The following is a 72,089-nucleotide window of genomic DNA, read 5'->3' on the forward strand; positions in this document are numbered from 1 at the left end:
GTAATTGGAAATGTTGTAGCAAAAAGTAGATTAATGAAAAGCTAGTCCTAGGGGCACATTTACTAAGCCACGAACGGGCCGAATGCGTCCGATTGCGTTTTTTTTGTAATGATTGGTATTTTGCGATTTTTTCGGAAAAATGTCGCGACTTTTTCGTTACTAATACGATTTGTGCGAAAAAACGCAAGTTTTTCGTAGCCATTCCGAAAGTTGCGCAAAATCTGGCGATTTTTCGTAGCGTTAAAACTTGCGCAAAAAGTTGCGCTTTTTTCGTAGCGTTAAAACTTGCGTGGAAACTTGCACCTTTTAAGTTTTAACACTACGAAAAAGGCGCAACTTTTCGCGCAAGTTTTAACACTACGAAAATATTGGCAGATTTTGCGCAACTTTCGGAATGGCTACGAAAAACTCGCGTTTTTTTGCGCAAATCGTATTGGTAACGAAAAAGTCGTAAAGACGCCGAAAAAATTGCAAAAAATACGAAAAAGTCGCAAAATGTTCGTTTTCAAATCGGAATTTTTCCAATTCGGTTCAGATTCGTGTCTTAGTAAATGTGCCCCCTAGAGGCTGATTTATTGTTTTGTTATTTTTTGTAAGCAGTACCAATGCATACCACCAGGATAAAGATGTTATCCTTTAACAATGTTTTTGGGGTTTTTTTTGCACTCAAACTATTCATAAAAAAATAAGTGTCCAAATCCTTTTTTCCTGCATGCAATTTGTAATGAGAATATGGGAATTGGATAGGTGTTGCTGCTGAGCTGTGCAATAACATCCCATAGAAAATGAATTTGTTTTTATAAATGAGAAAAAAGATCAACACTGCTTGGAATCCTTCTAGATTTCAAAGATTGATATTTCATAAATGCTGCCTGTTCCAGGGTCAGTGGCCTTAATAATCAGTTTATCAGTTTATGTAAGCACATGGATTATTCATAAATTACATATTTTAAACCTACCATTTCCTTTAGCTTATCTTGATCACCTTTCCGATGAAAACCCTGTATCTATTAAAACAATGGATTTCAGATAGGGCCGCTGGTCTGAATGGACTGTTATTATGATAGGTACTGTTATATAATGTGTATATAATGTTATATACAAAGCATGACAGAAGTGCTGCTGCGACATAAAGAGACATAACCACATGAATACATTTAAATACACAAGCCTATAAAACATTATATTCAGGTTCCAATTTTTGGATGCTAGTGGCCCTCTAAAAGACAATGAAAGCTTAAAAAAATGAAATGATCTAAATCCACCAACAATAAAGTCTAATTTTAGTTTGTCCTAGAAAACTAGCTAATGATATTCCTTTTTACATTTTCTGACTGAGCAGTCTGCATTACAATTCCTACATAAAATATATTATATGGAAGATATAAAATATAGAATATTTTATTTGGGAGATATTATTTAAACAATAGTTTAGAAAGTTTATCCTCAGTTATAGATTCAACGGCACATTTTCGAGCTTTCCAGTTATCCTCCTATATTAAATGAAGCTTCCACTACCCAGTCTAATTCATGTGCAGGAGCAGTCATCTTAATTCATCACCTTACTGAGGCAAAGCAAAAAATGTACCTCTTGGCACTGGGAAAAAATGTAAGGTTGGCACTTTTGGCTCATATGCCACAAGCAGTAGGTTTTTGTTCTGCTATCTGTAACTTAAACTGAACTCTCAAAATGTCTTTTTAAATGCAGTTATATTTCAAATATCCGCGTATCCTTATCCTATTGTGCAAATAATGTGGAATCTTCATCAGGGCACAGCGTACATTCTGACAGATCCTCATACACTACTGTCTGATTCCTCTATATACGTCTTAAGATATCCTGGTAGGCTCCAGCCAATATTATAAAGTAAAATTGATGATACTATCTAATATCCTTTACCCACTATAAAGTTATCCATACATTGGCCCATATTAGCTGCCAACTTAGGCCCTACAGACCGGCAACTTATTGTCCATGCATGGGGCCAAAACTATGGCTTCCTAACCAATCAAGTTTAGTGTGATAACAACATAGCACGATCAGCAGAATAGCATATCAGATTTCTCCAGGTGGTCTTGAGTTCAGCTAAAGGGCTTTAGTATTATTCATTATCACTTTAATGCAAATGACCTCTCTGACCAACCTGTTTTAAATTCAAATTAATTTATAGTTGCTATAGTGGCACCAATTAGCACATTTCGCTGTACAGTATAATTATTGAAAGCTGAAATAAAAAGAGTAGGTGGGTTCAACAAATAAAAACAATAGATTGGAAGAGTGCTATCAGACTAATAAAATTCCCCTTTTTGTTTTATTATTGCAGTAGCACCTTTCATTCTTTTATTTAGAACACAGAAAATAACACTTAGAAAAGAAATCCTTTACACATTGTAACCAACATCACCCAGGAAACAAATGACCAATTTTACAAAAATCTGATTCTTCTTACTGTGGTTAATCAATTACAATCTCATTACTGATGCAGTTGCTCCAGGAGAGATGAGGCTTTCCACTGCAATCAGTTTGGATTCTGGCAGAGGCGTTACCAAGGATACAGATCCAAGGGAAATGGGGACATTGGGCTGAGATCAGCTTTCTGAATTTGGAAGCTGTAATGCGGTTAGACAACTAGTGAAATTATATGATAAAGGTTTTGTCACACTCTTCTAGTAGAGATTAGTATATGTGCGGCACAGAGCGTGCTTGTACTATAATACATAAAATCAAGGAATCTGCACGGATGATACCTAACAATATAAATAGCAAAATATATTCTGAAGTGCATATAGGCTTGTACAGCATTATACAATTTTGATAAATGTCTATTATTAAACACTGTTGATGTAATATGTAGATGTAACAATTATTATTAGTGCTGTAATATAACGGATTTAAACAAGACCTTATGTAATATATACAGAAGACACAAAATCTGTAAAAAGCTATAAAACCTTAATCTGTGTGGAACCTAAACTCCTATGTGTCAAATGTGTCTTTTCTCAGTGGTCTGGTTTTCCTGGTATTCCAGCCCCAACTGCGATTGCACCCCCACACCCCCGGTAGTTACCCCAATGATTTTCAAGGCTTCCCCCATAGGAAAATGCTAACATTTGACTTTTTTTGAAGTCAGCTTCATTGAAGTCTGTGACTAAGTATCTCATTACTATGTCATGGACTATAATCTAACCAGTCACTATTGTGTTTCTCGTTGACTAGATTGGTGATGTGCTACATGTATTAATCTATCACCCATAATAGTTGCTTGTTAATTTGCTTCTGGGTGCATTAATATAATGGTGCATACTGTGTATATACCTTTCTTCACAGATAACAGATCTTGTTATTATAATTTAAGATAGACATACATTGAAAGATCCACTTGTTTGGCAAGGTTGCCATAAAACTGTCTCTTTCCCTGATATGCCCACCTTTAGATGGGCAATATCGAATCACAACAGGCCACCAGAGCAAGGACTGCATCAATAAGCCGATATGCTTATCACCCCAACACGATTTTTAAACCTATCCGATCAATGTCTGCCAGATTTTCTGCCAGATATCTAAAGGACCTGAATCGGCAACTAAAATCTGCCCATGTATGGGCACCTTTAGCCTTTACTTTTCTTGGGTGTAAACATTTAAGTTGCACAAATATTTTTTCTTGCTTAGCAAGTCAGCTTCTGTCTATTTCAGAAGAAATCTTGGTAGGAAAAATATATGTCTAGATTTTAAAGATCACATTCTAATACTGAAAATACACTAGTGAATTATCGACAAAAAGCAATGACGCAGGGATAATATGATGTAGTTAATGAAATGTAAAAGTGGCTGCTCTACTGTTATAATGGCAGATCACCAGCCTGAACCTGGCAACCGACTTTGTTGTTAAAATTCCGCTCCTCACTCTAATGCGCATGCGCAATGCACCAACGCGGAAGAAGGAAGCGCTCGTTGCAACCCCGGGCTGGTGCAGTTCTCTCTTAACAGGGGCACCAGCCTGGGGTACAAGGTAAGCGATTTAAGTCACTTGGGGGTGCCTAACATTTTGGCACCCCCAAGTGACTTTGCCTTTCCTTCTCCTTTAACAGTTCTCAGAGTGTCAGTGACTGTAAGGGGCACATTTATGATTACTAAAACCCTAACTGGTTCAGTTAATCCTATGGTTGTTTAGCCAATATCTTAGAAACCATTAAAAATAGAAAATTAATGTCAATTGCAAGTGTTCAGAGATGCACCCTGAATAATTTAAAATCATTTTTGGGGGGTTAAGATCCCCTCTAAGTTATGCCCTTTAGTAATTATATATCATAGTCTAATCACAATAAATATGGAAGCTTGTTTTTCAGGAGCTCACAAAGTCAGAAGGAAAAAAATACAGAGAATGAGGGTTGGTATTATTAGTTTATATGTACATTTACTGAGAATTCAGAAGCAAAAGAGCAAAGCAAACTGTTTGGCTTGGGAAGTGAGCAGTAAAATATGCCTCCACCCAAATAATGAAATTACTCAAATTGTTCTGCTGATGATTCTGTCCAACTTGCCAATCACCTCACTACAAGTTGGCCTCTCAAAACATTATGCCAGTGGCACTTGCTATGAGATAGCACCCCATGCCCATCTTAGGCCTTCAACATCAGGGGACAGTAGTTCTTATTTTTTCCATTCAGTTTTAGTAAATTTAGTTCTTAATGATGGAACTTAGCCATGCCTAATTTCATTGTTGTTTTAATGTGAGACACTCATTTCAACTACAGGTATGGGATCCATTACCCAGAAACCCATTATCCAAAAACCTCTGAATTCTGGGAAGGCCATTTCCTATAGACTCCATCATAAGCAAATAATTCAGATCTTCAAAAATAATTTCCTTTTTCTCTGTAATAATAAAAAAGTACCTTGTACTTCATCCAAACTAACATACAATTAATTCTTATTGGGCTTAATTAATGTTTGAATAATATTTTAGTAGACTTAATGTATACTGATCCAAATTACAGAAAGATCCCTTATCCAGAAAACCCCAGGTCCTGAGTATTCTGGATAATAGATTTCATATCTGTACTATTAAAAAAAACATTTACAAGGTAGCTGTTCCTGCCTTAAAGGAACAGTAACACAAAAAAAATTAGAAATCAAAAATCAGTTCTACCCCCCTTCAGTAACACTTCTATCAGGACAAAGTTAAATTATGAGATAAAATCCCTCTTCTGGTTGTGTATTGTGTTTTAAAAAGGGCGATGGGGCAACCTGCACTTACGTGCGTGCTCCAATCTTCTACTAGCCGACTTTTTTTTAAAACCGGAAGTTAGTTGCTCACCATGGAGGATTTTCAGCCTGCCTTGTTCTCCCCCCTTGTTTGCATCCCTGACACATTCAGGTTTGGGAAGAGTGTGGGTAGTATTACTTCCTCAGCATAATTTATTCCCCTAAAAACTGCAATCAGTGAAAGCAGCAGCCAGATCAGCCATATATCTTTCAAGGACCAGAGAAGACCCCTTACAAAGTCACCACCCTTAGCTCTTAGCAAAATAAATGACACTGAGGAAAAGGGAGAACAGAGCAGGCTGCTAATCCTCTGTGAAGCGGAGCAACTAACTTCCGATTTATAAGAAAAAGAAAAAAGTCAGCTAGCAGGAGATTGGAGAGTGCACAGAAGTGCAGATCCCCACATGGCCCTTTTTTAGAACACAGTACACAAACAGAAGTGGGATTTTTTGGCATTATTTATGTAACAACCATTAAAGATAATTAACTTTGTCCAGGAAGGAAGTGTTACTGGAGGAGGGTAGAGTGGATTTTTTGCTTAGAAATTTTTAGAGTTACTGTTCCTTTAAAAATAATTTAGTTCCGCTATAAGTAGGATATAATACATAATCTAAATGCTAACACAGCCAAAATTACCATGAAGCTTCTCGAAACGAAATTTAAAGGCCATGCCTTCAACATGTACTGTATTCAAGTCACTTGGGGAGAGAGAATCATGCAGTTAGTAAGCTTGTTACAGGAATAGAAGCATTATCTTGTTAATAGCAAATTAGTTGTGCATGAAGAATATCTCTTCAAATAGGACAGAGGTCAATTCATCCTATTGCATGTTATATGAATAGTTATCTGGGTATTAATGTATGTTCTCATAACAAAGGGTAAATATTTTATCTGCAATGTACACTGCTACACTTAATATTGATTAAATGTCACAAAGAGGCAATTTCATAAAAACATGACTTGGGATTAATCCCTCCTGCTCTCATTATCCGATCACTGTCATGGATCGCTGCTACGCTTTACTATGTCTGTTTTCTAGGAGGGTCAATGTATAGGGCAAATGTCGCCATAACGGATTACACCCCCTTGCAGAAACTATAGTATTTTTCATAAGAATGCTCAGGCTTCCTTTTAACAGGACCCAGTATGAATAAATCATTCTTTTCAAGGAAGTAACGTAAAATAAAATTAGAATGTTTCTGATTACAACATTAATAATAGCACTTTTACTTTTACTTTTAAACCCAAGAAATTGCAGACAAGCAATGTTTATTAAAAACAACAAAAAAAAAAAAAGTAATTCCTATAGATATAAGTGACTAAACTGGTACACAGGGAACAATGTATACTTATATAATGTGCACTCATGTAAGAACACATAAGCTGGACAGAGCTACTTATACAGAACAGGTTTATGCCTTTATTGTTATGAAATGATTGCAATCTACACATTGCCCTCTGACATATCATAGATTTCATTTTAATTAGTGTTATGAATATATGTCAGTTATGAATTTAGGTAAAAAGGATGGTAATTGGTTCTTGCATTTTAGCACAGTTCGAGACCTACCGGTCAAAGGTGGAAAAAAATAATAGTATTAACTTTTAAACATTTATTTTAAGGAATCCTGAACCCCTTCTGTGGCACTATTTTTTGAATATTATGGGTACTGAAATATCTAAATTGTTTCTATATGCATTGTGAATGGCTCAGCAGCTTAGTCACTGGACTCAACTTGATATGTTAATGCTGTGTGGGCCTAATGAATTCATTCAGCCAGTTATCAAATTTAAACTATAAGATCTATGAGGTAGAGACTATACCTGAATAATTTTGAACAGCTCTAATAATGTTGTTAAAATTGAGTCACATTGTTAAATGATACAGAGGCAGCATTTATTATTTATGTGATATCATTTCAGTATCCTGGATTCATTTTGGCCTTCCTTGCATATTGCATATTGTAGATAATAGATCCTTATAGATATATAGGGACCCATAGGGTCCCTTTGCACTCTAATATAGTGCTTAGCAAAGGGGTGGATCCTCCTCTTTGGCTGCATCTGTTGACTCAGGTGGGCGTTCCACTGAGTCTGGGATCAACAGGGCCCCAGCAAGCCATCTACCCTAGAGACTACATCCAACTCTAGTGAAGTGGGGGAACAGGGGCCCCGTGAATGAGGATTAGTAAGAACAGGAGAACATTTGTCACAGGACTTTTTTTTCCAGAGGCCACCCCTTTAGATTAGAGGAACGGAGCTTCCATTTGAAGCAGTGTAGGTTGTTTTTCACGTTGAGGGCAGTGAGGTTGTGGAATGCCCTTCCTAGAGATGTGGTAATGGCAGATTCTGTTAATGCCTTTAAGAGGGGCCTGCATGAGTTCTTGAACAAGCATAGTATAATATTGTGATACTAATATCTACATTTAGTATTAGTGGTTGTATATATAATTTATGTATGTGAGTGTATAGATTGGTAGGTGTGGGTTGTGTGTGCTGGGTTTACTTGGAAGGATTTAACTTGATGGACTCTTTTTCAACCTTATGTAACTATGTAAAGTGAGATAGTAAGTCTAGTTATAAAGAGCAGTTTCTGGCTCCAACCAGGAGAGATTAGCTGGAAGTACTCTTCCTTACAGGCACTGTTGCCTTTAGTGTAGGACCACAGTTAAGATGCAGGTTTTAGGTTAGTTCCTATCCCTGATCCACAGTTGGCTGTTTGAGATACTTGACTGTAAGGTATACATCCTAGGGACACAGATACTTGTCCAGACTGCTCTTCACAGTGGTGCTGTGCTGTTTGGCTGTTTTACTCTGTAGAGGTTGGATAAACCGGTGGATACCATCCCTTTCTATCCTCTGTGCCTATATCTGCTAACTCCTCAAGTTAAGTTCTGTTTTACCGCAAAATAACCTTCTGGCATCCATACTTTCAATTACCTAGCACACAGCCCAAGTGAGTTGTAGTTGCACTACACCCCTAGGATATCTCCACATAGCGAAAGCCCATCTTGTGTGTTAGAGTCCTATGCACCTCATGCTCTAAAGCCTATCTAGCTGGTCTGGTCTAGCTGGTTTGGTACAGCCAAATAGGGGTTACAGAAATATGACAAATATGGTGGTACATGGAAAAAATATTGGGGAGGTGAAGGTTAGGATTTCAGAAAACATCATTCTTGTTTATTAGTAAATTTTCAAAAAGTCCATCAAGTTCAATCCTTCCAAGTAAACCCAGCACACACAACCTATTCTTACCAATCTATATTATCACATACATAAACTATATATATACAAACATTAATACTAACTGTAGATATAAGTATCACAGTAGCCTTGGATACTATGTTTGTCTCATCCAGGCCCCTCTTAAAGGCATTAACAGTATTGCACCTGAAAAAGGGGTCACCCCCGAAAGCTTGTGCTGTTTGTCCATTTCTGCAAATAAATGATTTAAAGGCATTGCTGACAGACTGGAGTACTTCTTCCCCTTTGCAAAGATACATTAACAGAATCTGCCATTACAACATCACTAGGAAGGGCATTCCCCAACCTCACTGCCCTCACTGTGAAAAACCACCTTCGCTGCTTCAAATGGAAGCTCTAATCTAAAGGGGTGACCTCTGGTGTGTTGATTGCTTTTATGGGAAAAAAGAACATCCCCTATCTGCCTATAATCCCCTCTAATGTACTTGTACAGAGTAATCATGTCCCCTCGCAAGCGCCTCTTTTTCAGAGAAAACAACCCCAACCTCAACAGTCTAACCTCATAGTTTAAATTTTCCATCCCCTTTACCAGTTTAGTTGCACATCTCTGTACTCTCTCCAGCTCAATAATGTTCTTCGTAAGGACTGGAGCCCAAAACTGCACTGCATACTCAAGGTGAGGCCTTACCAGGGACCTCTGAAGAGGCAAAATTCTGTTGTTCATCCCCTAGGGTTGATTCACTAAAGTGCGATAAAACGAGCGCTATTTTTAGCATGCGTTAAAAATGTTATCGCATCTTATTTTTCACATCTTAACGCACGATTCACTAAAAGGATATTTGCGTTAATTTAGACGCAATGCTGTTCGCGTTATTTAAGTCGCGAAGACTATTTTCGTTCGGTATTTGACGCAACGCTAATTAACGCAGCGTGCACGCCATATTAGCCATACACACCATTGCGTTTGTAAAACTACTTTTTTTTAAAATGACCATTTCCCTGCAAACTGGAGGCTGCATCACTCTAGGGCCAACACAGACTTGAATAAATCATACTGCAAAGTCCATATTGTGTTGACAAAAGCTCATGAACTGTACTTTTCTAAATTACCGCCTGCCCCAAGTAGGTGTTAATTTTCGCATTGACTAATGCGATATTTAGCGCGTCTAAGTGTTTGTGAATCATGCGTTAGTATTATTTCTGCGCGAGAATTAACGCAATGCGGTAAAATTAACGCATTCGGTTGCACGCTGTTTAACGCATGCGATATGTGACTTAATACTTTAGCGAATCGCGTGTTTTTTTCGCGTCAATTTTAATGCAAAAAAAGCATGCGATAAGCGTTATCGCACTTCAGTGAATCAACCCTCTTGCATCAATGCCCTTTTTTATAGATTACTGCACAGGGACAAACTGTGTGCCTTTTATTACACGTGGGTAAGTGTGTGTCCGATTTTTGACAGATATCAGTCAGGTACTGTAGGCCCGTCGGCCTACAGTCCGTAAGGTTGAAACTACTCTGGTGAAAAGTGTGTCTGTATATGTAAACTGTTTAGGTATGTATTTATGTCCACCTGCTCTGTAAAGTGCTGCTGGAGACAATGTTATATAAATATTATTATTAATAATGTTTAAGCCACTTTGTCAATAGGCCGGTGGTTTTAAGACTTTTTTGTTCCTGAATCCTGTTAAAGGTTCTATATTTGCTCAGTGGCCCGCTTACTTCATTAAAGGTTATAGATGTAAAAACAATATTGTGTATGTCACTCAACCATAGTTCAAAGATATCTTGTACAGCAAATGTACCACCATTTTCAACCTAACATACCTCTAGATTTGGCTCTGAGGAGTGTTTAAAAGAGAAAATAGACTTTCCTCCCATATCTAACGCTAACTCGCCTTCAGGCTGGGTGCTCTTGGAATAGCTGTCCCTACAGTTTAGAAACTACCTTAAACATTACTGGAATCTATCTAATACAATGCTATAAATCGGATTATTCTAAACTCTACTCATAAACAAGGTACACATATATATACATTTTTGTTTTGTAGTCTTGATACAATTATAACAGTTGATACTGTAATGCCTTTATTGCCTGGCATAACAACAAAAGGGTTAATCAGCTGTACTTACAGGTCTTATTCACTGAGCTTAGGCTGGACACCTCCAGTAATGCTAATGGAAAAATCTTCTATGAACAAGCTGAATCAGAGCCTGTAGGATCTGAAAAGAACATGTAAACAGCACTAATCTCTACAAAAGCGTGGTTATCTCTAGCAGCTGCTTGCTGGAAGTGCAAGTTATTGCTCATGTTCTGGGCTTGCCCACATACTGTGAAAGTTTGGCAAGAGATGGATTATAAAGCAGTCAGCCAGATTCATAGTGTTCCAGTAACAAAACGGCACAAACAGATATGTCTGTGTGATCCAAATGGTCACTTTGTGGTGATCACACAATAATATACTTTGTGTATAATGTTAGTAATGTATTTAAGGGGTTTATAGATGAATGATAGATTTGTATGTATTCTTGATCAATATGCTCTTAATGTAAAATGATAGATTGTTCTGTAGCTAAATATTGTCTAACCATCTGTCATTTGAGCTCCAGTCTTAGGGGCACATTTACTAATCCCCGAATCCTGAATGGGGAAAAAAAAGGATTGTAAACGAAAATTTTGCGATTTTTTTTCGTCGTCGTCGCGATTGTTTTGTATTTGTCGTGACTTTTTCGTCGCCGTCACGATTGTTTAGTATTTGTCGCGACTTTTTCGGCGCCGTCGCTACTTTATCGTATTTTACGCAATAATTTCGACGAAAAAGTCGCGAAAAATATACGATACAGTCGTAACGGCGCCAAAAAAGTCACGCGAAATACGAAACAATCGCGACAGCGACGAAAACAAATCGCAAAAATACCGATCATTACGAAAAAACGCTTTTGGACGTTCATGGATTAGTAAATGTGCCCCTTCGTGTACAGTATCTTTGGATGACTTTCTTCCTATAATCATATGGAAGTCATCTGACTCCTTCTCTAATTGTGAGCAGGACTAAGCAAAATAGGAAGGGGAACCATTAACACTATGGCTAAATAAATAAAGGCCCAAAGCAACAGAAATAAGAGAAACTCTCAAAAATGAAAGAGTTTGCAGTGTCCTCTGCAGTATTATTCATAGTATTCATATTTTTTTCTAACACTATTTTGTGTAATTTACAATTCTGAAATCACTACAAATATTTTTGGTTGATGTAAAATAATCAGCAAATCAAATTATATGCAGTTGTTCATATTTAGTATGAAATAACTCTTAATATTACTAAGAGAAAAGAAAAAGAAATAAAAGCAGAGACACATATTAACTAACCAGCAATTCCTACTGCAAACTGATATTCCACTTTACCCTAGGGAATTATTCAGCAAACCAAGGTGTTTATGAACCAGAAAATAGCTCTGAGGTGAAGAAATACTGGGGAGAGAGAATTTATCTTTCCTGGGAATCTAACATAAATGCAGCATAAACCCAAACAGAACTTATACTGAAAATATATGTTTTAATCAAAATCTATTTATTCTCTTCTTTGTAATATAATAATTTTAATTATTATTGTTAATAATGGTTTAGCTGGTGAAAGGTTTGAATATAAATGCACTCCACCCTGGAGTCATTGCAAAAACCCTTCCACACTAAAACTAAAACTATGTTCTTGAAATATTTTCAATTTACATATAAACACATATTGGCAAGATATTTTCAATAAATTCTTAGTTCATTGGCATTATGTTGAAAATTATTTTATATTGCACCTTTAAGAGCTTATAAAGCTGGCATGGTCAGGCTGGGCCACTGGGCCACTGAGAAACAACCTAGTGGGCCCCACCGACTCAGATCTGCTCCCCCCTGATTGCATCCACAAGTGAGAAATTAAAAGTACATGCAAGAGGGGAAGAAGCTTAGGACTGGGGTGAGGGCCCTGATGAGGGTGTGGGGGCTGTCAAGATGGTAGCCCCGGTGACAAAAAGGAGCTGATTTTAAGAATTTGGATTTGGTTTGGCCAGGTGGGTGAATTCGAGCAAATACAAATCCTGCTGCATAAGGACAAATCTTGGCCGAATCCCAAACCGAATCCTGGATTTGGTGCATCCCTAATTTAGGCAAAATATCGGAGTAGGCAGAAATCAAGCAGAAAGTCAGGAACCAGAAGATAGAGTCAAAATAGGAATTTTGGCACACCCAGGAACTCACAGAGTAAGACCTATGTTCGGGAATTGAACCTGGGTCTTTGGCATCTATTTATTTAGCCTTTTCATACTAAGCGTAAAGGAAGCCCTGAAGCTATAAACGCAGGGGCTGCATGACAAGGGATCCGAATGACCAGCAGCCAGATTACACTGGTTTATGTTTAAAGATTGAAAAATCAGATGCAGCTGTGATTGGGTGAGAAGCAGTATGTTAAGGAGGGGGAAATCTGGGCTGGGGGTGGAGAAGGATAGGGATATGATGTCACAAAAGAAGGAGTTCACTTCCTATCTTCTGAACAGGTAGAAACATCCCACCCACCCTCCCCTCTTTTTTGCATATTTTGTAAAATGCCAGGATATTTTCTTCTTTATGCTCTCATATTATCTGTTAATAACAGAATGTGAATGTTTTCCTATATGCACTGTTATATTGTGGTTTCGGTAACACTATACAGTATGAATGGGAGAGTCTGCATGGTATTATTTATGTTAAATAAAAGTCAAATCCTTGATCCAGGGAATTTTCCGATCGCCAGGTGGGGTCAGGAAGGAATTTTTTCCCTCTTGAGGCATAATTGGCACAGGCTTCAGGCTGGGTTTTTTTGCCTTCCTCTGGATCAAAACAGTGGATATATGTTAATGTATTTTAAGTTGTTTCTGTCACAGCAGCAGTAGGACCTTGCCAGAGTACTGCACAGGAAATTTTAGAAGAGGGAGAAAGGAGCTTCTCTCCTTTGACTGCACGGTGGGTTGATTGATACAGACGCTACTACTGCTTGTGCTAGGTGACAGCCTGCTTGGATTTCCTATCATCGAGGCACTGCAGATTCAGGACCGGCAGCAGGGCTGCTGAACTTCTCTCATGGTGGGAGATGCAGCTCCTGCTGGTAGCAGAGTTTGGGGCCATCCTCTCTGTAGGTAGAGGCAGCCTAATACTCAGTGGTGGATATAATGACATAGTGCTGATCTCAAGTCTTCAGTAAGGAACAGCAGAGCATAGTAACGATCTCTTATGGAATTCTGGATTTGAATATTGGCTTGGGGTGAGGCTGGCAAGGTCCTATTTATTTGATAAAATGTAAATAAATGCTGTGGCCTCTTTTTACCCATTTCCGTCTCCTGGTGTTTTATTAATGTATGTAACAATGGGGTTCAGAGGGATGGCTGAAGGCGAAGGGAAATTGAGGAGTCCCCTTGTCATGCAATGACATTACATGATTATGCAATGACATCCCACATGACCATCTTGGCCACCACCGTTTTGGATATGGTGCCAAAGAAGCACCATGGGACACTTATTACAATACTGCCATGTACAGGCTAGTGGTAATTCAAAGGTTTTCCTTGCATCAATACTTGCAATGAGCCCTATACTTTCATATCGTATGGTATCATACTTATTCATATCACTATCTGTCTTGTGGCCCCACTCCTGACAATAAAGCTCATGAATAATAGAGACATCTGATGACAAAAGAAACGCTAGTCTCCACCACATCTGCAGGAAGGCTATATTAATGTGCTGTATTTATAATTCATTCTGTACAAAAGTATTTCCTTATGTTACCTTTGAGTTTCATCCTATGTGTAATTCTAGCCATGTTCCACTGCCAGAAAATTCTTCCCATCTGAATTCTGATTCCCTTGTCAATATTTCTATTATCTCTCTTCCTTTCCTCTTTTCTAAGCTGTACATACTGTATAGAGGCTTTGAAGCCTTCCCTGATATTCTTTGTAAATCCATAATGTTAGAGTTTAGCTAAAAAAGTGAGGTTTTGGATGAATATATTTCTGCAGTTTTGAAAGATTGCAGACTGCAAAAGCGAGAGGAACTGGCTCATTAAATTCAGCCAATCTATAACGTTACTTACACTGATATTATAATGATCTGATTTATGGTACATAAAATGCAGGTATCGTTAACATCCCTGATCTTATAACTTTTAAACATTCACAGCTGACAGATGGAATGTAACAAAATTATTTTGCAATACAGGAATGGCATCTAAGACTTCTTCATGGCAAGCTATGTTTTACTGGTGTTTAAGGAAAGTATGCCATTTGAAACACAAGCTTTTGCATTTATCATTTTTAATATAACCATTTGTGTATGCAGTAATTGCTATTAGGCACAAATATTATTAAAAAAAATGATTTCAAAAGCTGCCCAGGCTGCCAGGCATGCTTAAACCAGTAGTGTTCAATAAGTGTGGCGAATGAGTCTCCTTGGACAAGGGTCTTGGTAAGAAAGGGTGGTGAAGGGTGGATAACTTACCTTCATTTTCTCACCAGAATGCAATGGTGCAAGGGTGAATTAAAGAATAATTTTATTTATGTAACAACCAATTCTGTTCCTTATGGTGGAAATGGAAGGTTTGCAGCAGCTATTTGTGGCGTTATTTTTGTTCTAGCATGACTGCCTTGTTTATTTATTATTTACCATAACACACTTTTATAGTGAACTGCAAGTGCATGTAAATACACATGCAGTGCGATGTTTTTTTTTTTTTTTGGAATTAATGAAAAAATGATTTATTCCATACAGGACAGCATACAAAAGACCCTAGTGTTCATTCACAAAGTGTAACACCACTATTTTTTTTTCTACCCACAATCGGACAGAATTAGTGAGCCCGCTGCAACTAAGCATCAGTTACCAGAAAGGCAAATACTTTGTGTCAGTTAGTAAACCATTGGCAAATATGTGCAACATGCATCTGTCAGGTGATGGGCAACATACGGACAGGACATGGACAGGCACCTAAATGCCCTTTAATTACGTATTAATTAACTGGTGCAACGTCAAGTGCTTATAAAGGCAACACAAAAAATGAACTTTGTATTTATTTTTTCAGCTGAAGTTGGAGTGTGCTGCTCACTGTGCCAAAGTCAGCAGAATCTGCAAACTAATGTGTGTAGGTCTAGAATAAATTGCTACAAGTAGAGATAAAGCATTTGTATACTGGAATGTATTATTTTGTTGTATTAGATTTGTATTTTACATAACGTCTACTGCTATTGCTATAGCTGTGTGTTAGTATTTTTTATTTGTAATGGGACTCCTTAAAGGCCTTGCTGTGTTAAGGACTGGTGCCCCTTCATTGTGGAAGTGACATCACATATGTGCCAGCGATCTCCTTCGGGACCCTCACCCCCCAGCTCCTATGCCAGATTTGACCAGGTACATATGGGGGCTGGGAAGGGTTTTCATTTTCTATCATGCTATGTGTAACTATGAAACTACATTAATAAGCATAAAAGACACACAGACCCTTTGACTATAATGAATGTGCTTTGTGCTGGAAAAAAGCATATCTCATAATCCACTACTACCATTTTCTAGGTCATAAGATTGTAACATACTAAAAAATAAAATAAACAGGGCAACGAAAATGCTCATCTGCTCCTCATAATAACTGTCCATCTGAAAACTGCTTACAAATGGATTCATGCACTTGATGTGCAGTCACATTATACAGCTACGTGCGATTTTTATGAAATCTGAAAAACAATTTGCATTTGTCTTGAACTTAACAGACCAAAGTTGCTGCATACCTGACACCACACATTTATACAGTTGGTTCACAATCATGTGGGCCCATGCATCAGCCACATTTACAGTATACGATGCCCTCCAAGAATGGCCCAACTGATGACATTCCACATAGAATTAATCTGATAAAATGGATAGTGCGATGTGGTATAAATCCTGTACCACTGATATGAGAATCTATTTAGCAGGCAAATGTATGCTTTTTTCCATGACAAAACAGAATCGGTGATCACATAGGTGACATTGTCAGCAGAGAATTAACCCCCAAAGGCAAGAATGTAGCTTTTGTGTTTAAGCAACAAAAGGCAGAAACCTCTCTGTCAGCTTGAGAAAAAAACACATCTTGTGGCCTCAGGGTTTGTGGTGCTCAGTAGTGCTTTGTGAATAGAGCTTTAGGTTGGGTTCACCTTGGCATTTTTTTTCATTGTGACAGAATGCCTTTTATTCTTCACAATAATATAAAATCAGAAAAGATGTTACAGTATTTTTTTTGTTACTACTGCTGGTGTATATTTAAATCATATTTTTTAAAATTCGATTTTCCATAGAAATACATCTTCATTTAATACAGTAAATTATAATTTTAAACGAAAATGTCTGCATTTCTGGCACTTTCCTCCTTTTGCAGTTTTTTGCAAGTCTATTGCTTATGGCTGCTTTCACAAAAAAAAAAAAATCTTTGCGTTAGGCCAGAAAACTACAACTCCCAGCATTCCCCAAGTGCGTCCTTAACAGCTGGAGGACTCTGCACATCAGGGACTTGCATCTCCCCTAGCTGTTGAAATGTGTGTACTGTTAATGAGTGATGCATGACTGACTTTTGCAGCTTACTGAACCTGTAATGGTTGTTAATGAAAAGTTAAGGACAGATGGGTTTGAAAAAAAGCCTAATAGCTTTTATTTAAAAAAATTTTTTTTTTAAAAGAAAACCACATCCCTAGTATTGCTACCATGTACAAGCCATGTTGCTATGGAAGCACAGATGGCACTTAACTCTAGGCTCCAGCAGAAGGTGAATAATAGACACACATTCTTTGTTGAATAAGCAAGCAGCTGGTTTTCGACACAGCCCATTCAACAAAGTACAGATGGGTTGATTATTCAGAGCCTTTCAGTGGTCCCCCTTTATTCACGTAGACACTAATTACTCTGGATTGTCAGGCAATGACCTGCAAGTACATCTCTGGGAAGCAGAGCATTTTGTTCGGCACACGCCATCGCCGCAAAGCTGAAGCTAGCTCAAGCTTGAGTAAAATAGGCTAGCTACTATTTGCTAAGTACAAACGATTTTATAGATCGCCTCTTGCGAAGGTGACTTGGATATATTCTAGCATTAAAATTTAATAGTATCTGCAGCAGATTTCTTCACGCACCCCCCCATCCGTTCTCCTTTCTGTATGGGCAGTGCTTATATGGAGATCCGTTTACTGAAAAGTGGGAGGAGATTGACAGACAAAATCTCTCGTCTGTTTTTTTTTTCCTTGAGAGCGAAGCTTCAGCACAAAGGAAGCAGCTGGGTATTTGACCAGAGAATATACGCTTGGTGGTTGCCTCTTCTTCTAATGTGTCAAGACTTGCCAAAAATCAGGTAACCTTTGCTTAATATTTCCCTATGCTTATCTCATCTTAAAAATGCTTTATTTTGATTTATATTGCCATCTCCTATCTGGCATATATGCTGCATGATGGGACAGCAGATATACAGTATATGATAAGTTTTATTAGTGTTTTATGACTGGTATAGATTTGTTCTGGATTTTTATCCTGAGTTGATTAGATACTCTCTTGGAAAGTCACTCCCCACCCGCCTATTCTATTTTAAGCCTAAATTATAGAAAGCATTTATCAGTGGTTTTAAAGATATTATTCACCTTGTTCCTTGCACCTGAATAATAAAATACATATGATATGATAATTTACATTGAGAGTACATACTCCCAGTAATAGTGTGCATTGTAAAATGTCTTTTTGGGGGGTATAGCCTTTCAGTACACAATTCTGGTTTTAATACTGATACATATTACATTATATTAATGCCATCAAAGACTTCACATGTCACAAGATTCTTTAGCAAAATAAGGTTAAACATGACCAGATACATCTGGCTTGGCACTGAATGCTGAGTACAGAGATCATTTACATTTCCCTTTACAAAGAGAGAAAAAATAAAGGCTTTTGCTTTATGTGTATAGTACGCATTCAGTCAATGTTATCTACACCTCTATTCTAATGTCCATTCATACATTTGATCTCTCAACATTATCTTTTCTGTGCATCTAGTCATAATGTAATACACATCTCTATGTTATGATACTGCTCTACTTACCAGAATACATTGTATACAGAATTGTTTTGTTAAATAAAAAGCAAGAGAATAGAAAAGATATTCATAGAGGCACGCCATATAGTTATATGTATTTTATTGGATAAAAAATGTTTATGTTGCCAGAAATAACCCATTTCATTAGTAGGGATTTTTTTCCCCTCTCTTACAGGATTTACCTTGGCTTCTCCAGTTTTATCACATAAAGATGGGCAGGTAAATATGACCCTTTTTTAAAGATTCTCCTCTGTTTCTGTTAAAAGACCCTTCTAACAGCAGCCAAGTGGTTAATGCAGAGAAACTCATTATCTCTAAGTATTTTTTTGTTGTGTGTAACCGTACACCACCATTTTCTCTTACAAGCAGGGATAAAGGCAATAGCTAAGAGCAATACACTGAGCAGTACACACAAAATTGAATGAGATCGTATTACACTGGATAGGGGCAATGGTTTAGCATTCAGAACTGCATTAGATTTTATAAAGATAATGTTTTATAAATATTATAGAGACTTGAAATATACATACACATACACACACACATATATATATATATGTTCATTTATCTAGCATAACCTTATATATATATAAATGTAAGAACTATTTACAGGTGCATGTATGGTTACCTTTTATCTAGACCTGGACCTGGAGTTTTCCAGATAAGGAGTATTTCCACAATATGTCGCACCATGCGTTATGGCCAATAATAAAGCATTTAAAATTAAAGAAACCAAAGATTTTTGAGCCATTTGTATGAATTTATTCCAGCTTATATCAAGTCAACATCAAGTTAAATGTGCTGTTTTACTACTGCAGGTATGAAATCTCTTATTTAAAAAAACCATTATCCAGAAAGATCTGAATTACCACACATCTCCCGTAGAGTCCATTTTAAGCAAATAAGTTATAAGAAAAGTGTATCATATTTTTCTGCATTAATAAAGCAGTACCTTTTACTTGATAGTAATTAAGCTGCATGAATCCATATTGGCGGCAAACCGATCCCATTGGGTTTATTTAATGTTTAAATGATTTTTAGTAGACCTAAAGTACGGTTGCTTGGGACTCCAGGTCCCAAGCATTCCAGATGACAGAGGCCATGACTGTTCCATGGAAACAATCAAGCACTGTTTGTTTAATAAGACAATAATTACAAATTGCATTGCTGTATTTCAGAGCTTTTTATATAAGGGTCTTCTGGATAACAGATCCCGTGTCTGTACTCATTACTAATGGAGGCCAGATAACCTCTATCTTGCCATCTAACTATGATCTTGCTTTGAATGCATTGCTAAGGTCCAGATGTGGAACTGCATGTTTTTCTCTGTTGTATTTTAGATTTTACTCCTTACATTATTGATGACCTTTCACTTTCAACTCACTTGTGCATTTTGCCTTGAAAAATAAGGCATTTCTGCATAGGGCAGATCTGCATTAGGACATAAGTGATTTGTAATTACCCATAATGAAATGTTACTATACGCAGTGACCTATATAATTCATGATTGATAGGCAGATAAAAGCATGCCTAATTCTCTGAAACTACACTGAGGAACACATGGGTGACCTGTGCACTGTACAGTACATGCTCTTATGGGCAACATGTTTAACCTCTTATTGGGGTATCATTTCTTGTGAGCACTTTTGCCAGAAAAGGGTTAAAATTTTAGGTTGCAATGTTTTTATTTCATTACAGTTTTTCTTTGACTTATTCACCTATTCCATTCTGATTTGGCACAAATGTGAATCTAATTGTCCCACAATCTCATGGGAAAAGATTTGCAGAGCTATCTGCTCTAGATATTTGACAGCTGCATAAAACCAGCACTATGCAAAATTGTATTTCACTGCCTCAACACCTTGGAAAAGCCATATAAAGCATTTGCATTACACTCTATAAACTAGCGAATGGTTTTCCTCTTGGATAGAGGTGATTTAGTTAAAGCTACAAATCAATTGTGATTTATTTTCATCTCAAACACCCACATCCTAGTTTCAGCTGACATTCATATCTGAGACAGAAATGAATGCTCCAACTGTGTTTGTTAATTATACTGTAGTCCTTTTAAGGTCAGCATGGGTTTTAATTGGTCTTCTAATATGCCTAGGGGTAGAAATCTTTAATAATGCTAATATAAGAATACACAAATGGTCTTTAGTTATAGAATTTTTTGGTATCATAAAGATAATTCTGTGTTGAATGTAAAACAGCTATGCTATTTTTATATATGTGCTGGTTTATATTTGCAATTGTATTCAGTCCAATTAAATACAAGGAGCAGGAGATCTGTTCATTGATGCATCTTAATTTAGATAAAGCTACTTTTGTATTGCCATTTAAATTAGGCCTGGAAATTCATATCATAGTGCAGGATGTATTCCATCTCCCTATGGAACCACTAGCTCAGGTGTCTTATTTCTAATGTTGTGTAGCATTACTTGTGCTGCTGATTCAATGTTTTTCTCACCATAACAAAGAATCTATTTTCCATTCAATGTTTCTTCTTATATATTTTTAAAATGGAAATCAGGGGGAAAGATATGCAGCTTCTGACTTTGTGCCATATTAACAATTTTTAATAAAATTCCAGGCCATGAGTAAATAACTAACTTTTCATCCAAAGCGAACTTCCTTTGCACTTAGAAAATGCAAATTTTTTTTGTGAACTGATACCTTATTTCAGTTGCTATTTTCATCTCAAAAACTATATTAAAATGTAATATAGACGACAACAATAACTAAGCCTTTTATTTTTCAGTTTGTCCTTTTAATTTGTTCTTCCCTATTTACAGAAGGCCTCTCCATTACTCATTTGAAGGTCACAATCTTGCAATTTGCTTTTTTTCTGAATTTTTTTAAATAATTAAAAAAAATGCACCTGCTTGCAGAAACCAAAAAATTGCTTGTGGATGGAATGCTGAGTGCTCTTCACCCGAGAAACACCTAAAATTTCTCCATGCTGCCTCCCACAGACTAAAATGAGAAATGCCTGACAGTGCCAGCAATGGTGATTCTCAGCCATGTCATTGAGAGGCATCAGGGGGCAATTTTTGGATGAGTTTTAGATTTAATAAGCTGTTTAAAGTATATATTGAGGCACCAGAGGAATTGTTTCGTTTATATGAGTTTAGAATACTTTGGCATTTTAACTGGTATATGATTTTTTGCTTTGAATTGTTTTCTACTTTGGGTTATCTTATACTGTGCTTTAAAGAACCAACATAATCCACAGCCCTTAGAGTAGATGGGTGTATACATGGAACATACAGTTTACATGCATAAATACAACTGATAACTGAAAAGGTAAAGAAGGCAGATTTGAAAACAGCTTGAAGAACAAATGATGAGAAGAGAGAAATATGGGCAAATATTAAAGATACATTGTTTACTATTTTGTAAAGTTTTCATTGGTCCTTGAAAACAAAAATGGAAGTTCTCTAGTATCTTAGTCTACATTTTTCATCTGTCCTATTCTCATAGACCCGTACTCTGCCCTCATTTGTCTTCTCATAAAAAAATCTTAATCTTATATCCGATCTTCTGGCTTTTGCTTCTAAAAGCATTTTATGTCTGCCTTGTGTTATTATATGGTCATGGAACTCTTTGGAGACTTCTTCAATAGCAAGTGCATTATACTCTATATAATACACAAGTTTTAGTGAGTCATGTTACACATGCGACTAAGTTTTGACATATATAATCTAGTGATGTATGTGTATCACAAGGCTGGTTTATTCCTCAAGAAGACACAGAACTGAATTTTAATTAAAACCACCTTTATTCATAAAGAAGTGTACATTGCACTTTAATGTGCCATTTTTTGCGAATAAAGCAGGTTTTTACCAAACTCATTCTGGTGTTGTTCAGTTCTGTGGCTTCTAGTGAGGACTGCTGGAAGGGCAGCAAGAAAGGTGCATTGATAAACTTTAAAGGTCTAATGACTACTCTGCATTGATTTATTGCTCCAAATATACCCTTGTGCCTTTGTATGACTTACGTCCTCCCAGGTTGTAAATATGGCCTTTATTATGTTTTGTATTAAATCCAAATGTATATCACATTACAAGTTTAGTCAGTATCTCTCTAGCAGATGCCAAACCTATGAAATTCTAAATGGCAAAGCATTATGGGAAAGTTAGTTGAACAATTCACCAGAACACCTTTGCGTACCAGTTATAGTTAATGATTCTGACATTTGTTTTGATATATTTCTGTATGGTATAGGCTATGTAAGTTATTGGTGCGATAATAGGTTTCTGCAATATTTTCAAAACCTTCGAGAAACAAGTAGACCAGGCTCTTCAGTCAGCCAGAGAAAAATGCTGTTTTATGTATGCCAGGTGCAAAAATGACCTGTGCTCTATTTGTAGCAAGTAGGAGACAGAAAACAAGATTAATTTGAGGATAAAAATGAAGGCTACTATACAGGTTCCACTAAAGTGCAGCAAACCATGGATCATTTATTTACAGTGAAAAGCAGTTGCCACCTAGCATTCACATCAACCAATAAAATCAGCATCATGAAGCACATGAGCTGTTCCAAACTTGGCTCATCAACTGCATTACATCTATATCATTGAATACTGACACAGTACTCCATAATGAGATAAGGGCAGGAGGAGAAAGCTCATTAGCCAAGGTCAAGTGCCATCTCAGATATTTTTTAATTGTATATACAAATTCTCGTATTCTTATATCATCAAGCTATCTCAATATGTCAGTATTTTTCAAATGTTATCGTGGGATGTAACCCAAAAAAATTTCTTTTTAGTTACAATTTTTTTTTATGAATGAAGATTAAAACAATATGTTAAAAGAGTAATAGTTTCAAAATAATAAATAAAATAAGAACTAAAGACTAACTTTAGATATGAAATAGATTTAAATAAATATGCTATTTTAAACAGAATTGGAAATAATGTCAATTATCTAGAATGTTCACAAAATTAATTTTAATACTACTTTGGTACTACTATGTCTATGTAGTAGTTCAGACAACAAAACTCCACAAAATGTCTCTGTGAAATTACTCTGCTTATTGCACATGCAAGTGATAATGTTGATGTCTGCATTTTCCAAATGACATTGCTTTTTCTAAGTGACATTTGCCTGTATATACTATAAGCATAGAGTTAGATAAAAGAAAACACGTGCAGGGACAGAATGCCTATTATGGCATTACCCTTAAGATGGCTGTACCTGTTTCAGATAAAACCATGAGATGCAAAGTACCTTTTTTGTAGTATATGGCTTGATTATCCTGACTAATCTGTAATATGCACTATGTTACTTTAGTAATAGTTTCTTTACTAGTGCATAGAAAATGGGTGCCAGAGTTCCCCAGCAGGCAACTTGGTTTGTACACTAAAAAATCCATTTTTTTTTTACAAAATTCTGACAAGAAGCCAAATACTGAAATCTAAGATGCAAGGCAAGAGCATTAGGGGGTTGCAAAAGCATGCCTTCCCTCATGTGGCTAATGTAGGTCTCTGTGCTCTGTTTTGGAGGTCTGCAGCAATTCTACCTGCAGGATGCAAAGTTCAAAACACATGGTGGATTGCTCCCTGCAGGTAGTACTGTATTAGATAAGCCACTGTATCAGTTGTCTAATTTATTTCTTTACGTTGTGCTTAGAGCAGCTAATGTAAATCTGTTAACATTCGCTAGTAATATGCATACTCCCATCATTTATGTTCTAAGGGTTTTGATTACAGATAAATATTATCAGTAGTCATTTTAAGTGGGATCTTCAAAGAAAATGTGATTAAAATTAATTGAATTAGAAACAGTTTTGGATGTAAAATGTCTTTGTTATTAAAATAAAGGTCATTAGAAATTTCCCTTACAGTGAAATGACCCAACAAACACAGGACACCTACAAAGCAGAAGTGTTTGTCTTGTAATAGATGCAGGCCTTGAACAACTTGTAAAATATATTCCTTTAATACAATTTTCCATATATGTACTACTCGAGACTGGCTTGTGGCTAGTCGCGTCAAATTGGGCGCGGTCGTGGCAAAAACAAAAAAACGTGCAACAAAAAAGACGCGGGCGACAAAAAATTTGCATGACAAACACCTTTACTGGATTTTTCCTTGTTTACAAATGTTTTGCCTAAGTGAAACAGGACAGATTTGCTCATCACTACTAGGGATGCATTTAGTGCCTTTGCTTTTAGATTCTCAAAAATTTATATCCAGCTATTCAGAAATCATAACTCACTCTCACATTTAAACTTGGGACATGATCAATAACCCTCAATGTTTATGTTCACCTCAAGGCGTGTTTTCATATACAGGTGTTCTTACTTATATGATATAGAAAGACAAATAAAATAGATAAAACATGGATAAAATAGATAGTATTGACATATGTTATAATGACCAGGTTGTAACTGTAATTGTTAACCATACATAATAATAAAGCCTTTTGAGAAGACGTTATATTTCTCAGCAGGATCCTTATATTACCTTGAAATCTCAAACATAATTTGCCTTATTCATAACAATGTAGAGGACACCCTTAATCTTCTAGCTTAGGGTCCAGTGAAAAAAAACAATCTTCCAATTCTCTGTAATTGACTTGTCAATCAATCCACATAAAACAAGTTCCATCCTAGCCACAACATCAATATTTACAATACTTAGCATGTTTTTTGATTAACAGACTTGTGAAGCAGGAGAATCACAAATGCATGCAAGGTAGGAGAGAACTGAAGTCTTGGCTAGAGAGGGGCAATGGCATCTACAAATAACTTTAAAATAATTGCAAATGTATAATTAATGTATAAAATAATAATAATAATATATAATAATATATAATAATATATAACAGATTAAATAACAGATTATTCTATAATGTGGATCTCCATACCTTAAATCTCCTAAAAATAATTTAAGCATTAAATAAACCCAATAGAATTGTTTTGCCTCCAATAAGTATTAACTAGAGCTTAGTTGGAATTAGTTACAATGTACTGTTTTATTATTACAGAGAAAAAGGAAATCACATTTGAAAAATCAGAATTATTTGCTTAAAATGGAGTCTAATGAGACATGGGGTTTTTGTATTTCAGAGCTTTTTGAATAATGGGTTTCTGGATAATGGATCCCATACACATTATATAGCTGTTGCTGTCTTTGATTTGTCGCTTCCACTAAGTCCCAGCTTTGGAAGGCAACTATTATATCTCAGTTGTAACAATTTAGTGTATACCTTCATTAAAATCAATGGGCCCGATTCACTAAAGTCCGAAATAAGGAGTGCTATTTATAGCATGCGTTAAAAATCTTATCACTTCTTATTTTTCGCTCGATTCACTAAAAGGACACTTGTCATAATTAAGAATTCTTGGCGTTATTTATCTTGCGACTACATATTTTCAAGCAACGTGCTGTGTAATATGCTGTGCGCTGCGTAATATATTGCTTGAAAATATGTCGTCGCAAGATAAATAAACCCAAAAACCTCAGCAAACTTTGGGTCCATTTTTTGTACTTTGCTCCCTGAATCCTTTGAAATAGGTGAGGCTGAAGCATTTCCTCCATTGAAATTAATAGAGTGCTGCAAGCATTTCGTGCACCAGATATATTACTAAAATCTACTCTTAGAGGCCTATTTATCACAATTCGTATTTGTGTACTTTTTGTATTTTATTCTAATACAAATAAATCTGTTTTTTTTTATAGTATATTTATTGAAAAATTAAACTAAAAAACTTGACTTAATAAAACCATGGAAAAAAAACTGGATACCTTGGGGCTGATTTACTAAGACACGATTTCGAATCCGAATTGGAAAAATTCCGATTGGAAACGAACATTTTGCGACTTTTTCGTATTTTTTGCTATTTTTTCGGCGTCTTTATGATTTTTGCGTAAAAACGCGAGTTTTTCGGCGTCTTTACGATTTTTGCGTAAAAACGCGAGTTTTTCGGCGTCTTAACGAAAGTTGCGCAAAGTCGCGATTTTTTCGTAGCGTTAACACTTGCGCGCAAAGTCGCGCCTTTTTCGTAGCGTTAAAACTTAAAAGGCGCGACGTTTCGCACAAGTTTTAACGCTACGAAAAAATCCCGACTTTGCGCAACTTTCGTAAAGACGCCGAAAAACTCGCGTTTTTACGCAAAAATCGTAAAGACGCCGAAAAACTCGCGTTTTTACGCAAAAAACGTAAAGACGCCGAAAAAAATCGCAAAATTACCGATCATTACGAAAAAAAACGCAATCGGACGCATTCGGCCCGTTCGTGGGTTAGTAAATGTGCCCCCTTGACTTTGTATTTTACTTACATTTAAGTTTTTCTGGTTTTCTTTTTACTTAATAATTATTGAATATTCTTGTTGTAGACCATAATCAAAATTCTATATTTTATGTGCAAAATAATTTGAATTGTGGAGAAAAATACAAATGTTGATAAATAACCCCCTTAGAAAGGCTGTATATCTTTAACCTCTGATATTTTTTATGACAAATACATTGTTCTACTGTATATATATGTTGAAGTGGGTGATTTTGTTTTTAACCAGATACCATCTTCATTTATAGATTTGAATTGAATATGATGCACCATGAAGACCGGTATTTCAGCAAGCTTTTAAACATCATCATGTCAATACTCTTCTATGATGGATGAACATAAGGTGGGTTATACCTAGGGACACATTAAGGTACCAGCAGGACCTGGGCAAAATTTTATTGATGAGCCCACATTTCCCCAAGATATTTGTGATAGAATAACCCTCAAGAGCATGATGTTCAATATAGTAAGGCTAACAGTAAAGAAATGGACTAAAGTAGACATGACCCCCCAGGAGTGCTGCCCTGGACCAACAGCCCTGAAAGCAGAAAAATTACAAAATAGCGATTACACAAGAAAAAAAGGCAACAAAAAAAAATAAAATAACCCATGCAGAACTCTTCTTATTGATTAAATTCAATACTTCTGTCCAAAAATATTCCAGATGAAATGTGTGCTAGTGGGTCCTAGGCTAATGCCCCTTTTGTCCGTCCATTTATTAAAATGGCCCTGGTCACACCAAAAACAATGAAATGTATGTCAGACTGGAGGGCCTATTTATTGAGTTTATCATTGCATTTTGGAAGGGGTGTTGAAATGAGGACTTGTATACTTGGATATTCATTTTTAGTAAACTATTTAGTTGTTTTGTTTTAGCATGTTGACCCCATATGTAGTAACAACATTTGGGATTTTTTTTTTTAAAGCTGCAGAATATTTTGAAAGTAGGAGTTTCAGAAGGTATGGGGTGGGATTTGACTTTTAAAAATAATTTTCAAATCATAACTCATTAAAGCACTCTGTTGTGTACTATATTTGCAGAGAGAGTGATTTTTTTTCTCCATTAAGTTACTTAGCTTGACAAATATTGCTTAAGACCTTTATAGGGAAAACTTCAATGCCTAAAATTTTGTAAACAAATTTTAAACTGCTTTCTTGTAAGTCAAGTAAACAAAGACTTGGCAGAAAATTTGCTTTTATCTTCAGTTGTAACCATGGAAATCAAGTACAAGGTACTGTGATAAAATTGTTGTTTGAAGTTGTAGAAAAATGATTTTATTCAATGGAGAGTTTAAAGGTATATTTAAATGGAAAGTAAAATACATAATTGTGATACTGAAAGTAGTGTATATTTTTATGTATTTAAGATGAAGATAATGAGGCCTCCAACAAGATGGTAAGAAGCACATTTTAAAAACTGTTATATTTGCACTTTGGTATCTCAGCTATTTATTTTTAGTTTACATAAATATATTCTGCAAAATTCATGTTCATTTGGATTAATGGTTTTGAGTAAATTAGCTTGGATAGTGATGCAAAAAGCAAATTTTATTTTTCAGTGCAAAAGCATTGACAATGAACTCCAAGCACTGGTAAGATTGCATATACAGAGCTGCAAGAAGGTCCTGGCATTTTTCCATACACAACCTTCAGAGAAGACAGTAGGTGTGCATCCAGCATTGTTTCTATTATTCAGTGCAGGCATTTATGTCTTGCTTTGACATATACATGTCACACTGTAGCTTCCCAAGGGCAACTTTGGTCATAGCCCTTCTCTTGTAATGAGCAATTCTACAAGTATCTTTACAACTTACCTGGGATCCCATAAAATGTTATAAATATGTCACTAAACTGCAGTTTTGATATGGAGACATCCTTAAAGATTAGTAACAAGAAATTAAAATAGAGACTAAATCCACGTATTGGCACAGTAAAAGCAAGGCAGATATTAATTAGCCTGCATATTAGAGGCATATTTAATCAATTGTCATTGAAAACCAAAGTAATGTAAAATTAAATAATAATTTTCATAAAGGACATCTTGTGTGAAAAAAAATTATGAAACTCTTCAAAATGAAGATCTTTTCTCAAGTGATATTACTTTTTAATCAAACAGATACAAACCGAAATTTCTTTTTTCGATAAGGAACTATATTACCCATAATGCACGTTTTAAAGTAACAAATTAGATGTATATATTAACAAACATATCATAACCACTCCCCTCCACATATGGGATTATCTGCCTAGTGGGCAGAACATCATACTGAAACCATTTCAGGACACTGCCTTCAATAACTAGAAGCAGCTGCATGCATTTCGTTTTTTGCTGCGTTGGTTGCTTTGTGTTTTTTCCTCTTCCAGCTTCTCTTATGTGACCTGAATCAGTTATACAACTTAGAGTGATAAAACTACACCAGAAAAGATGATGTTCTTAGGAATCATTGGCTGCAAGGTGAGCACAAGTGATTATCACATTATTCCAAAAGATCCACCAGATTAAATCCGCCAATGTAGTCCTACACGTAATAAACATTAATCCTGAAATATATGCATAGAACAGTATAAAAGAGATCTTCATATCAAATAATGGTTAAAACCTGTCCTCTATGTCTCTATTTAGTTTTTTTTTCTTTAGAGAGATCATTTGGCTTGTACATGCAATAGCATTGACAATAAATGTGAAGCAAATACATTTGAAACCATTGCTGTAGGTAAAACACTCAAATCAAATACCTTAGTATGTATTTTCTCTTGATTATGTGATTTGAGGGTTTTCTATACAGCTATTCTCAGCACCCACTATGACAAGGAATTTTCATCACCATGGCCAATCACAGGTGACAAAATGCCATGTGTGTCATTGTCCTTACAGTAGGGGCTAAAACAAATCAGGTGGAGAATAATTATAAATTCAGTTTGAACTATTTTGATTAGTCTAATATAAGGGTAAAATATTCGCACACACATCTCACCTAGGGTCATATTTATTAAACTGTGTAAAACAAATTCGCTGAAAAAACAGTGAAGATCGCCGTCCGAATGCCAGATTTTACGCCGTTGTTTTACGGAAGTTCCGCTGGAAGAAAAAACGCATAAAAAAATTACGCCAATTTTAGAGAGTCTTCTACAGCCAGCCCATGTATGGAATTTACAAGTTCAATATCTAAGTAAACAGGGACAGTTTATTTAACATAACGTACAATCTACTTTTCTAAGCACTCATTCTGAATTCTTCCATGCTCTTAGATTAAATAGCCACCCATTTCAGTTTGAATGTGTGCGATAACCGAAACATAATGAACAAAGATAAAAAACATAGATATAAGAATCATCTCACATAAACCTCTTTCTTTCTTTTTGCAGAGATAAAAGATTTTTCTGTTTCCAGACTTTGCAAACCTGTCATCTTCCAGCTGTCACAACTGTGCTCTGGTATGAGGAAATATATGTTTTATGTTTTTTTGTATTACTTTTTTAATACATCTTATTCTACTGCATTGGAAACATATTCTCAAAAGGCTTCAGAATAAAAAGAGAAGGGAGGAGTAAACCTGCTAATAGAGTATAGCCTGCTTCCCTGAAGATTATTGTAGAAGGATGCACATAATCCTATTTTAACAATACTGTAAATTAATGGCAATATAATATATAACAGTTAATATTTGGGGCAGTTGTGCTGATCCCACTCTATAATTCAGACTGGGAGTGTGCACTTTAAACTGAACAAAGATCAGGAAACATTCATCCAAGATCATTCTTTGTTTATATCGTGCAGGCATATTCTGCAGAGCTTTAAAGTTATTGTACATCATTCACAATGTTTCTTGCCTCAATGGAGCTATTAGGGCGGATGTAATAAAATTTACTTACATCTACAGTAGTAACCCATAGCAACTGATTCTGTTGATTTTTGAAGGTAGTATAGCAACCTGCACCAAGGATCCCTGTTGAATGTTAAATGATGGCCCAATGCATATTAAAAATAATATTTTCTTATCTAGCAGCAGATCTAGCATCAATCTCTAATCAATAATACAGAAACATATATGTCCAGCTATAAAGGTGTGCTCTCTTCTATGCTTAAAATAGCTTCCTTTTTGCACTGGCATCAACAAAATCATGTTCTGGTTGCCTTGCTAGCAGGCAGCAGGTGGCTATGGTCTCTACTGATTGGAGCAGGTGCCAATGGGGGAATAGTAGATATGTCGGTTTGCAATAGGCAACCCACTGCATCATCTTGTATAGACATGCTTTCTTTATTTCCACTGGCTCCCACTCTGGTGGGTATATAAGGTGGCCACTAGGCTCTCCCACTAGCAAGAGGATCAGAACTTGATCTTGTTGATGGGTGTGAAAAAACAAATGATTTAATTATTAGCTCTGTTATCAGAATGAATGCATATTATAACAATACTTTGTTTTGTTAAAAGTGAAGAGTGTCATTTAAAGATGTATAATGCTGCCTACTTAGAAATATTTTGATCAGGATTTTACTAAAGGGCATTTAATATAAATTATATAATAAGTGAAAAGGGACATAAATAGAAAGGAAAATTGTCTTCTTAAATATTGCTGCTAAAATGCATCTTGATAAGTTAAACCAAGCATTTAAACAAGTCACTTCATTTTACTAATCAGCTAACAATCACATGCTTTTCAGTTTTAAATTACACCACAGAGCATATATTATGATAATTGTGGAGGTGTCATTTCATCAGGAAGAAAAGCTAAATTTAAACTTGCAAGCATAAGTCACACCTTCATTGTGTCAGGAAAATGAACCAAATGTACAATAATCTGCTGAACCAATTATTCTTGCTTCTGTGTGAATGTCAACAAGCGTTAATCAATATCATCCTTTAAGTCTCGAGGACCCAAGTGTGTATAATTTATGACGATGATCTGCCACCTACTTTGCCAATCAACTTGAATTTGAGAAGGGAGTTAGGGCGAAATGCAATTAGGGAAAAGCAGCATTAAATTACTTGTACATGATACTGCATGCACTACTGAATAGCTTTTGATGGTGTATTTATTTCAATTCTTTTCAGGGAAGAGGTTTCCCTGGACTACCATCTCAAATCAATGAGTATCTACATGCAAAAGACATCAGATTCTGTTACTTTGTGTCTACAATGCATCCCTCACAACTTGCTCTCGAGAGATGTATTTTCTTTTTAAAAACCTATACAGATACATGCTTTTAAATGTGATTTCAAATGACTAATATCTATTTCAGGTCAACACGTGTGAAAATAAGAGATTGTAATAATTCAGCCAATACTAAAACAAAGGCAACCCTTAGAATCAGGGGCCTGATGACAGCCTACTCAAGTTATTATCTGTTTGTTATCGCCAGTTAATTTGCTAGGTCTATGTAAATTCAATATCAGTTTCATCGTTTGCTTAAGAAATGCAAATTAGAATTCTAGAAAAGTTGATTTTCATAAAAAAATATAGTGGTCACAAAATTCCAGGCATTTACTTAGTTATCAAATACAATTCTGCAGTTAAATCCTTGTAACAGAAAAAAATGGTATATATTTTTATAAGTTTTGGTACTTATTTGCCTTTAAAAGGTTAACATAGTTAATAGGAGGAACCACTGTGAACCCTGATGCACTCATATTCCAATGGATAATGAGCTTTATGAGGAAGTTGTATCCGCATTGTTCCAGTAAACAATGCTTATTAACATATTTAGGGCATATTGTTTTAAATAATCTATAAACAGAGCAAGGTGGAGCAAAAAGAAAATGTTAAGAGATTGCATGGAGATACAAATAGATCCATATGCATGGAGCAGCATTCAAGGGATTGCAGTGTTCTCTAATGTGGCTATAAGCATGCAAGCCATGACATACTGTAACATGTTATGTACTCCAATTACCGCCCTAACAATTTACAGTTCTCAAATAATGACTTTATGTTTAACATCAGACTTTAGAATATGATACATTTAAAAGGAAAAAGCATCAATGCTCACAATTCTGTAGTAGGCAGGAAGGTTCTGATAATTTGATCTGCTGTTAGGCTGAAAATGATCTGCAGATGTTGTGTTTGAGCAGATTATCTAGCAAAAGGCAATTTACTTTGTGGGGATAATTAGCAGCCAAAAGTCAGAATGCATATTTGATTCTGAAATAGGCTTATTGCACAACTTTTATGCTTAAGAGACAATTAAGCTAATTGATTTTACAATGTAATATGCTCTTGTTTATTTGTTTATTATTTTGGTCTTCATTTACTCTATTACTCAACTATACAACCCAATCATTCCCTTTAAGAGTGATAAAACAGCTATTTATAGATATTCATTATAAAGGAGAGACTTGAATTTGTAATGTTTATATTACAAATAGATAAAGGCTTATCAACAGTTTTTTTTATTGCTTTTACCATTCTACATAAATCACCACATCACCTCCCTCCCATCACACTACCACCCCTCCTACTGGCCTAGCTCCCTCCTGGTAATTTAGTTTAAGTTTTATTGGCCAAGACTACAATTCTCACAATGCGTTGTATATTTTGTGAATCTCCTTTTTTACAGAACTGTTGATCACAGATATATGCAAGGCACTGTGGTATCTGGAGTCTTGGCTGGAGGAGAGTTTACCACTGTTAAATTATTTTAATGGCACATGTGGTCAGAACTGATGCAGGGCAATGTGCCGGGAACTGCAAGTTGAAGACAGATTCTGCTTAAAATAGCAATTACACTTACAAATAACTAGCCCGTTCTGTTTGATGAATGAATCTCACATCACTTTGGTAAAAGGCCTATTTGATCTAACCTGCAGCTTGACCACTTTAGAGCTCGCTCAATGGCTTGTGTTTGTGCTCCACTTGCATGTCTTGCAAATTACCTTTTGAACATTTGTGGAAAGCTTTAACAGCAAGAGTCTATAAATGCATGCACTGGAAGGAAATTAGAGCATTAAGCCCAGGTGAGAGAAACTGTTAAAGACTCATTTAGACTCCAGGAAGACAGATCACAAAAGCACTGTTTATTTGTTTCACTTTTTTTATAGCCAGTAACTGAGACTTGTTTTATATTGCCATACGCTGGTAATTATCTTCCGGTTCAAAGAGGGTATAAGAAATGAGTACTGCTCATGCTGTGAGTGGAACTATCAAGTCAGATAAAATATGTGATTGGTTTACTGAGCAACTACAATGGTTTGTACTTTAAACTCATCATTTTGTAGATATCTACTCTGTCAAAGATTTTGCAATGGTGCTGCTGTGCAAATGAGACTCAGGGGTCACATTTAAATAGGAGCTGCAGTTATATCAGGGTTGTGCTCTTCTGCACTATAAACTCTTCATTTAGTTAAAGTATATCATTATTTAATCTGCAAAAACTATAATCACCGGCAGGATTAGGATTGTATATGACTTATTTCTTAAACATAATTTCCACTCAAGCTGCTATGCAGTCTTTCTTATAGCTGACATACAAAATACATAGCTCCTAAAATGTAGATTCCTAGATGTTTTTATTTCAGAAATGCTATACATTATATTAATTATGCATGCAATCTTTTGCTTCAGCAGTAAAAATACCAAGATGTGGAATACAATAAAATGAAATACAGCCTGGGTCTGGGGAAATTCATCATGGCTGTAATTTAGTAGAACCTTAATATCATATAAACTATTTCCATTCTCTGGATCTGTTTCCATTATAATTGTACTGTTACAAAATAATCTAGAGATCTATGGCACTGAACTAAAATGAGCCCTACATCCAGCAGGGGTACTATTTGCGGTTACAACCCATCTAATATCATATCACCCTCATACATTTACTAAAACTGTGCCAAGAGATTTACAGTAAATGAGAATAAGGGATGATGGGACCAAGTACATTACCCCTCTCACCTCCCTTAAAAAAATATAACTAAAAGCCTAAAAGAATGTTTCTAGTGAGGAGAAGCTGATGGAGTAGATATTTTTATTTAGTTATATGTTGCTTAGAAATCTTACATAACAGAACTAAGAAGCCCTTACAAAATGAGATTGGATACAGAAGATCTAAGGAAAAAATGTTTGTTTCGCTGTTCATATACTTGTGTTAAATAATCAATTTATGTGTGCATCCGCGTCGTATTATTGGTAAAATGCATGTATATTAACATACTAACCACTGAAGACACACAGTAAATACAACCACTGAGTCTACAGCTTTGATTAAATTTAACTAACACCACTTACAAATAACTAACCAACTAACCAGGAACTAAAGCATGCTCTACTAACCCCACTTTCTACTAACCATGCAGAGAAACAGCAAACATTTGATTACTGACTCTGCTTAACTCTCTTCTTGCTACTAACGTGTAATCAGCGAAACAACTAACTTGGACTGCTTGTTTTGTTTCTTTTCTTTCTGTTTTGTTGGTGTGGTACAATGAAGTGTGAAAACTCAGAGGAAAAGATGGGGAGTCTGCAATGCTGAATTACTAACACTTGTACTAATTCATGCACTAACTCTTCTAAACATACTAATCATAGTGGAATGTGCCAAAATAATTAATCCTGATGCTGTTCACAATGACAAATGGACTTGGGATCTACAGGCTAGGCTAAATGTTGGGTTGCCGTAATGCTGCTTGCCAAAATTACTTTATAGAGGTTTTCTGTTTTCATGGGGCTAAGTATCAAGCATACATTTATGAAAGTTTTTATTGCCAACATATTCAGATCACTTATGGATTTTATCTACTGTGCACACCCCCCATATTTCTATTATATTCATAACTGTATCTGTGCCTGTTTTATAGAAACCATTTCCAAGGTACTTTGTGCACTTTAAATGGACTTTTAAGTAAAGCTTGTAAATGTAGGAAAGTATAAAATGGACAAATGCAGTTTAAATGCCTGGCAAAATGCATTTAAATGCATGAAGCCTAAGAAGTATGTTTTAGATGCATATAAAAATACAGATCATAAACACTGTAAGTACTTTTCCATGCAATCATCCTTGTCTTTTTAACTGTTTTTAATATCCTACACAGACCACTTTTGATGAAGCAATCATTTATTAGACCCCCACTGAGAGTTATTTCAGAATAATGAGCGAAGTAGCTCCAGGAATCAACAGTTTGCATATTTCAGAATTTTAAATGTATACTTTTTATTGTAGATTAATCATATTGTAATGGATTAATTCATAATGCAGATAATTATACACAAATATTAAAGCCACAAATGTTTATGGCAGCATGTGAACATAACTATGAATACATGCTTGCAATTAGCTTGTATTGATGTTTTTGCTTGAACAAGGAAGATTACAACATGAGGTATATCTTAAGTTAAGTGCACAAAAGTTTACTGGGAATGAAATTTTTTTTTCATATTGAAATCTGATCTTTACTCCATTTAAATACGAGTTTGACTGTCCAATTGACATATAGTATTCGAAGAGCTTGATACATAGCCTCTGCCCTTTTCTATACAGTTGCAATGTAGCAGTGGTTGTTACTAACATTTCCGCTGTGTCCTACGGGAGATCTCATGTGATCTATAACCCAGTGTCCAGCAATAAAATGGGCAATGGTTAGCAATAATGGCCACTACTTCTGTAAGAGATAAATAATAATATATAATCTTCTTTAACACTTATGTTTTCAAGTATGGTCAGACTGATTCTGATTGAAGCATTTTATCTTTAGTCGTACACAAAGTCTTTCCTCTGACTGCTAAAAATATTCAGTGATTAGATCAGCTTGCCATGATGTTCAACTGTCTTGTGAAAGTATTTCGCCTTAGTGAAATGGATATCTAATTCTTAAAGTGCGCTTTCTATCTCTTTGTGGAGCTGATGTTTTTCTTTTGACCACTGTAAAATCTTGCATGTTCTTTAGGCTTCGATTCTCAGTGCATGCACAAGCATCAGTTGTCAGCGTTCGTGATAATCTTTAAATCTTTGGCTGCCAGAGAAGTCCCAAACACAGTGCCATGCAAAGTGTTTGTTGATATCTCTGTGATTTGAGTTGAATAGTACTGGCCCACTGTGACAATAATACTAACACCAAATGCACGCATAAGACTTTATAGAAAGCGTTCTTTCAAACGGATAAATAAATAATAACGAATCACTAATATCTACTAACTACAAAAGCATGCTGAAGGCTCCATGGAGTACCTTTAACCCCTAACCTGCTGGATTCTCTTAGATCTTGCGTGCTACATCTTGCAAGGCAACATGCAGCATGGCATAGACCAAAGAGCAACCCACAAATGTAAAATTTATGGTGTTGGAAGTCAGGTTCTTGAAAGCCAACACACTGGATTTTACTATCTACTGCAGGCAAGTGGTTAAAGTACTGAACACTAACATTAATTTAACCCTAAGCATGTCACCTGGATTTCTATTTACCTTTCTTAATCTTATAATATCCCTACTAGCTGAGTTCAGATTTACATTGTTTTCACCCAGTAACTACATTTGGTTGAAATTAATAGAGAATGGAGCTTTTTGGACAAGATAATGTAATATACATTTAAGCACAATTCAAAAACTTGTCATACTACAGCTCAAGCCATCACAACTTCATAACTGCCTTAGTAATGGGGTTAGTTGTTCTAGTACTAGTTCTAGTATTTGTTTTAGAAAGCCACCTCTAACCACTGAGATTGTCTGTTTAAGTAATTCATCCTTTCTTGAAGGCAGAAAGGGATACTCTCATTAAAGATATCTTACTGAGAAAGAAATTAATCATCACTATTTACAAGCTTTAATTGGACATTAAAAAAGAAAGCATGGTGCTTGCAAGCCCTATATCCATTTTAGGCTTTTTTTTCAGTTATGTTTGGATGTACCCCTATAATTCTAAACCCAATTGCATGGAAATACAAAGTTAGATAACATCGCTGATGTGCATCTCAAACTTCTCTTATCTGCATTAACATTAACCTAGTGCTCTTTATTTCATTTGCTTTATTGATTCATTATAACAAATGGAATAGACATGAGGTTATCAATTACATTTGTGACAATAATATTTTGTCTTGTGCTTATTGGTGTTATCTCTCTTTTATAATGTTGAAAGTTTTACTAACACAACAGTGCTAATTACTTAAATATGTATGTTTTAACTACTTTATTTTTGAGCAGAATTCTTAGGGGCTTATCTATAAAGATTTGTCAACTACAAAAAAATTATGTAAAAGTTGGTGTAAAATATATGACATATTTTTAAAGTTTCAATGTAGTCTTTATGCATGCATTGAGTAAAAAAACTATCTTAAAGGCTTAACATTAAGGCATTATTTTAACGACTGTAAGGGGCCCATTTACTTACTCACGAACGGGCCGAATGCGTCCGATTGCGTTTTTTTCGCAATGATCGGTATTTTGCGATTTTTTTCGGAAAATAGTAGCGTTAAAACTTGCGCAAAAAGTTGCGATTTTTTCGTAGTGTTAAAACTTGCGCAAAACGTTGCGCCTTTTAAGTTTTAACGCTACGAAAAAAGTGCAACTTTTCGCGCAAGTTTTAACGCTACGAAAAAAGCGCAACTTTCGGAATGGCTACGAAAAACTCGCGTTTTTTCGTGCAAATCGTATTGGTAACGAAAAAGTCGCGATAATTTCCGAAAAGTCGTAAAGGCGCTGAAAAAAATCGCAAAAAATACGAAAAAGTCACAAAATGTTCGTTTTCCAATCGGAATTTTTCCAATTCGGTCGGAATTCGTGTCTTAGTAAATCAGCCCCTAAAGGTAAGAAGATAACAAAAGTAAATATAATCAATCCACACACAAAAATAGGGTATAATTCATATAAAGTTAGGCTTCTTGCAATGCCACTAGCTACTGTATAACCCTTATAACTGTATAAGTTCATAAACCCACCAAATGATTGGCACAGTTTCTGCCGTGAGGATTGTAACTCTATTTAGAGGGCTTCCTTTCATTCTTGTTCTGAAAACAATGGGGAACATGCCCCTAGTATGCCCCACAAAGCTGCCCCCATCCAACTGGGGAAATATCATCTGGCATACCAGACGAATTGACCAGCAAGCTGGAAAAAAAAGGCATTAGCAAGGCATTATTTCAATTAAAAAAAAAAAATAAAAAAGGGCACTCTGTGCTAATATAATGAGTCTTCGTGAATGACCATAAATAGTTGACACCACATAATATCCACTTTTAGATAGAATTCCATATAAGTTCAAACTCTAGAACCCCAAAACATTTACTTTTATTCCTTGGAGTATGGATGCCATGCTATCCATAGCATCTGTAATCAGTTGTTTCTGAATTACAACTCCCAAATCCCTTCTGACAGTTGTTGGCCCACTTATTGTACAGCGCTGCAGAATATGTTGGCGCATTATAAATAAATGTAATAATAATGTTAATAATAGAGAGTTCTTAAGATTAAAGAGCCTGGATTTACTGAAAATACATCTCTCTGTATCTTCTGTTCAGCCCTGAGGAGGATGTTGCTGATGGTAATAATGGTGTTAAGCTGGACAACTTTTAAATAATCTCCCAATGTTAATTGATCTGAAAAAAGTCTTTAGATTTAACTGACTATATTTAAGTATTTAATATATTTTAAGTATTAGTTAAAAACTAGTTACCAACTTTTTCAAAGAATCTTTTACTTAAATAAAATAATACAAGTCTCTTATCTACTAATGTTCTGAACTATTACAACTTGCTACTAACCACTTGTTTTGCTTTAATGACTAACATGTATGTAACACTGTTGTGAGCTAATGCATGTAGGCACAAATGTATCTGCTGCGCAACTTTGTCATGGAGATAATAATACATTAAAAAAGCTGGACAAAAGGTTTGAATAACCTTTCAATTATAAACTATAATTAATGAATGTGTCAGCCAGATCACTAACTAAAAGCTATGTATTATTCTGTAATATATAAATATCAGAGGTAAAGCTTTATGACCTGTATGGAAGCACTTGGCCTTAGTATATAGTCATGGAAGTCTTAGGTGACTTCTAATAAATGTATATTTTTAACTGAGGGTCTGCTGTTTCTCCTATGTTATTTTACATTTTATCTCTAGCTATATTTTATTTGATTCATTTTGAGAATACTATTTTGCTATATACAGTATTTTAATGGCATATTCCATGACAAACTTGTTTGTATTAGCACTACTAACAGCAATCTGAATTGACATTTTGACCTAATACTAATGTATTTATGTATCCATTTTATATTACTAATAAAGAGACTAATACAACTCAAATAAGATCTAACCAATCTTTATTAACATACTAACAATGTAACAATGTAGCAGGGGTGTATATATAAAACTGATGTTACAGTCGCTGCTCTTGGGCTTAATTGAGGGTGATGACACAAGAGGAGATTTGTGGCCCTACATCTAATTTCCTCTAGCAGTGGTGACTAATATCCTTGAATGCTTTCCCACATGCAAGAAAGTAAATTGGTAGTAGGAAAACATATGTGTGGCTTTAGCTTTTCAAAGTCACCCGTGAGGCAACTTCGGACGACTTCATAGCAGAAGCAACGCATATGTTTCCTACTGGCGATTTACATTCTCGCCTGTAAGAAAGCATTTTAGAAGGTTTGTCGCTGCCGCTACGGGAGGTTTGGGGGCGACTAATCTCCTTATGCGACATCACCCTAAAAGTGTTTTACATGGGGAAAGGATCAGATAAACATTGTGGCCACCAGAAAGCATTTTATAGACTCTAAGTATATATGTCCAATATATGGAACCGTCATAAAAAAATATAGGTAAACAACAGTTTCCAATGAAAAACAGGATAATTTGCCCATAACTTACAATTTTCTAGCTCCCTTTAATTAGCGTTGGCATACTTTGATCTTTAACTTGTCATACTTCTGCGTTGTGTCAGATTACGTTTGTACAGGGTTGCCATCAGGGGGACACCCTGCCTAAGTAGGACCCATGATTTATGATGGCAATCCTGCATATGTACAGTATTCTGCTCTAATATTTCTTCTGGTGAGATTTAAAACAATCTTTAACTGATCATGCCATTCTGTTCACTGCTTACACGCAGACATACCTAAGTACTGGTTGCTCCTGTGAAATCTTGTTCTCACTTATCATTTTAACACCTCTGCACAGAGCTGTCAATAGCAACTCCTCACTGGGTACTGGAAGAGGAATATGATGTGAGGGGGGAAAAGACAATGTTAGAGTAAAAAGCTGTGCAATTCTTGATATTTCATGCCTTGCACCAGATTGAAGAATCTCTATCTTGTGCATGGTGCAGGTGGCAGTGCTGCAATGGGGTGCAATTTAAAACACTGTAGGCAAACATAATTTTGATTTGCAGCCATTATTTTGCATTCTGTGGCCCCTTTGCAAACCTCTAGTAAAAGCCATGTGTGCTTTTTGTAGCTTGATACAAATGTTTGTGTAATGGATAAAACAGTTTGTCTAATAGATTTGCACAATATTATATAATATAACAGTATATGTATGATATTCAGTGTATGGCCTGTAATTAACCTTATACTGTACATCACTGCTATTATTTTCTTTGGGTAAGAGCTATGACAATGGCTATTGTTTAGTTAATTTAATTTTTTAAATCATAAAAGTAGTGAAATTCCAAAGTATTCAAATTTTGAGTGTATATTGATAATTGACCATATATAAAAAAACAGTACTGCAACAGTGTCTTTTTCCCCCTGAACTAACACCAAATCTCTCTTCTGACATTGAGGGGCGATGCCTTTAAATTGGAGACAGCATACTGCATGATTATCTATGTAATTTTATAAAAACTGGAGTCAGCAATAAGTGTATTATTATGTTTGGAACAAGTGGAAATGAATATATTTCATTATGTGTCCAATTTTGCTCGTTCTAATCTACACAAATTAGAAGGGAAATAGTAAAGAGAACACTAGAACACTTTGGGGGTATTTCTAGTAATCAATACCAAGCATGATCAGATGTTAATATTTATTGGTCTGTTGTTTATAAACAATGATCTAGTTGAAATATTACATATTATTACATTGTGCATTACCTATTTAACATTAAGGGGCACATTTACTAACCCACGAACGGGCCGAATGCGTCCGATTGCGTTTTTTTCGTAATGATCGGAATTTTGCGATTTTTTCATATCTTTTGCGATTTTTTCGTATCTTTTGCGATTTTTTCGGCGTCTTTACGATTTTTGCGTAAAAACGCGAGTTTTTCGTAGCCATTACGAAAGTTGCGCAAAGTCGCGATTTTTTCGTAGCGTTAACACTTGCGCGCAAAGTCGCGCCTTTTTCGTAGCGTTAAAACTTAAAAGGCGCGACGTTTCGCGCAAGTTTTAACGCTACGAAAAAATCGCGACTTTGCGCAACTTTCGTAATGGCTACGAAAAACTCGCGTTTTTACGCAAAAATCGTAAAGACGCCGAAAAAATCGCAAAAAATACGAAAAAATCGCAAAATTACCGAAAAAGTCGCAAAATGTTCGTTTCCAATCGGAATTTTTCCAATTCGGATTCGAAATCATGTCTTAGTAAATCAGCCCCTTAGTGTATTCATGTCCTGATTATCCATCCTGTGGTCCCACAACTTTTGTTGTAATATAACACTAACAAGTGCAATGAATGAAGAAAGAAAATGATGATCTAACTTTCTTTCCTTTATACACCATTGTTACTGTTTTACTCCAAATTATTTTTCTTGTTAACACTAGTTATAAGATAAGGTCTTAGAAATGCCAAGTGGTATTAATTTACTATAAACTAATTATTTCTAAAAACATTTCTTTTTTTTGAACGTATTAAAAATTACCCCCAAAGTGACTTATTCTCAAAAATAAAATTATTAGCCCATAGGAAGTTTTTTAGTTCTTTTAGAGATTTCCCTGCCAGTAGATGATTGATTTATTCAGGGGCTAACAATGAAACACTAAAACCATAAAAGATAGATTCAGTATTTATTTATGTCCCCAATTTTATTTTTCAGTTTTTATTTAGTCACTTGATGTTGCATTGCATCCTTACTAGTATTTGTTAAGAAGCAACACATGGTTTGTTCCAGTGAAAGGATGTCAAAGGAATAGGCTCATATTTTGCCTTATTTAGAGAGATACGGTTAATTAACTACTTCGGCATGATGCATTAAACCAAAGTGTCATACCCCACTTTCCTGTGATATTAACTGTGGTTAAGTAGAGTAGAAAACACATTTTCTTCCCTTTGCTAAAATAAATTGTAAATAACAGCTTTTGGAAAACGACTATGTTTTTCAAAGGGAACACATAATTCACTTTCTCTCTCTCTATATATATCTATATAAGATTTTTAGACTTTTCAGACTGGCTGATTGCTGAATGTTCTGAGTTTTTCATGAAGATAGATGACTATAGAAGCTCTGATGTAGATCATTGGATCTGATGTAGGACCATTGTGAGTGACTGCAAAAATGTTGGTTATTTCAATCAGTGGTGTAGATTGGGTGACCCAATGTTATCCAGAATAAATAGGCAAACTTAAACTCAACAGTTGCACCATCACATATAATGCTACTAAATATAAGATGTAAGCCTTGGAGGTAGAATAGCAGTGGTATGGTATTGGGCTGTTGAGATATTTGTATCATAGATACAAACATACTAGGGCTCAGTTATGAACACTGAGCAAATCTGCACCTGGGCAACAACCCATAGCAACTAGTCTGTGATCAGATCTGCAGGTAAAATAATGAAAACAAAAATTTGATCGGTTGCCATGAGCTTCTGCCATGTATAGGTTTGATCAATGTTGATAAACCAGTCCCACACATTTTAAACTGTGATCCAAACCAGAAACATTGTAGAATCCTGGGGTAATACTGTAATTTATAATTTTGGGGAACTAAGTTAATTACTTGTAAATCTATGCAAGAAGATTCTGACCTACTTAATTCATTTGTGGCTTAATTAGCAAAGAAATTGAATAAATATGTATGTGCTTCTTTTATGGTATTATAACAGTCAATCAGTATACATGTCTGTCAATACATTGTAAAATGTTTTGCTGTAAGTAATGTTAAAGACCTTTTTTTGTACTTTTATTTCCAACATTTTATACCCTTACTGGTTTTTCCTGTTACTGTGATATTTTATATCTTTGGAATGTTAAAGCTTTGTAATGTTGTTGGTATTAATATAAAACACTGTAACTATGATGCTAACTAATAAAACCAACACAAACTAACACTAGCTACTGTAATTCTTTTTCCAAGAAAAAATGTAGGTGGATTACCTACTGCATCCCTTGAATAGCCCAAATAAACACTAAGTGGGGTTTCTGGGGGATCCTCTGGCTTTAGCTTATTATTCCACATCAACCAATCACAAATAAAGCTCGGCTATTCTTAAAATACACTTGGCTTCCACACTGATGGCAGACTTGGTTTACAGATAAGGGATTTTTCCCATAAATTAAATCTCCATACCGTAAGTCTACTAAAAAATCATTTATACATTAAAAATAAACCCAATAGGATTGTTTTCATTCAATTTGGATTTATAGAGTTTAGGTGGGATCAAGTGTCAGGTACTGTTTTATTATTACTGAGGAAAAAAATTACAATTATTTGCTTATAAAGGGAGATGGACCTTCTGGATAATGGGCTTTGGGATAACAGACCCCATACCTGTATATGTAAATACATTAAATATAATTAGATCCCCACATATTGTTCAAAAGCACCACACTTACAGCTTCATAAACTGTAGATACTTTGACAATGAAAACTTTTCTAGGATGAAATAAGAAAAGGAACAGCAATGTCTAGAACAGTGAACATTGTGTAGACAGGGTCGGACTGGGCCTCCGGGACACCGGGAAAAATCCCGGTGGGCCCGACGGCCCAGACCTGACTTTGGTGGCGCTCCCCCTACCCGACTATTCCTCCCCTGACGCGTTAAATTTACGTGCTCAGGGCAGGACTTCGGGTGGTGGGCCCTGCAAGGGAGGTTGGAGGGGAGCCGTGCAGGCAGGCGACCCTGTGTGTAGAAGATGTTCTCTCTGAGCGTGTAAATTTAACACGTCAGGGGAGGACATCGGGTGGGGGGCCCTGCGAGGGGGGTTAGGGGGGTCTGGTGGGCCTTTCACCTCCCAGCCTGACCCTGTGTGTAGAAGATGTTCTCCCTTGTAGTCTGTTACAGCACTGGTTTCAAAATGGAATAAAAGGATTGTGCTAACCTATATAGCTTTACAGTCTAACATAAAATGATCTACTGTTACCAGATGGCAGCTTTAAAAAGAAACAGGTTTCTAAAATGAGAAGATATGCTATAATCCTCTGTTAAATAAAGTTCTTTACATTGACATATAAAAACAATGGTCTATATAAAAAAAAAAGTTTTGCTCTGCCTCTTGGAGATGTGCCTGATAAAATTAATATGAATGAATAGATGTAACCCTTTAAAGGAAAACGTTACCCTCTGAATGAATACTTCACCAACTGACAGTTTATAGTAACATAGTAACATAGTAACATAGCAAACTGGAATATACAGTATATATATATATATATCAGTAAATATTGTCCTTTTACATCCTTTCCCTTGATCCACCATTTAATGATGGTCTGTGTGCTCCCTCAGAGCTCACCTGACAGGAAATAATGCAGCTCTAACTGTAACAGGAAAAAGTGTGGGAGCAAAATGCAGAACTCTGTCCATTAATTGGCTGATGGGGCCTAGCATGTATGTGTGCCTTGGCTTGTTTGTGTGAACTTTGAACCCTATGATCCCAGGAGGTGGCCCTTAAAGGACATGTAAAGCCTACATTTGCCTACAATGTATATCAGTTGGGCACGTCTCCCCCACTCAAATGGTATCATTTGTACTGCACATATCCCCTCCGTTTGCCAGCACCATCACATTTTCCTAAAGCAAATAATAGCTTTCACCCGGTGGCCATTTTTCCTCTGATACATAATCAGATACATTTAAATCTGCAAACAGCATACACACACAGACCCTTATTCAGCATTCATTTCATCAAGAATACAGGCTCACACAGGCACAACTGTCTGATAAAAGTTCTGCTTTGTTTGAGCTGAGTTCAGGAGAGGAGGTTAGGAGAAAAAAATTAAAGCAGACAGCTAGAGCTGAGTTATTATGGGAACCAGCAATGCCATCTCTTCACTGGCTGCTAGACTGGGGGGGGGCGTGTATAGATTAAGGGGATGTTGCAGTCTTATTATTAACCTCTGGACAACCAGTGTGGCAGGTATTGAAAGATTTCAAAGAGGCTGTTCACTGATTACATTTCATGTGTGTGGGGTTTACATGTCCTTTAATTCTTAAAATGCCAATTTTCTATTTAGGAATACCCAATAGCACATACTACTAAAAAAGTTTATTTTATGAAAATAGTTTAGATGAAGCAGGGTTTTACATGTGAGCTTGTTTATGCAATATAAACCTACATTGTTTGGGGGTATAGTTTTTGCTATAGTTTGTAGAATTTATGGTGCTTCTGACACTCAAGAACAAGAATTCCAAAGCTTTAGATTCTACATGTTCAGGTTATAGATTTCTTGGAAAAACTAAATGGTTAGGCACTGCACAGCCCTGCCTGAAGTTCTCCATTTTGGCACAGCCAGTGCTTAAAGAGTTAAAGGACAACAAAGATGGTTGTGAATGTACTATTTATGCTATTTGTGTTAAAGGGGTAGTTTACAATTTCGTATGTTATAAAATATCCTATTCGTAGGAACTTTTCTCCATTTTTAAGCTTTCGCATTAATTACCTTCTTCTTTTCCTACAAATGCAGATGGAAACGATGCGTGTGTCTCAACTTTAGATTAGAGGAACGGAGCTTCCATTTGAAGCAGCGTAGGTGGTTTTTCATGGTGAGGGCAGTGAGGTTGTGGAATGCCCTTCCTAGAGATGTGGTAATGGCAGATTCTGTTAATGCCTTTAAGAGGAGCCTGGATGAGTTCTTGATCAATCAGAATATCCAAGGCTATTGTGATACTAATATCTACAGTTAGTATTACTGGTTGTATATATATAGTTTATGTATGTGAGTGTATAGATAGGTCAGTATAGGTTGTGTGCTGGGTTTACTTGGAAGGGTTGAACTTGATGGACTCTGGTCTTTTTTCAACCCTATGTAACTTGCAATTGATTTACCATATACCAAGTTTGCATTCCCCTGCAATTACTCTGGAATTCTGTAAAAATACAGATTTTTTGTCATGTGCGTTTCTTGGGTGGAGAGTAATGTAAGCAGTTCTTGTAGAGACTGTTCCTTATTCTGTTTCCATTTCCTTGATATAATAGAGGTGGCTGTGGTAAAATTTTTGAGCAGAATTTAGACTGTGAAGTTATAAAGTTCAATAGGGTGACATTTAGGAGTGCTATTTACGGTTTCAGTGGCATTATCTATTCAAATTCTGTCTGTATAAAAGTGAATATGGAGTCCCAGAAATTGGTTTGGGGGCATTCTCACCACATGTGAAGTAGTATGCCGCAGTATCACAGTCTCTCTAGCATTTGCTATTATAGGTTGGGTCAATGTGTTGTATTTTCACAGGTGGCAGATGCCATCTGAATAGTAGTTTTCTGTTGCTCCTGATAAGATTTTTACATATAATTTTAACACATGAGGCCTTATTTACAATACACCACTCAGTATGCAAAGTGCAATAAAAAGGTCACAATTGCCCATTTGTTTTAACTTTGCCCACTGCACAGAACACAGAAACCTACAGTTTGCACCTTGGATGTAGTGCTGCCTGCCTAAGGCAATGCTCTTCCCCATATCCTGCCCTTGCCTGCCCCATAGTTGCACAAGGTATAGAGCAGTAGGAGGCAATGACTGCTCTAAGGCAGGCTGGTAAGGATAGGGCTGGGATGTACCTCCTGATGCTGTTCTTTGCACGGATTTTTGATCCAGCACTCAAAGAGTGGCAAAAGGGTTCCAGAGATAAGCACTAAGGGGGGCACTCTTGTCCCTTGCTATGTGTATATTTTTAAAATTATCTAAGGAGATCTTTTTTTTCAGAATACTAAGCATTTAATGATACATTCTGAAATGCTTTCTAAATTACAGACTGTTAAAAGTGACTCTATGAAAGACATGTTAGGGAAAATTTAAGGGGCAGGATGAGGGATGCCTACATGCCCACCCCCAGCCCGCTTCTCATGAATATGACACTGTTGTATGCCAGCAGCACTGTACAGTTAGGTAATATGTATGTGCATATATGAACATGTATGAACTTTGTATATCACTCCTAGTAAATCTGTCTTGTCCGTTAAACAAAGAGTGCAGAGGAAAAATAAAACAAATATATATAGCCTATAGCCTGTATTCTAGCAAAGAACCACTAGATGGCAGTCAAGCTATGAAATATGGTGGCATTTCTTATCCTAAGTCCTAAATTAATTCTTTTCCTTCTGTTTTATGCAACTGTACCCAGTGTGTAGCAGACAAAGGAATTATACAGCCATTGTAGAAAGTGGCAACATTTACTCGTTGCCATTATTCATTTATATGTAAATTTAATTCATCATTAGGAGGGATATATTTATTTTGTCTTAGTATTGTTTTGTTTTCAGTTTCATGATAGATTTAGCTTTTACAGGTATGGAATCAATTGTCTGCAATGCTTGTGGCCTGGGAATTTCCAGACAAGGGAATCTCTCTACAATTTGCATCACCACACCTCAAGTCTGCTGAAATCAATATATAATATATAGGACTGTTTTACTGTCAGGATGGATTCATGCAGCTAAAGGTGACCATACATAAGAAGATTAATTTGGAACTGAATAGCCAATTATTGAAAACAATTTAGAGAATTTGAAAAGAAGTTTAAAAAATCTATTGAAAAACATTGCACCAAATATTTTTTGAAGGGGGGGATCATCTTTAAGTTAACTTGTAGTATGTTATAGAATGGCTAATTCTTAGCAACTTTTCAAATGATCTTTGTTATGTATTTTCCTTCTTCCTCTGACTCTCTCCAGCTTCCAAAAAACTATTGCTCTGTCAGGCTACACTCTCCTATTCATATTCCTGTCTCTCATTCAAACCACTGCCTGTTAGCGTAATTTAGACCCTATCAACAAGATGCTAAAAATTGCAAACTGGAGAGTTGAACAAGAAAATAAATAATTCCAAAATCACAATTAAAAAATGAAGACCAATTGCAAATTGTCTCACTCTTTACATAATGCAAAATGTTTATTCTCAATCATTCTCAAGATCCATTTGAAACTGTTGAAGCAAATGTAAATAAAACACAACCATAGCATAGAGAAAAAAAAAGTCAACAAATGTTATCCCTGATGAAAATGCAAAAATGGCCTAATGGAACTGATAGGTGAACTAAAGGTTAAAACACTTTTGGGTGTTGACATGTTGTGAGCAGCGAGGCTAATCTCTGACCCTATGGTTCAGGCCGGTGCATGTCTTCCATAAAAATTACTCCATCATGGAATACTTTGTTCTAGGGTACCACACCATCATATTTTCCATTTCCCAACTAGACCCTGCACCGCCCTGTGAAGCTGCACACACGGTTTAGTACTTTTGATGAGTTCACCGTACTGCACATCTACATGCCCAGGATGGTGCAGAGGATACTTGGTAAATGCAATAAACATAGTAACATAGTAAGTTAGGTTGAAAAAAGACACATCCATCAAGTGCAACCATAATGCCTATATATATATATATATATATATATATATATATATAAATATATATCCAAAAAAGACCAGCAACACCGAGTTATATTCTAAAAACAATCAATTGTGTATTAAAAACGCATGAACAGCGTTTTCATGCGTTTCTAATACACAATTGATTGTTTTTGGAATATAACTCGGTGTTGCTGGTCTTTTTTGGATATTTAAATCATTTACCTTGCACCCGAGCTAAGAGCTGAAGCAGAGTGCCACCCTGGGTTCGCTATATATATATATATATATATATATATATATATATATATATAACCTGCCTACCTGCTAGTTGATCAAGAGGAAGGTAAAAAACCACATCTGAAGCCTCTCTAATTTGCCGCAGAGGGGAAAAAATCCTTCCTGACTTCAAGATGGCAATTGGACGAGTCCCTGGATCAACTTGTACTAAGAGCTATCTCCCATAACCCTGTATTCCCTCACTTGTACTGAGAGCTATCTCCCATAACCCTGTATTCCCTCACTTGTACTGAGAGCTATCTCCCATAACCCTGTATTTCCTCACTTGTACTGAGAGCTATCTCCCATACCCCTGTATTCCCTCACTTGTACTAAGAGCTATCTCCCATACCCCTGTATTCCCTCACTTGTACTGAGAGCTATCCCCCCTACCCCTGTATTCCCTCACTTGTACTGAGAGCTATCTCCCATACCCCTGTATTCCCTCACTTGTACTGAGAGCTATCCCCCATACCCCTGTATTCCCTCACTTGTACTGAGAGCTATCTCCCATAACCCTGTATTCCCTCACTTGTACTGAGAGCTATCTCCCCTACCCCTGTATTCCCTCACTTGTACTGAGAGCTATCCCCCATAACCCTGTATTCCCTCACTTGTACTGAGAGCTATCCCCCATAACCCTGTATTCCCTCACTTGTACTGAGAACTATCTCCCATACCCCTGTATTCCCTCACTTGTACTAAGAGCTATCTTCCATAACCCTGTATTCCCTCACTTGCTAAAAAAGCCATCCAACCCCTTCTTGAAGCTATCTAATGTATTAGCTAGTACAACTGAACATGGTCATAGGCGGGGACTTAGTTGATTCGCTGCTGGTGTAAAAAATGAACCTCAAAACTAGCTTTTGCGGTTCCCTTTGACCCCCAGGGATACTGTACAAAAGTACGGGTGGGAGTGATTTTAACCATAAAATGTTTAGGATGTAAAACTATTCATACCTGCACTTCTGTGAAGAGTTTTCCTTCCATTTGTGTTTGTGATCAGCCATTGTTAATGTGTTTTCGTTAGTTTTAAAGGAACAGTAACATTAAAAAATTAAAGTGTTTTAAAGTAATTAAAATATAATATGCTGTTGCTCTGCAAAAAATGGGTGTTTTTGTTACAGAAAAGCTACTATATAAACAAGCTGCTGTGTAGCCATGGGGGCAGCCATTCAAGCTGGAAAAAAGGAGAAAAGGCACAGGTTACATAGCAGATAACTAGTAGATAAGCCCCATATAATGGGGATTTATCTGTTATCTGCTAAGTAACCTGTGCCTTTTCTCCTTTGAATGGCTGCCCCCATGGCTACATAGCAGCTTACTTATATAAACTATAGTAGTCTCTCTGAGGCAAACACACCAGTTGTAGCAATGCAGGGCAACAGTACATTATATTGTAATTACTTTTATACACTTTCATTTTTTGGTGTTACTGTTCCTTTAAAGAGAGAAAGCAGAGGGTACTGAAATATCAGGCAAATTATATACAGTGAAATGCAGTCTGTATTTACAAACCCAGCACATTATATGCAGGGAGAAGCAGTGGGTACTGATGGCAGATATTCAGGCCCTTGCACTATAACACTGACACGGATACACAACATTGGTTTGTTTCCAAGCTATGCAGTCTCATGAGGGCTCTACTGTAACTAACTTGACATGAACAAAACAATAATAAAAGTAAGGAAAAAGTAAGTGCAAAAAACAATAACGAAAAAAATATAAAAGCACAATTAGTTTTTTCAGGGGAGAAGAGTTAATTTAGGACTGGAGCAAGGATGATAGGGATATTATAGATACCAGGTGAGAAAATAATGATTTAATTTTAGCTAGTGATTCAACCTTTAGAACATATACAGTATAGTACCCGTGGGAGTGGGATGATGATACAGTATAGTACCTGTGGGAGTGGGATGGCTGCAGTAAAAGTTCAGAGTTGGTGAAAGTTTACAGCCTGCAGATTTCCCCAGCTTCCCAACTTACATCTGTACCTTCATTTGTCTGTCAAGAGAGCTGTGCTCTGATTGGAGAAGTCACAAGAAGAAAGATCTAATCAGAGCACTGCTGATTACAACAGAACCAGAGCTTGCAGGAAGGAGGAATGTAGGTTTCCCGATGTTAAAGGTTCCATAGCAGTGCAGAAACGGAGTGAGGTTTTTTTTTTTTAATTTTATGGTGCCAAGCAGGTCTGGGGAGGCTAAGCTTCCTCTAGCCTTATTGAAAATCTCCCTATGAACATGGTGGTGCAGATTGCCTTTTTTAGATTGCCTAAAAAATATCCAGTTTTCTTGCACTTACCAAAAAAATTGCAAAATATATGTCTGTTTTAAAAGTCAGGCACATGTTGCAGCAGCTGTCCTTGTGGACTGAATAGAAAGCCATTTTCCTTAACAGATTTAGTTGATGAAATCTATGGGTGTACAGATACACTGGTACCATTGTACAACAAACAAACCTCAAGAGAGTAAAGATATAATAAGGAAGAAGAAAAAAATAGAAGTGTGTACACTTGCTAAACTTGTGAGAGAGTAATAATGTGTGATTTGAGTGTGAAAAGGCAAGAGATACAAATAAACAGTATAATTAAGTAATAATAGCAGCAATTGTCAGATGGAGAGCTCCAGGAGTCCAGGATGTAGTTCAGGACTGAGATTGCTCTGCAGCATTGTGTAAATTCCCCACAGCCCAGAGACATGGCTTGGACATGTTGGAAATGTTTGTATGGTGCAAATACAGAATGGATGTCACCTGGAAATGTATATGTTTTAATTAAGTCAAGCTGACAGTTAAAGGCATTTAAGGGCTAATTTGCCAAATCCATAGATTTAATGTGACACAGTGCACAGTGCTTAGTATAATTGATTAAGATGTGCATTGCATAATACACAGTGCAGTCAGCAGAGCATTAGAGCTGATTAGTTAACCAGTATTGCAACTCTGGTACCCAGTATAGATGTTTGCTTCTAAACTGATAGAATGCAGGAAGAGATTTATGATCAATTTACGGTTTGTATTAACTTATATATCTGCTCATTATATTGTATGTTGTTTCCTAAATCCAGTTGACCAACAGCAGCAATAGCAGTCTGAGCTTCAGAAGGAATGGTGAGGCGCTCTTGTTGACATCTAATATTCCATATAAATTGCAAATAGTGCTTAAATAATGTTAAAAAAACATTGAAAAGCTATGAATGCAATGATACATTCATGTAAATAACAAAAGAGACACAATCCATATACAGATTTGATATAATGCTTCTCTGTTTTAGAGCAGAATTTCTTCATTTTTGTTAGATTGTGAAATAACTTCCTTAGATCATTCACAGTTATGCGTGGGGGGGCCTTGGGGGGGCAGGGGTCATGACAGGGGCCCCTGGGGTGGCAGCCCTGGTGGGCCCTGCACCCCCCAGTGTGACCTTGCAGTAGGGTTTATTAAACATTTAGAAACTTAACAGATTTCACCTGTGGCAAATTTCCTTGATGCATGCCAATTAAGATCCCATGTAGCCTGGGACACAAAAGTAAATGTATGGAACATTGGCAACAGAGAGTAAGAGCTACATGAGACACAGAGCAATGGCAATTTACACTTGACCAAATCAGAAAAGCATACATCAGTACAATCATTAAGGGAAATGACTAGTGATGAGTGAATCTGTCCCATTTCAAAAGATTCGCAAAACAGCAAAAATTAGCGAAATGGCGAAACTAACGCATGTTGTCTCGCGACTATTCTTTTGACGTGCGACTATTCATTTGATGCCCGCAACTATTCTTTTGACGCGCAACAATTTTTGGGTGCACGGCAATTTTTAAACACACCAAATTTTTTCATTTTCTTTGCGAAACAATCCGCCAATGGCGAAATGCGGAAATTCGCTGCGAATCCATGCGTGGCGAAACATTTCGCCCATCACTAGAAATGACTATAAGTTGCTATATGACTGATACCTGACTCCAACAAAACTAAACAACTAAACCAAAGGGTTTATAGTAAAATTTAGTGAAATATAATGACATTTTTACTCTGGGCGAAACCACAATTCCCTGGATGCCAAAGAGAATGTTAAATAATGATTTTGTAAAATTGATAGAATTTTATTATCAGTTGATTAATAACTCAACACTGAGTCAGTACTGCAAAGGCCCCCAAGCATTGTTACTGGATATAGACCAATGTTACTGAGTGCAGTAAATGCACATAAATTAGATAATAATAATAAACAGATAATTGTGCCAACGTTAGCAATAGTTTCAAATAAACCTTTTATTTCTCTTGCCAGAAAGTAAAAAGTATGAAGCTGTTGCTCGTGCAGCAAGTTTTTAAATGAGGTAAAAAGAATAGAGTCCAAAATCTGTAATTTGTAAGAAGTACATTGCTCTAATAGTGACTGAAGCGCTATTAAAGAGCAGGTCCTATATAAGCAGTGATCCAGTCAATGCTGGTTAAAGAAGAATGAACTGTGAGTTGTTTGTTGCATATGTTATGTTCTAAAACTTTATGAAAAACCCCAAAGTGACTAAAACAGATGGATTACCCTGGGTGTCATTGTACTTTGGAACTTTTTATTACAAACTCTGCCATTAAAGTGCATTCATACAATATGATTAGCTAAAGACTGTAGAAAGGTAGTATAGATGAGGCTGTTGTATCATGCTGTAAATTGTAAAGGGGTACAGAATGTCAATTTAACCATGTCTAGTGAGTGAAAAATATACTGGCTGATTTTTTAAACAGTATTGCTGAAACAAACTTATTATTCCATTGTTCTGCATCAAGCAGGTCCCTTTTTACGCATGGAATTCTAGCTGTTGAATTAGAGCAAAAGCCTTATTTTGTTTGTAATAATATACATTATACAATCTGAAACATTCTGGGAACACATTTTTCAGACATCATAAGCTGTTAGTAGAACAGTGGGGAATGAAATAGAAATCTAACTGCCACATCAAGGTGACTGTAACCAGCGTGCTTGAAAATCCAGTTGCCCATGACAACATGTTTAGTTGAAGGCACAGTTTCAAATTCATTACCAAAGTATAATGGAGGGGATTACAAATTGCTAAGTAGCGGTCAAATGACAAGAAGAAAACACTTTGTTACTCCTAGAGATGCACCAAGATAATATTGTCCCAAGCAGCTTCTTAGGGCTCTGGCACACGGGGAGATTAGTCGCGGCGGCGCGATTTCGGCAAATCGCCTAAAATGCCTCGCGAGGCAACTTTGCCGGTTTGCCGAAATCGCCTGCGCAGCGTGTACCATTCCACCGGCGACTTACATGTTCGCCGGTGGGATGGTAGTTCGGGGAGATTAGTCGCCCGTGACAAGGGAAATTTGTCGCGGGCGACTAATCTCCCTGTGTGCCAGAGCCCTTAAATATACAGCAGCTCCACCATTTAATAGAGAATAAAGAAGCAAAGGTATCAAGTTAGATGAACTACAAAGAAAGTAGTATATTGGAGAGTGAAGTTGAAATCTAGACAGAACCAGTAGAATAATTAATAAGCTGTTTCCTATAACAATAAATATAAACATTGGCAATATAATAACAAACAGTAGTGCAGGTATGGGATCCCTCATCCGGAAACCTGATATCCAGAAAGCTCCGAATTACGGAAAGCCCATCTCCCATAGACTCCATTTTAATCTAATAATTCAGATTTTTAAAATTGATTTCCTTTTTCTCTGTAAAAATAAAACAGTGCTTTGTATTTGATCCCAACTAAGGTATAATTAATCCTTACTGAATACAAAATAATGCTATTGGGTTTAATTAATGTTTTATTGATTTTTTAGTAGACTAAGGGGCACATTTACTAATCCACGAATCCGAATCACGAATGGAAAAAAATCGTATTGGAAACGAAAATTTCGGAAGATCGCAAATATCACGAAAATGCTTACGAAAAAATCATATTAGTCACGATAATATCGTATTGGCGATCCGAAAGTCACAAAATTTTTGTACCGAACAATTGTAAACAGCAGTAAAACCTTTCCTATTTTTTCGTGCAAACGTCCGAAAAAGTCGTGCACCGGACGAAAAAGTCGTGCGCCGTACGAAAAAGTCGCGCGGACACCCGAAAAAATCGGCGAAAATACGCTCGGAGCGTTCGCATGGACGCTCGAGCATTCGTGCTTTTGTAAATGTGCCCCTTAAGGTATGAAGATTCAAATTATGGAAAGACCCCTTATCTGGAATACCCTTGATCCCGAGCATTCTGGATAACAGGTCCTATACCTGTATTGCTGTTTCTGTATGAATTTGAAGGCCTACTATCTATACTTATACAATGCATACTCTGTTAGAAGAGATAAATAGACAAGAACTTATGAACTAGTAATGCTGAAAAATATGTCGTAAACGGCAATTCATTTGACAAAACATGTAAAATAAGGATTACATTTTCTTTGAAAAAAAAAGATGAAAAATGCATTTCAAGTTGCAATTATGCTTTAGAAAACTAAAAAAGTATTTAAACTGAAATATTGTATAATGCTGCTAGAAGCTTTCCAACAACATTAAAAAAGTAACATTTGCCATTTCTTTTAAAACTGAATAACACATATTTCATGATATTTTAGGGATAATTTTTTACTGATAGTTTTGTTTAACCTTGTGTGTGGTTTTACTTAAATGGCAGCCCTCTTAAACAGAAATCTGTCTAATTTTTTCACAATGGAGGTTTTAAAGAGATATATAAATTGTAAGAGTAAATAACAAATGTAACAGCAACTCACAGTTTTTGTTCACTAACCAGAACCAGCTTTTTCACTGGCAGACTGACTACGCTGGTCTTAGCACAGTGCTAGTCCCACATTTAGTTCTTATATCATCTTTTAAAATACTTGGTTCAGGAGTATTTCCAATCTCCGTTCTTCAGTAAAACTACCTCACACGCTTCCTGCTTCCTATTGCAGAGTCCCCTCCCCCAGGTTGTGAGCCATCACTTACAGTAGCTGTGTTAATGGATGGACTACACACAGCCTCTATTTATTTCCTCATATGCTGGGTCTCATAGAGCATCCTGGGAGATATGTGCCTTCCCTCTAGAGTTTTCCCAGACACTGTGTCACACTTATATAAATAAACATTTTGCTACAAATAATATATGCAATATAAACCTTTCTACTCTGACTAAAACTTTTGTACCCCTTAGTGCTCTAGAACTTGTGCTGGAGATAATGATAAATTAATCCTAATAAACTTTGATAAACTACATCTATACCAATAAATAATGACTTTTCCAGAGCCTTCTTTGTAAAAATGGTACATTTCCCCTTGTTTCCTTTTTTACTTATCCTCCCTTTTTGATAAGAATAAAGAAAAACCCAGACATAACTGGCATACATACCAAATCTTTCAATCACAAGACTACTGCTTTTACAGATGACATGCTTTTCTTTATAACCAGCCTGTCTATCTCCCACCTGAACTTGAATTAGCCCACTAGAGCAGAATTAGAAATATTAAGATTTTCAAAAATCCTGGTGGTTTGGACACATAAACATTAGAAAAATTAACTTACACTGCTGATTTTTATATATTAAGTTATTTTCCAAAATGTCCCCTACACTATTCCAAATACCTTATTTAGATATATAAACTATACCACCACTCAAGTTATATGGTCTAACAACAAGTCTAGTATACATTTTACTTTTCTCATGCAAACAAAAGAAAGTTGGGTATTTGATATTTTTTTTCAACAGAAAACTGAATTGTGGATCCCTATCCAATATGGATTTATAAAACACCTAATAAGACCATTATTGACTTTATAAAGCTACACACTATCCCTTATGATTCTATGGGTCTGATTACAACTTCAGCTCTATGACTTTTGGATCCGTTGTTAATGTCAAATCAAGCTTACTCCCCCATTTACATAACAAAATAATTCTTGAAAGGGTGAGTACATTTTTTAATATGGACTTGACATGATTATATTTTCCTCCCCCCAAAAAAACCATTTGCCTGACTCCAAGATGGCAATTGGCCCACTCCCTGGATCAACTTGTACGAAGAGCTATTTACAATAACTCTAACTGCTCACTAAAAAGTCATCCAGCTGATTTAGGGGGAGAATTCCACAACCCCAGCTTGTCCAGACTTTCTTCATAACTGAGACTTTCCATACCCTTAACCAGCTTTGTTACCCTTCTTTGGATATCCTATTTTAGCTCTGGAGACTAAAACTGCATGGCATATTCTAGATGGGGCCTTACCAGTGCTCTGTAGAGTGGAAGGATAACCCCCTCCTCCTCCTCCTGTGAATCCATGCCCCTTTAATACAGCTCAAAACCTTGTTTGCCCTTGCAGATGCTGCCTGGCATTGCTTTGTTTGCCAGGTTAATTTTCTACAAGGACTCCAAAGTCTTTTTCCATTATGGATTTGCCTAGTGCAGTCCCATTGAGGGTTTAAATGGCTTTCATATTTTTACATGCCAGGTGCATAACTTGGGGGAGCCCAATAAGAACCTTATTTCAAGTAGAGAATGTACCATTAACAAACACCTTCTGTGCATAATCTGTACATATCTGTAACCAGTTTCCTTTCCATGTATAAACAACATTACTAAAACTAACAGACCTTGACTTAGAAAACAGTTGTTTCTGGGACACTGTATCAAATGCTTTGGCACAATCAACATAGATCACATCTACTGCAACCCCACTGTACGAATTCTTAATAACCTCACCATAAAAATCAGTCACATTTGTCTGACATGGTCTGTCCTTCATAAAGCAATGCTGCTTACTGCTCATAATGCCACCCCATTTGAACAAGTTTATATCTGCCCACACAGAGTAGGCCATAAGATTTCTATCCTTTATAAATGGAAAAAGAAAGTGGAGTGACATTAATGACAGTAAGTGGCCAAACGATGGCTGGCATTTAAATCTTCACCTTGTTGCAGAGTCCAGGAAAGCAATTATAAAATATTTTTTGATATGGTACATAAAATACCAACTCTCAAGGATTGGTTTACCAAAGTCCATGCAATATTTATATATGAAATGCGTAAACTGCACAAATAAAATCCTATACAACAGGAAAACTGACCTATATGGAAAATCACAGGAGTGTATAGGCTGCAGGTACTATAGCCATCCAGATTAAACTACCAAAGGGGGTCAATATTTAGAGCTGTATATGACTAGGGTATTTTTTCCTCCAGTTGCAGACAATATAATTGATACTAGACACAGGCACAATCCTTAGACATTAGAAATTTGCAAGATACACAATGTTTATTTATTATGTCATTGTTTGATTTTTCTTTGCAATTATACTATACTACACTATATTACACTAACTATAAGCTTTGTATGACCTTGGTGCCATTTGCTTTGCTGTGTATGGTTGAAGAAATTTTGTCTATTTCATTTTCTTGTATGCTTTACATTTGTAAAACCTCAAATAAAAATGGAATTTAAAAAAAAATACATGGAGAACAAACACCAACCTAAAAAAACATTCAAACCATCTTTAGAATTTCCAGTCTTACCATAGACATATTAGGGTTGATTCACTAAAGTGTGTTAATTATTATCGCATGCTTTTTTGCGTTAAAATAGACGCAACAATTAGGGGGTGATTCACTACAGTATTACCACGTGCGTTAATTTGCGCGCAAACACATGAGTTAATTTTAACGCATGCGTTAATTAGCGCGCCGAAATAACACTAACGCATGATTCACAAACACTTAGATGCGCTAAATATTGCATTAGTCTATGCAAAAATTAACACCTACTTGGGGCAGGCGGTAATTATAGAAAAGTACAGTTAATGAGCTTTTGGCAACACAACATGGACTTTGCAGTGTTATTTATTCAAGTCTGTGTTGGCTGAGTGATGCAGCCGCCAGTTTGCCACATATAAATAGTAGCATAGAAATAGTAGCATATAAATAGTAGCTGCATATATATGGTAGCATATAAATGGTAGTATATAAATAGTAGCATAGAAATAGTAGCATAGAAATAGTAGCCGCATATAAATATTTATATGCTACTATTTATATGCGGCTACTATTTATATGCTACTATTTATATGTGGCTACTATTTATAGGCGTTAATTAGCGCATATAATAATAGGCGTTAATTAGTGCACATAATAATAGGCGTTAATTAGCACACATGCGGTAAATGCCGCATGCAGCATTGCGCGTAAATTAACGCAAGTATGCTTATAGTGAATTGTGTTAAGTCGCGAAGACTTAGACGCTATAAATTTAGCACGCTATAAATAGCGCACGCTTTAACGCACTTTAGTTAATCAGCCCTATTATTTCTGGCAAAAATCTAAAGTGGCACAATCATTGCTATCCCCTTACAATTTTTCTAAGACAGTTTCAGAGTCTGGTTGGTTGATTTATGTTTATGTATATGTGCAAAATATTTGAATTTAGTTCAACTTGAAAGAGACCTGAAATACAGGGACTTGATAATCCATTTGACACAACTAGCAAGTGGGAGTTGGGAAAAGAATTTATTATAAATAGCTGGTAAATTCTTAGAGCACCGCAGCTTGCAACTATGTTTTTACCCGTAGGTCATGCAATATGTGGACTTTATATCAGTTCATTTTAAAATAGATTATATTTCAGCAGTTAATAGTAACATTGGCACTTCCCTTTGTTCCTTATGTTACTCTTTGCACTTTTTGTTATCAATGAATTGTTATAAATTAATTATTGTTTTATATTCTTGTTGCAACAAAACACTGTATTTATGGATTTTTATTTGCTGCCTCATGCAGTACTTCACAGCAATATACCTGTTAAATAGATGTTATGATCTGCTGATTATGCACATGATCTGCTGTATTCTGGTTACCTTATGTGACAAACACAGATTCCTCTGCTCAGATTGTCAGCAATTATATTTATGTGTATAGCATCTGCAATTTATAGTTTTAAAATATTTCCACCACCATCACCACTAATCCAGCTTTCAAGGTCCTGTTGGTTTAATTAAATATCGGAACAATATAGCTTTATGAGATGTAATATTGTAATTGTACCAATTCCTTGTTGATCTCTAAAATAAGGTTATTGGAGCTTCAGTCTTGACTTCCTGACTAGATGTGAATTATAAAAGAAAAAATGCATGCAATGTACATTCATTATTAAATATAAAAATTAACATTAAGAAACCAATCTATTGTAATTGAAGAAAAATATGCCCTTCTATATGATTTTAATGCCTTGTCTTTATCTGGCCTAGTACCATCTTAGACAAGTACACGTTCCATTTTGAGTGCGCCTCAGCCAACACCATCAAGACTCTACAGTTAATAACTTGAATGCTCACCTTTACCCCAACATGAGTGGGTAGAAGTCCGTTATAAATGTATAAAAGTTATTTTAGTAATAGTGCCACACACAGTGTTGCAAAAGCCTCTGATTTTTGGCTAGGTACAAGCAAAAGACCCTAATATATATATATGTAGAGAGAGATAGAGATATACAGACAGAGAGAAGGAATCTAAACTTGATCAGGAGTTGCTGTCTAAGATTAGCAAGCTTCCTAACTATGAAAAGGAGCAAAGAAAAGGGCTTACGGCCTGTTGGTTGGTTCAGTCACTTTATTGTTAAACCATAGGTCTCCCATTAGTAAGTGTTCAACTTGTCATTTAGAATCTCAGAAAGACTTGAGATATTTTTGATTCAGTCCAACCTTAGACACAAGCAATGTGCTTAAAACATTTTTTTACAGCTATGAACCGTGAAAACCATAAATTCTAAATAGCCAGTAGGTTCTTAGGTGGTAAGTACAGCAGAGATATTTTTGAGAAAACTTTGCCATGGTAATGATGAAGGTCAAATTGGCTTGTTTTGGCATACTAATACATGAAAACAGTAGTTCATAATGTAGCACAACTTTTCCAACACTTTGAGACCAGTGTCATTGTTGTTCATTTGCAATTCTGCCCAGGCCCCACCTGAACCGGTTTTCTCAATAAGTAACAGTAAAAGCTGTTACTTGGTCATGGAAAGTATTAAAAGTTACAGAACACTACTTGTGTAGTCTCTCTTATTTGCTTTTCTTAGCTATACTATTACCTATATTGATTTTTAAATGTGTTACACCAATTTCATATTTCTAGGTATGCACCACATCCATAATTTTTTAATTAAATACCAAATCCTTTACACAAAGCTCCAAAAGCTTTTAAGTCACAACTTTGGATTTGGTTCAGCTAGACACATGGAATTTGTTCTCTTATTTGGCCAAATCCTTTAACTGAATTCTGTGAGGTAATCAGTTACATAGTACTTTTCTCTCATGGGACTCAAAATGGTTTACAGTAAGTAAGGCAGTTATTATAGGTGCACTAAGTATGGTGGGAAACGAGGAAATTAAGTGACTTGTCAAGGGCCACAAGTAACTGACCAACCGTGGTCTCTAGCATAAGATGCTAGATGCTTGATGTGCATCAAAGGCTGATCACGTAACCTCTACGCTAACTCCTTTACTAATGCAAACCCCAACCTCTTAAAGGTTAGTAGAATTTGAATTAGAGTTTTGGGTACTATATAGTCGTTATTTGTAGGTGGGAATTGCAGAATATCTTAGTAGAGTGGAAGTATTAGCCAAAGTTAGAAAAATACTACATTTATTACTGCTCTATAGTAGTATTAGTGTCAGTAACAGCAATATTATAAATGTGTATCCTTTATACAGTTAATTGTCTCTGTCATTGTGTATGTTTCATATCCCCTTTGGAGCATTTAAAATACAATCCAGACATTAGATAATTCACAGGACACAACTTTATTACCCTGCTGTACTTGATGCAAATGATCTAACAAATTATTGCATTATTTCTTTGATTTACTTATACCTGGTAATAAGTGTTTGAGAACTTCTTTGATTTCTTGATTCCTTAAACTGTAAATGATGGGGTTAAACAATGGAGTGACCACAGTATACATAAGAGACAGAATCTTGTTGCTTGTGCTTGAAACAGCATGATGTGGTATCACATACAGAATGATTAACGTTCCATAATATGTATATACAACAGACAAATGAGAGCTGCATGTGGAAAAAGCTTTCTTTCTCCCAGCAGATGATGGAATTCTGAAAATGACATGGATAATACAAACGTAAGTTCCCATGACAAATGCTAATGGAAATATTATTGCTGCTACAACACATAGGGAGATATATGTTTTTACTGCAGAAGAGTTTGAACAAGAGAGCTCCAAAAGAGGAGCAAAATCACAAAAGAAATGATCAACAACCCTTGGGCCACAGAAATCTAACTGACAAATCATGATTAGTGCAATTAACACAATCATAAAACCTCCTGCCCATGAAAAAATAATCAACAGTAGACATAACTGTGAGCTCATAACCAGCTGATAATGGAGAGGGTCACAGATGGCCATGTAGCGATCAAATGACATCACTGCGAGAAGAAGACACTCTGTCACACCTAGAGATGCACAAAGATAGAATTGTGCCAGGCAACTAATAAAATAAATGGCTGTTCCACCTTGCAGTAAGGCACCTAATAGTGTTGGCATTAAGTCAGATGTAAATATTATTTCAGAAAATGATAAACCAGAGAGAAAAATATACATTGGAGACTGAAGATGACTCCTTGATAAAACCAATAAAATAACCAGACTATTTCCCATTAGAACAGTTAGATAAATTGTTAGGAGAAAGATAAAAAGAGGTATTCTTGCTGTTTCAGAATTTTGCAGACCTGTTATCCAGACTTCAGCAACACGTGTATAGTTGGATTCATACATATTCTGTGTAAAAAAAAAATTAGAATGTCATAAAACCATATGCTCTATTCATTTTGATGTACTTATTATTATTACTTGTGTTATATTTGAATTTATTTGTGCCTATGTATTTAATTCTGTTAGCGCTACTTCTTTTTAGTGAGGCAACGTTTAGGGTTACTTCAATAAAAAGAATAGACCTATTTGAAGAGTATACAAAATTTTGTAGGCATTGGTAAAATGCATCATTGAGACATTTGTAGAAGTTGGTATAATGCATCATTAAGTACAACATTAACTTGCATTTTGTTCTCTTTAATTGCTACAATATAGAAAAGAGCTTGGTAAGATCTGACTGTATCTTCTTCTGAGCAGTAATGATGGTAATATTTTCAGTTCTTACCGTTAGCCTTTATATCTTTGCTGTTGTATATACAGACAGCTGGAGTCTTCTGAATAGAGCCTTTTGTTTTCTTTTACTGTAGTTCACAGTACAGAATGTTCTTTGTGAAATGTGTTGTAATAAAAGCCCCCCAACCTTCATTTTTCATGTCAATATAGTTTGCTAAATAGATACACTGGCAATTTATGTAGCCACCATTTATACCTTTGTCTGATATTGTTACTCCACTATAAAACATCCTTTGGGTTTAATTAAGTATTTATAACATGTATAATCATTAGTCTTGATTAAATTAATTTAAGTTAAATCACAAAAATGTATTCCATACTCTAGTATGCATAGTTCATGGTATGATGGAGTTTTCACTCTGAGTACATGTAAAGGATGTTAAAGCTCTGTGCAAAAATGGAAACTAAATTGTACATGTTTAAAAAGATTCCCACCTTTCACCATGTTGCAGGTTGTACCCCCATTGCTGTAAAAGTTGCAAGGTATAAAGTACATAGAGCACAGAAAAAGGGCCACCATCAGAGGAGGAACAGGGGTACTGCAGTCAGGGGCCCTATGGCGGGGCGGGGGGGGGGGGGGATAACTCACACCCCAGCTGCAAGCAGAGTCATTTACCCATGCAAACAGACTTTAGGAAATTGTGCACAAGTTGAGGCTCACACTACTTCATGTGCCAAAAAAAGAAATAACATTGGATTGTGGGTACAATGCATGGTGATTTGCACCTGTTTTTGTACATTGCAGGTGTTATAATGTTAATGATGTGAAATGGTGCATAGTTGCAGATTATTGTTATTGTGATATTGGACTTTACTGTATTAAATCTGATAATTATACACATCTTTCTCTCTGTTTCTCTTTAGTGCATTTAATGTGACTATAAATAAGCACAAGATGGTGGACTAGATATTACATTAATAGTTACTAATCAAATCGATACAATAAAAAGGCATTCAAACCAGGGTTGATCCAGGAGCAGCCATGTTAGGAAACCTTAGCAATATTCCTCATTAGTACCAGGCTAAAACTGATTCTCAACAATAATCTTCCATCTCCCTCCTGCTGCCTTTCTTGTGCTATGTCTGGAACTCCCCCTTACTAAGTACACACATCACCACAAGACCTTCTGTTAAGCTTCTTTAGAAATACTCCTGACTTTTATTTCCTAGCTGTCACTGGTAGACTCTGTACAACAAGTCAGTGTTGGACTGCAGTAACATACTGCTGTTAACATGATGATTTGTTGATGAGAAACAGCCTTACACTTTTGTGTTAGCAAAGGGCCCTTTACAGAGCAGCGTGCAAAGTGCAAAAAATGGGCTCAAACTGCTATACTTTTTGCACCCTGAACTACAGTACACTGTGCTCTGTGGGTGCATGCCTTTGGGCTTCAGAATGAATGTATTGCTATGTCTTGCACTACCCTCATGAATACAGTGCTGACACCATTCAGTTAGGCTGTATTCATTAGAATGGGCTATGAGAGACACTTAGGGGCACATTTACTAACCCACGAACGGGCCGAATGCGTCCGATTGCGTTTTTTTCGTAATGATCGGTAATTTTGCGATTTTTTTCGGTGTCTTTACGTTTTTTGCGTAAAAACGCGAGTTTTTCGGCGTCTTTACGATTTTTGCGTAAAAACGCGAGTTTTTCGGCGTCATTACGATTTTTGCGTAAAAACGCGAGTTTTTCAGCGTCATTACGAAAGTTGCGCAAAGTCGCGATTTTTTCGTAGCGTTAAAACTTGCGCGAAACGTTGTGCCTTTTAAGTTTTAACGCTACGAAAAAGGCGCGACTTTGCGCGCAAGTGTTAACGCTACGAAAAAATCGCGACTTTGCGCAACTTTTGTAAAGATGCCGAAAAACTCGCGTTTTTATGCAAAAATAGTAAAGACGCCGAAAAACTCGCGTTTTTACGCAAAAATCGTAAAGACGCCGAAAAAAATCGCAAAAAATACGAAAAAGTCGCAAAATGTTCGTTTCCAATCTGAATTTTTCCAATTCGGATTCGAAATCGTGTCTTAGTAAATCAGCCCCTTAGACATACCATATCACATCATTCAGACTTGCAAGCTAGGACGTGCTAGCAGGAGAACAGTGCTATGAGCCCTGTCCTTAGCACCTACCATAAGGCAAGGATTCCTATTACCTGCCAGCACTGCACTCTGTACCTCATGCCAGATTGTGAATACGCTGCATGATGCAGAGGACAGCAAGGCCCCGGTTGCAAGTGCTTTAAAAGTATATAGACTGAAAAATAGAAAAGAAGAGGACCTGGTTAAAATGTTATTATATAGTTCACATGATCATATATAATGATAAAAATAATAGAATGAAATTTTAGTATATACCTTTAAAGGTATACTCATATTTTTAAATATCAAGTTCCATGCCTTTAAATGTGCCTACAGCAATTCCCCATGCTCAGTGTGTGTTGAGAAGATAAGCTTAGGGGTCCTTGGAAATCATCAAAACATTAGCAGAATGGGAGGTTACTGCGCACAGTGCAGACGTGAGGCACTTGCAACAGCAAGAAAATAAATTGTTCAGCAATTAGCATTAAGGAAGGGATGGGAGGAAGGGGTTAGTTACAATAGTTTTGATTAAATTGTAGAAATTTTAAAAGATGGTTATGTGTGATTAGTCACAAATTCAAGCAGAAATATGGCCTGTTACGTATTTTTGTTTCCTTTTTTCTTGTGGCTCAAATCATTCAAGTGTTTGTAAAAGAAAAGCCAGCAATATGTTATCTAAGCAGACACAAACAAAGTTCAATATACAATTAGGTAGCAATAAGAGAAAACTTGTATTTCCTGATGCCTGATCTGATCTTTGTCTTTGCTATTGATAGTGCTGTTATCTGACCCCTTTGGTACATCACTGCTTGAACAATTTATTTGTGCTTTTGCACTATGTGGTCCTTACATTGATCCCATCTCTGAAAATTCATTTCATGAACCATGCACTTTTATGTGAAATATCTCTCTGGTTTGCAGTTCTCTAGCCTACCATTCAGGAAATAGGAAGAACATTTGTCAGTGTTTTTGGAGGTTTGTCAGGATATACTTTGCTATTGTTATTATCCAATAATAAAACCACAATCACAATATGTAATTTTAAAAAAAAAAAAATACATTTATTTGAATTGAATTTTAATAAGAAGCATGTTTTGACAAATAATAATAAATGATAATATTCTGTTTTATTTGAATGTGCTAAATTACTTCATACGTTTAATGATTAGACATATTTGTAAATACACAATAAAGGGCCTATTAATCACTAATACCTGCATCTATTCATATACAATTATATTGTTTTCATTTTAAATATAAGAAATTTTGGTTACTGTCTACAAAAACATTGCATTGTTATTCTTTTGGCCAAACTAGATGCTGCTTTTCTCAGTAACTCATTTCTGAAGCTGTAAATGATGGGGTTTAAAACAGGGGTGACTATGATGTAAAATACAGAGACCACTTTATTTTGTTGAAAAGGTATGTTCACTGATGGCCCAAGATATATAAAAATGACTGTTCCATAGAATATTCCAACAACTGTTAAATGAGAAGCACAAGTAGAAAAGGCTTTCCTTTTCCCAAGTCTGGAAGGAATTTTTATGATAGTTGAAATGATAAATACATAGGATACTGCAATACAAATAAGACAACCAACAATTATAATCCAAGAGAGAGAGTTGAAAATCATTTGTATAATATGGGTATTGGAACAGGAGAGTTTCAACAGTGGATTAAATTCACAAAAGAAATGGTCAATTTTGTTGGGTCCACAAAAAATTAGCTTTGAGACAGAAAATGCTGGGACTGCTACAGACAGAATACTCATACTCCAGCAAGTAAGTATAAGCTGAATACAAGCCTTATTGGTCATTATACTCCCATAACGAAGAGGGTAACAAATGGCAGCATATCGGTCATAAGCCATGACAACAAGGAGAAAATGCTCAGTAGCGGCACAAACAGAGAAAAAGTGATACTGAGTAATACAGCCAGCAACAGAAATGCTAGACTGATTGCGGTGAATTAAGTCTGACAGCATTTTGGGCACTGTAACTGCTGTGTAACAAATCTCCAGGAAAGAAAAGCTGCTGAGCAAAATATACATAGGACTATGAAGTTTGTGATTAGTATATACCAAGATGATGATCAGGACATTGGCTAGAATGGTTAGGATGTAGATAAGAAGGAAGAAGATAAAAAGGCCGATGCGTGTTTTTTCTGTGACAGATAATCCTAAAAGGATGAATTCAGTCACACTGGAATGGTTCATCTTACCTTACAGTATTATATTCATGTTTTATAATCACTGCAATAGTTTAGAACAAAAAAAAGAAATATAGTAAAAGAGAACATTACATTTAAGTATAGCAATATTGATATGCGTACAAGAACTATCGTATTCATATTTATATTTAAATAGCTGTAATATTAACCCATAGTCATGCTTATGGTGACAATAAAAATCATCCCACTTACAGAATCCCTGTATCGATAAGCCTAATGTTTTTCTTTTTTCCCCTGCCTTTTAAAATAACCATTTTCTTTCTTATGGTGAGAAAACTCAGACCTGAATTGAAACATAGTGCGTGACCTAAAGGATTGCCCATAAAAAAATTACACTGTATAAAACATACATATGCATTTTAAATACTGATACCCTTTACCCTTCATGCTAAATCTGATTTTTACTTTATGTACCTTAATGTCTACTTCAATGTACAGGAAAGAAACTGAGGTTTAGGATGTACGAACATTTACTTCTAGGATAAAGCTCTTGCCACAGTGCTTGGTTGTACTGTATGTTTGCTGTGGACAATTTATACTCTTATTCTGCCCCCTGATACAGATATAAATAGACCCCTTTGGAAATGTAATTAGTAAAGTCAGTTTACAATTGGGATGCAAATGTAAAATCCTATTTAAGATATGGATGTTTTATTAGTATATATTTGTTTTGTTAGAAGTAAACAAGGCTAATGATACATTGGCAAAGGTCCCATTGAACAGCAGACAAAAAGTGCATTGGGGTAGAGACTGACGGGCCATTGTCTGTTCCAATCACGTGCTAAGAAAAAACCTTTGGGTTTTCATTCAGTATACAATTTAAAGTTTAAAATAGTAAAGTTTAAATTTTCTTCTTGTGTAAAAATATACTATGTCCCAAACAAGACAATTCCAAAAATGGCCATTATAAAAAATATTTACATCAAATTCTATCCTAAAAACACTTTTTTAAACCAATATTTTTACAGAATACTTTCTATATTTTTCTGTAATTTTGCTGGATGTTGATGCTCATTTACAGTCAGGAAGGCATTGTGGAATGAATAGTTGTAATCCATTATTTTGTTGCACTTTGCATGAGTGCAGAGAGGAGGGGGCATAGTAAACATCCCCTTTACCACCCCCTACCTGTTCCCTAACTTGTGCAACTTGAGGTCCTGTACTGCCTCACAGAGCACAGCCAAACCCTAGACAGAAGTGGTCTCTACATGACCACTAATGGGACACATTCTTGGATCCGTTAGTGCTCTTGCACTTATGCCCAGGGGCATAGTACATGGACCCCATTATGGTTTACACTGTCTGAGGCTAAATAAACATTTTTAGATGGAAAAAAAATAATGGGTCCAGAAATTTAGGGATAAGTGAAACATGTTTTAACTGGACCAGTGTTTTTAGTGGCTTACCTTAGGGATCTGTCCATTGCATGGTCCATTGCTTTTTTAATTTGTTCATAATTTTTCCTTCTTTTCATTGTAATTCCCATCTCTGTTTTTGTTCTTGATACTACAAAGTGTCCTTTCAGGATGTTTTCACTTTGCAAATGTATTCAGTTAAAATGGAGGCCTGGACAGAACCTTTAATGATGATAATGTGTTTGGGGCCTTTGTACTTGACATAGGTTTGGGTCTTATTGTGTCTAATAGTTTTTGCAACTCTAAACAGTCTAAGTCAATGCCTGCTTATTCTAATAAAGCATTACAATTAACAATAAGTTTATCTTATTTGACTTTCTTTTATCAAACTTAATGCCAATAGCGGAAGGGGTGAATGGCAATCACCTAATACTATCCCTGCTTTCAAACATAAGGGGGTGCACTTTAGAAATATATAATATAGATATATTGAAGATGACATACTGTTAGACATATTAGGCAATGTTTTACAATCTCACTTGCCAACTGCTAGTTGACCCAAAGATATGCAAAGCCATTCTGTATCTTTAAGCTGGCCATACACGCACCGATAATATCGTACGAAACCTCGTTTCGTACGATATTTGGTGCATGTATGGCATGTCGGCGAGTCGACCGATATCGCAGGAAGCTGCTGAAATCAGTCGACTCGCCGATCGGCCAGGTTAGAAAATTTTGATCGGGCACCATAGAAGGCGCCTGACCAAAATCTGCCGTCAGGGCTGAATCGGCAGAAGGAGGTAGAAATCCTATTGTTTCTACCTCCTTATCTGCTGTTTCAGCCCTGAACGGTGTGTGGCGGATCTGACGATGTTTCGTGCGACCGATGGTCACACGAAACATCGTCAGATCGCCACGTGTGTGGCCACCTTAAGGGTGTAGAAACACGGCTACTAAAATAGACAATGTTGATCGTTTACTGATAATTGTCCCTGCATGTGTTTTAGCAGAGGCAATTCTCAATATTGTCTATGACAGGATATTTTGTGGCATTTAGTAGTTGTGTCAAGTAGTTGCTACTAATTAGCTCTGTGTGTCTTCACCCTAAGATTAAAACTCCCTTTTTTCTTATCTAAATGGATGTGTCTCTTATCTGGTGTAAAGAACTCACTTGGCCAAATGCATACAAAGGCATTTTTCAGTGATAACGCAATCTGAGTATTTTAGCATGACAATTCTCATTATGGCAGGAAATCTTATGGTGTTTTGTAGCCACAACAAAATGCATGCAACAAAAAGCACAGTGTACTGTATCTTTGCCCTAAGTGCCGCGATTCACAAGGCAATAGTGCACGATTGCGGGTAATAATTATGGGTTCTGTTACTTGCAGTGCTTTTTGCTGTGAAGATTTTTAGAAATGGTAATTTTCCAATATTTTACAGCGACAGTCAGCAATGCCTGCATGCAACAGACTACATATAATGGCTCATTTAATGTGTGCAGCAAGCAAAGTGCAATTTTGAGCACAATTTTTTTTCCATAATGCAGTGTTTTAAGCAGCATAGGTGTTTTTTCACAGTGAGGGCAGTGAGGTTAGGGAATGCTCTTTCTAGTGATGTTGTGATGGTTTCTGTTAATGCCTTTAAGAGGGGCCTGGATGATTTCTTGAACAAGAATAGTATCCAAGGCTGATACTAAAATCTACAATTAGTATTGATGTTGGTATATATGGTTTATTTATGTGAGTGTATATATAGGTAAGTATAGGTTTATGTGTGTGTACTGGGTTCACTTGGAAGGGTTGAACTTGATGGACTTTTTTCAACCCAACTTAACTATGTAACTATGTTTTCCCCCAGCATTCCAGCATTGTTGCAGGTGCAGGCACTGCATCAAAATTAATGTAATTGTGTGCGCTCTTTGTCCAGTTGGTGTCCAGTTGGTGTCATTTCCAGTGTTCAGCACAAGAGTTACGCATGCCACTAATTCTTTAGACACAAGAGTGCTTCACATACTGTATCTAGCCAGGGTGCTGAGGAAACCCTGGAGCTACTGTATGGTCCAGAGTTGGCCGTAGCTCCAGGGTTCCTCTGCAGCCATAGGTGCTACTGCATTCAATTTTGAACAGAAGGCAGGAAGAATGAGCACCACAGCTATACAGAACTGCAAAGAGTGCACTTTGATGCAATTACCTTTAATGAAGGGATTTTGCATGTAACTGACTGCAGGAAAAGTTGCACAAACACAAATGCATTAAATACAAAATTGGTGTATTCTAAATAAACATGGCCAATTTATTTACTGCATTGCATCTATATTTATCTGTGCAATCAAATTACTTAATTACCTGTTGTTTTTTGGAATGTTAATAATTAAACAAATGATGCTTGATATTTCCCATGTGTGCAATTAAAAATGAGTTTCATAAAAATTCTGCTCAATG

The 72,089-nt window shown here is 36.1% G+C and overlaps 1 protein-coding gene and 1 long non-coding RNA gene across 3 annotated transcripts; one reads left to right on the forward strand and one right to left on the reverse strand.

The window, feature by feature from the left end:
• The first annotated feature begins 17,455 nt into the window (after positions 1-17,455).
• On the forward strand, positions 17,456-38,105 carry LOC100497306. Of its 2 annotated transcripts, none has more exons than XR_004219874.1 (7): positions 17,456-17,854; positions 18,762-18,805; positions 27,133-27,227; positions 27,811-28,280; positions 28,444-29,339; positions 30,251-30,319; positions 31,939-38,105. It is a non-coding gene; the product is annotated as an uncharacterized LOC100497306 (long non-coding RNA). The 2 variants fall into 2 exon arrangements; XR_208187.4 differs by having other exon boundaries at positions 17,467-17,854; positions 28,252-28,280.
• Positions 38,106-67,331: 29,226 nt separating this feature from the next.
• LOC100497626 (olfactory receptor 482-like) lies at positions 67,332-67,946 on the reverse strand. Its single transcript, XM_012955870.2, has one exon. It carries the CDS (start codon positions 67,929-67,931, stop codon positions 67,332-67,334), a length of 600 nt encoding a protein of 199 aa, XP_012811324.2. The 5' UTR covers positions 67,932-67,946.
• Between the last annotated feature and the right edge of the window lie 4,143 nt (positions 67,947-72,089).

Source organism: Xenopus tropicalis, chromosome 1 (assembly GCF_000004195.4).
Source record: "Xenopus tropicalis strain Nigerian chromosome 1, UCB_Xtro_10.0, whole genome shotgun sequence".
In the NCBI taxonomy this organism is placed as follows: domain Eukaryota; kingdom Metazoa; phylum Chordata; class Amphibia; order Anura; family Pipidae; genus Xenopus; species Xenopus tropicalis.

Bases quoted from the DNA above. Each gene is read 5' to 3' on its own strand.
- LOC100497626 (XM_012955870.2), bottom strand. From the start codon at position 67,931: ATGGCTTATGACCGATATGCTGCCATTTGTTACCCTCTTCGTTATGGG.